Raw genomic sequence first — 72,089 nt, 5'->3', positions numbered from 1 at the left:
AATGCTTGACGTAGGTTGTTCTAGGATCACTTCTTGATCATAGTTGTTCGACCGTGCTTTTGCCTTCTCTTCTCGCTCTCTTTTCCGTATGTTAGCCACCATATGTGCTAGTCGCTTGCTGCAGCTCCACATCATACCTTTGCCTTTCCTATAAGCTTAAATAGTCTTGATCACGAGGGTGTGAGATTGCTGAGTCCCCGTGACTCATAGATTACTTCAAAAACAGGTATGCAGGTGCCGATGTTACCGAGCAGGTGACGCAACCAAGCTCAAGGAGGAGCTCGATGAAGATCTTGTCCTTTGTGTTGTTTTGTTCTAGTTGATCAGTAGTGGAGCCCAGTTGGGGTCGATCGGGGATCTGTGTAGCATTTGGGGTAGTCTTCTTTTATTTTGGTTCTGTAGTCGGACCTTGATTGTATCTGGATGATGTAATGCTTTATTCATGTATTGTGTGAAGTGGCGATTGTAAGCCAACTATGTATCTTTTTCCCTTATGTATTACATGGCTTGTGTGAAGATTACCTCACTTGCGACATTGCTTTCAATGCTGTTATGCCTCTAAGTCGCGCTTCGACACGTGGGAGATATAGCCGCATCGAGGGCGTTACAAGTTGGTAATCAGAGCCTTCCCCGACTTAGGAGCCCCCTGCTTGATCGAATCGCCGGCGTTGTTGAGTCTAGAAAAATGTTTTGAGTCATTTAGGATTATATATACCGGAGACTAGGATTCTTTTTACTCCTCAATCCCTTCGTCGCTCTGGTGAGGCATCCTGACGTAGAGTTTTGACTCTTCTCTTCTCAAATTTCACTAATTCTTTTTAGGATCACGCAGGTATCTTGGAATCGTTCCGATGGTTTTGTGCTGAGAACATTGTTCTTGGTGCCTCCTAACATTTAGGGGTTGTGGCAGTGTCCCGGGGAGTTGAGCTCCGAGGTGTTGTCGTCACAATTTTATCGTTGAGATTCTGGAATACCTGAGTTTCGCCGACATCGAAAATCTCTTTTATGCAGTTGTTGGTGAGGTAACCTCGACGCCACCTAGTACTGGGGCGGGAGTTCGGGAGTATTGCCATAACTCGTATAACGGATGCTTTTCAAAGGTTGAGGTAAATGATTTCCGAAGGTTTCCTGGTTATGTGTTGAAGGGTGGATACAGCTGGATGTAGGTATTGTTAGTTTTGGGTGAGATATTATGCTTCCCCTGTATCCCCAACACCTGATTGCATAACCGGAAAGTTTCGGGAGTTTATAAGTGGGAATTCAAGTAGCTCTTAGGATATCTTTCCGACGGATGTATGATATGAAATTGGGGTTCGACGTCTAGTGGTCCGCCTATCCACGGTTGGTTTTACAGTGGTCTCGGTGTGTCTTAAAGAGTCCTTGGCTTTGCCGGCTCGGGGACACTTCGTATGTCATGTGCACTGCCTTGTACATGATGGTGTTGTACGATCGAGCACGTGTAGGCCCCACCACGAAAACTTCGGATGAAATCTCTATCATATGTTTGTTTCGGCTTATTTTGCAAGCAAATCCTTTGTTTTGTTCATTGTTGTGGTATTCGAGTTGCTTCAATGTCAAGTGTTGATTCCATACCTTTTCTAAGCGGTGTTTGCTACATCTTGAGCTTGCGTTGGTTTTCCCCGAAGAGGAAGGGATGATGCAGCAGAGTAGCGTAAGTATTTCCCTCAGTTTTTGAGAACCAAGGTATCAATCCAGTAGGAGCCCACGCTGAAGTCCCTCGTACCTGCACAAAGCGATAGCTACTCGCAACCAACGCGATTAGGGGTTGTAAAGCCCTTCACGGTCACTTACGAGAGTGAGATCTGATAGATATAATATTTTTGGTATTTTTGGTATAAAGATGCAAAGTAAAAAGTAAAGGCAAAGTAAAAAGCAAAGCAAGATTAAAGTAATGGAGATTGATATGATGATAATAGACCTGGGGGCCATAGGTTTCACTAGTTGCTTCTCTCAAGAGCATAAGTATTCTACGGTGGGTGAACAAATTATTGTCGAGCAATTGACAGAATTGAGCATAGTTATGAGAATATCTAGGCATGATCATGTATATAGGCATCACGTCCGTGACAAGTAGATCGAAACGATTCTGCATCTACTACTATTACTCCATTCATCGCCCGCTATCCAGCATGCATCTAGAGTATTAAGTTAAAAACAGAGTAACGCCTTAAGCAAGATGACATGATGTATAGAGATAAATTCATGCAATATGAAATAAACCCCATCTTGTTATCCTCGATGGGAACGATACAATACGTGTCTTACTGCCCCTTCTGTCACTGGGTAAGGACACCGCAAGATCAAACCCAAAGCTAAGCACTTCTCCCATGGCAAGAACTACCAATCTAGTTGGCCAAACCAAACGGATAATTCAAAGAGACTTGCAAAGATAACCAATCATACATAAAAGAATTCAGAGAAGATTCAAATATTATTCATAGATAGACTTGATCATAAACCCACAATTCATCGGTCTCAACAAACACACCGCAAAAATAAGATTACATCGAATAGATCTCCACAAGAGAGGGGGAGAACTTTGTATTGAGATTCAAAGAGAGAGAAGAAGCCATCTAGCTACTAACTATGGACCCGAAGGTCTGAGGTAAACTAATCACACTTCATCGGAGGGGCTAGGATGATGTAGAAGCCCTCCGTGATGACGGCCCTCTTCCGGCGGAGCTCCGGAACAGGCCCCAAGATGGGAACTCGTGGATACAGAAAGTTGCGGCGGTGGAATTAGGTTTTTGGCTCCTGTTCTGATCCTTTGGGGGTACATGTGTATATATAGGAGGAAGGAGTACGTCGGTGGAGCACCGAGGGGCCCACGATGCAGGGGGGCGCGCCCTAGGGGGGGTGCCCCCACCCTCGTGACCTCCTCTTTGATCCCTTGCAGTAGGGTCCAAGTCTCCTAGATCACGTTCGGTGAGAAAATCACGTTCCCGAAGATTTTATTCCGTTTGGACTCTGTTTGATATTCTGTTTATCCGAAACACTGAAATAGGCAAAAAAACAGCAATTCTGTGCTGGGCCTCCGGTTAATAGGTTAGTCCCAAAAATAATATAAAAGTGGAAAATAAAGCCCAATATAGTCCAAAACAGTAGATAATATAGCATGGAGCAATAAAAAATTATAGATACGTTGGAGACGTATCAGGCATCCCCAAGCTTAATTCCTGCTCGTCCTCGAGTAGGTAAATGATAAAAAGAGAATTTTTGATGCGGAGTGCTACTTGGCATAATTTCAATGTAAATCTTCTTAATTGTGGTATGAATATTCAGATTAGAAAGATTCAAGACAAAATTTTATATTGACATAGAAAATAATAATACTTCAAGCATACTAATAAAGCAATTATGTCTTCTCAAAATAACATGGCCAAAGAAAGTTATCCCTACAAAATCATATAGTCTGGCTATGCTCCATCTTCCCCACACAAAGTATTTAAATCATGCACAACCCCAATGACAAGCCAAGCAATTGTTTCATACTCTAACTTTTTCAAAACTTTTTCAATCTTCACGCAATACATGAGCGTGAGCCATGGATATAGCACTATAGGTGGAATAGAATGGTGGTTGTGGAGAAGACAAAAAAGGAGAAGATAGTCTCACATCAACTAGGCGTATCAACGGGCTATGGAGATGCCCATTAATAGATATCAATGTGAGTGAGTAGGGATTGCCATGCAACGGATGCACTAGAGCTATAAATGTATGAAAGCTCAACAAAAGAAACTAGTGGGTGTGCATCCAACTTGCTTGCTCACGAAGACCTAGGGCAATTTGAGGAAGCCCATCATTGGAATATACAAGCCAAGTTCTATAACGTAAAATTCCCTCTAGTATATGAAAGTGACAACATATGAGACTCTTTATATGAAGAACATGGTGCTACTTTGAAGCACAATATATGAGACTCGCTATATCATGGTGCTACTTTGAAGCACAAGTGTGGAAAAAAGGATAGTAGCATTACCCCTTTTTTATTTATTTATATTTTTTGGGCCTTCTTTTTTTTCTTTGGCCTTTCCCCTTTTTTGGGACAATGCTCTATTGAATGATGATCATCACACTTCTATTTATTTACAACTTAATGATTACAACTCAATACTAAAACAAAGTATGACTCTATATGAATGCCTCCGGTGGTGTACCGGGATATGCAATGAATCAAGAGTGACAAGTATGAAAGAATTGTGAACGGTGGCTTTGCCACAAATACTATGTCAACTACATGATCATGCTAAGCAATATGACAATGATGGATGTGTCATGATGAACTAGATGGTGGAAAGTTGCATGGCAATATATCTCGGAATGGCTATGGAAATGCCATAATAGGTAGGTATGGTTGCTGTTTTGAGGAAGGTATATGGTAGGTGTATGATACCGGCGAAAGTTGCGTGGTATTAGAGAGGCTAGCAAGGGTGGAAGGGTGGGAGTGCGTATGATCCATGGACTCAACATTAGTCATAAAGAACTCATATACTTATTGCAAAAATCTAGAAGTTATCAAAGCAAAGTATTACGCGCATGCTCCTAGGGGATAGATTGGTAGGAAAAGACCATCGCTCGTCCCCGACCGCCACTCATAAGGAAGACAATCAATAAATAAATCATGCTCTGACTTCATCACATAATGGTTCACCAGACGTGCATGCTACGGGAATCACAAACTTCAACACAAATATTCTTTAAATTCACAACTACTCAACTAGCATGACTTTAATATTATCACCTCCATATCTCAAAACAATTATCATGCTTCAATCTTTTCTTAGTATTCAACACACTCAAAAGAAAGTTTCACAAATCTTGAATACCAAGCATATTATTATGAGGCAAATTACGATGCTATTAAGAGACTCTCAAATTAATTTAAGTGAAGCATGAGAGATCAATAGTTTCTTTAAAACGAATCCACCACCGTGCTCTAAAAGATTTAAGTGAAGCACATAGAGCAAAATTATCTAGCTCGAAATATATAAGTGAAGTACATAGAGCAAAACTAAAACGCTCAAAAGATATAAGTGAAGCACATAGAGTATTCTATCAAATTTTAATTCATGTTTGGCTCTCTCAAAAGGTGTGTACAGCAAGGATGATTGTGTCATACTAACAAACAAAGACACAAATAATACAAGACGCTCCAAGCAAAACACATATCATGTTGGTGAATAAAAATATAGCTCCAAGTAAATTACCGATGGAAGTGGACGAAAAGAGGGGATGCCTTCTGGGGCATCCCCAAGCTTTGACTTTTTGGTGTCCTTGGATTATCTTGGGGGTTCCATGGGCATCCCCAAGCTTAGGCTCTTGCCACTCCTTGTTCCATGATCCATCAAAAGAATTCACCCAAAACTTGAAAACTTCACAACACAAAACTCAAAATAGAAAACTCGTGAGCTCCGTTAGCGAAAGAAAACAAAAGACCACTTCAAGGTACTGTAATGAACTCATTATTTATTTATATTGGTGTTAAACCTACTGTATTCAAACTTCTCTATGGATTATAAACTATTTTACTAACCATAGATTCATCAAAATAAGCAAACAACACACGAAAAACAGAATCTGTCAAAAACAGAACAATCTGTAGTAATCTGTAGCTAGCGCAAGATCTGGAACCCCAAAAATTCTAAAATAAACTGCTGGACGTGAGGAATTTATCTATTAATAATCTTCAAAAAGAATTAACTAAATAGCACTCTTCAAATAAAAATGACAGCAGTTCTCGTGAGCGCTAAAGTTTCTGTTTTTTACAGCAAGTTCAACAAGACTTTCCCCAAGTCTTCCCAACGGTTCTACTTGGCACAAACACTAATTAAACACAAAAAAAATGTTGGAAATATGCTCTAGAGGCAATAATAAATTGGTTATTATTATATTTCCTTGTTCATGATAATCGTTTATTATCCATGCTAGAATTGTATTGATAGGAAACTCAGATACATGTGTGGATACATAGACAACACCATGTCCCTAGTAAGCCTCTAGTTAACTAGCTCGTTGATCAATAGATGGTTACGGTTTCCTGACCATGGACATTGGATGTCGTAGATAACGGGATCACATCATTAGGAGAATGATGTGATGGACAAGACCCAATCCTAAGCCTAGCACAAAGATCGTGTAGTTCGTATGCTAAAGCTTTTCTAAATGTCAAGTATCATTTCCTTAGACCATGAGATTGTGCAACTCGTGGATACCGTAGGAATGCATTGGGTGTGCCAAACGTCACAACGTAACTGGGTGGCTATAAAGGTGCACTACGGGTATCTCCAAAAGTGTCTGTTGGGTTGGCACGAATCGAGACTGGGATTTGTCACTCCGTGTGACGGAGAGGTATCTCTGGGCCCACTCGGTAGGACATCATCATAATGTGCACAATGTGACCAAGGAGTTGATCACGGGATGATGTGTTACAGAACGAGTAAAGAGACTTGCCGGTAACGAGATTGAACAAGGTATCAGATACCGACGATCGAATCTCGGGCAAGTATAATACCGCTGGACAAAGGGAATTGAATACGGGATTGATTGAATCCTTGACATCGTGGTTCATCCGATGAGATCATCGTGGAACATGTGGGAGCCAACATGGGTATCCAGATCCCGCTGTTGGTTATTGACCGGAGAGTCATCTCGGTCATGTCTGCATGTCTCCCGAACCCGTAGGGTCTACACACTTAAGGTTCGGTGATGCTAGGGTTGTAGAGATATTAGTATGCGGTAACCCGAAAGTTGTTCGGAGTCCCGGATGAGATCCCGGACATCACGAGGAGTTCCGGAATGGTCCGGAGCTAAAGATTTATATATAGGAAGTCCTATTTTGGCCACCGGAAAATGTTCGGGATTTTTCGGTATTGTACCGGGAAGGTTCTAGAAGGTTCCGGAGTGGGTCCCACCTGCATGGGGGGACCCACATGAACGTGGGTAGTGGGGGCAAGGCCCCACACCCCTGGTCAAGGCGCACCAAGATCCCCCCTTAGAAGGAATAAGATCATATCCCGAAGGGATAAGATCAAGATCCCTAAAAAGGGGGGATAACAATCGGTGGGGAAGGGAAATGATGGGATTTCTTTCCCCCACCTTTGCTAACGCCCCAATGGACTTGGAGGGAAAGAAACCAGCCCCCTCCACCCCTATATATAGTGGGGAGGCGCATGGGAGCTGCACCCTAGCCCCTGGTGCCTCCCTCTCCCCTCGTAACACCTCTCCCTCTCGCCGAGCTTGGCGAAGCCCTGCCGAGATCCCCGCTGCTTCCACCACCACGCCGTCGTGCTGCTGGATCTCCATTAACCTCTCCTTCCTCCTTGCTGGATCAAGAAGGAGGAGACGTCTTCCCCAACCGTACGTGTGTTGAACGCGGAGGTGCCGTCCGTTCGGCGCTCGGTCATCGGTGATTTGGATCATGACGAGTACGACTCCATCAACCCCGTTCTCTTGAACGCTTCCGCTCGCGATCTACAAGGATATGTAGACGCACTCCTCTCTCTCGTTGCTAGATGACTCCATAGATTGATCTTGGTGATGCGTAGAAATTTTAAAATTCTGCTACGTTCCCGAACAGTGGCATCATGAGCTAGGTCTATGCGTAGTTTCTATGCACGAGTAGAACACAAAGCAGTTGTGGGCATCGATTTTGTCAATTTACTTGCCGTTACTAGTCTTATCTTGATTCGGCGACATCGTGGGATGAAGCGGCCCGGACCGACCTTACACGCACTCTTACGTGAGACTGGTTCCACCGACTGACATGCACTAGTTGCATAAGGTGGCTAGTGGGTGTCTGTCTCTCCCACTTTAGTCGGATCGGATTCGATGAAAAGGGTCCTTATGAAGGGTAAATAGAAATTGGCATATCACGTTGTGGTTTTCGCGTAGGTAAGAAACGTTCTTGCTAGAAACCTATAGCAGACACGTAAAAACTTGCAATAACAATTAGAGGACGTCTAACTTGTTTTTGCAGCATATGCCTTGTGATGTGATATGGCCAAAAGGATGTGATGAATGATATATGTGATGTATGAGATTGATCATGTTCTTGTAATAGGAATCACGACTTGCATGTCGATGAGTATGACAACCGGCAGGAGCCATAGGAGTTGTCTTAATTTATTTATGACCTGCATGTCAACTTAAATGTCATGTAATTAGTTTACTTTATTGCTAAAGCATTAGCCATAGTAGTAGAAGTAATAGATGACGAGACAACTTCAAGAAGACACGATGATGGAGATCATGATGATGGAGATCATGGTGTCATACCGGTGACAACAATGATCATGGAGCCCCGAAGATGGAGATCAAAAGGAGCAAAATGATATTGGCCATATCATGTCACTATTTGATTGCATGTGATGTTTATCATGTTTTACATCTTATTTGCTTAGAACGACGGTAGCTAAAATAAGATGATCCCTCACAATAATTTCAAGAAAAGTGTTCCCCCTAACTATGCACCGTTGCGAAGGTTCGTTGTTTCGAAGCACCACGTGATGATCGGGTGTGATAGATTCTAACGTTCGAATACAATGGGTGTAAGCCAGATTTACACATGCAATACACTTAGGTTGACTTGACGAGCCTAGCATGTACAGACATGGCCTCGGAACGCGGAAGACCAAAAGGTCGAAGATGAGTCGTATAGAAGATACGATCAACATGAAGATGTTCACCGATGATGACTAGTCCATCTCACGTGATGATCGGACACGGCCTAGTTGACTCGGATCATGTATCACTTAGATGACTAGAGGGATGTCTATCTAAGTGGGAGTTCATTAAATAATCAGATGAACTTAATTATCATGAACATATTCAAAAGGACTTTGCAAATTATGTCGTAGCTTACGCTTTAGTTCTACTGTTTTATATATGTTCCTAGAGAAAATTTAGTTGAAAGTTGATAGTAGCAATTATGCGGACTGGGTCCATAAACAGAGGATTGTCCTCATTGCTGCGCAGAAGGATTATGTCCTTAATGCACCACTCAGTGAGCTGAACTTCGAACGTCGGTTGTGGATGTTGCGAACATCTGACATACACGTTTTGATGACTACATGATAGTTCAGTGCGTAATGCTAAATTGTTTAGAATTAAGGCACCAAAGACATTTTCGAAACATCGCAGAACATATGAGATGGTCCAAGGACTGAAATTGGGATTTCAGGCTAGTGCCCACGTCAAGAGGTATGAGACCTTTGACAAGTTTCTTAAGCCTGCACACTAAGGAGAAAAGCTCAATCATTGAGCATGTGCTCAGATTGTATGAGTACTACAATTGCTTGAATCGAGTGGGAGTTGATCTTCCAGATGAGATAGTGATGGTTCTCCAAAGTCACTGCCACCAAGCTACTAGAGCTTCGTGATGAACTATAACATATCAGGGATAGATATGATGATCCTTGAGCTATTCGCGACACCGCGAAAGTAGAAATCAAATAGGAGCATCAATTGTTGATGGTTAGTAAAACCACTAGTTTCAAGAAGGGCAAGGGCAAGAAAGGGATACTTCATGAAACGACAAATCAGTTGCTGCTCTAGTGAAGAAACCCAAAGTTGAACCCAAGCCCGAGAGTAAGTGCTTCTGTCATAAGGGGAACGGTCACTTAAGCAGAACCACCCTAGATACTTGGTAGATGAGAAGGCTGGCAAGGTTGAAAGAAGTATGTATTGGACATACATTATATTAAATGTGTACTTTACTAGTACTCCTAGTAGCAGCAGGGTATTAGATATCGGTTCGGTTGCTAAGTGTTGGTAACTCGAAATGAAAGGCTACAGAATAAACGGAGACTAGTCAAAGGTGAGACGATGATATGTGTTGGAAGTGTTTCCAAGGTTGATGTGATCAAGCATCGCACGCTCCGTTTACCATCGGGATTGGTGTTATTTGGTGTTTGCGTTGAGCATAGACATGATTGGATTATGTTTATCGCAATACCGTTATTCATTTAAGGAGAATAATGGTTACTCTGTTTATTTGAATAATACCTTCAATGGTCTTGCACCTAAAATGAATGGTTTATCGAATCCCGATCGTAGTGATACACATGTTCATGCCAAAAGATATAAGATAGTAATGATAGTACCACATACTTGTGGCACTGCAATTTTAGTCACAATGGTATAAAACGCATGAAGAAGCTCCATGTTGATGGATCTTTGGACTCGCTTGATTTTGAATCACTTGAGACATGCAAATCATACCACATGAGCAAGATGACTGAAAGGCCTCGTTTTCAGTAAGATGGAACAAGAAAGCAACTTGTTGGAAGTAATACATCTTGATGTGTGCAGTCCAATGAGTGCAGAGGCATGTAGTGGATATCGTTATATTCTTACTTCACAGATGATTTGAGTAGATGCTAAGTATATTTACTTGATGAATCACGAGCCTGAATTATTGAAAGGTTCAAGTAATTTCAGGGTGAAGTTGAAGATCGTCGAGACAAGAGGATAAAATATCTATGATATGATCATAGAGATGAATATCTGAATTACGAGTTTGGCACAGAATTAAGACATTGTGGAAATTGTTTCACAACTAATACAGCCTGGAACACCATAGTGTGATGGTGTGTCCGAACATCATAACTGCACCCTATTGGATATGATGCATACCATGATATCTCTTATCGAATTACCACGATAGTTCATGGGTTAGGCATTAGAGACAACCACATTCACTTTAAATAGGGAACCACGTAATTCCGATGAGATGACACCGTATGAACTATGGTTTAGAGAAACCTAAGCTGTCATTTCTTAAAAGTTTGGGGCTGCAACGCTTATGTGAAAAAGTTTCAGGCTGATAAGCTCGAACCCAAAGCGGATAAATGCATCTTCATAGAGTACCCAAAACAGTTGGGTATACCTCCTGTCTCAGATCCGAAAGCAATAGGGATTGTTTCTAGAATCGGGTCCTTTCTCGAGGAAAAGTTTCTCTTGAAATAATTGAGTGGGAGGATGGTGGAGACTTGATGAGGTTATTGAACCGTCACTTCAACCAGTGTATAGCAGGGCACAGGGAGTTGTTCCTATGGCACCTACACCAATTGAAGTGGAAGCTTATGATAGTGATCATGAAACTTCGGATCAAGTCACTACCAAACCTCGTAGGATGACAAGGATGCGTACTACTTTAGAGTGGTACATAATCCTGTCTTGGAAGTCATGTTGCTAGACAACAATGAACCTACGAGCTATGGAGAAGCGATGGTGGGCCCGGATTCTGAAATTTGGCTCGAGGCCATAAAATCCGAGAGAGGATCCATGTATGAAAACAAAGTGTAGACTTTGGAAGAACTGCTTGATGGTCATAAGGCTGTTGGGTACATATGGATTTAAAAAGAAAGATGGACAATGGTGGTAAGTATCACCATTAAGAAAGCTCGACTTGTCGTTAAGATGTTTTCCGACAAGTTCAAGGAGTTGACTACGATGAGACTTTCTCACTCGTAGCGATGCTAAGAGTCTGTTGGAATTATGTTAGCAGTTACTGCATTGTTTATGAAATCTTGCAGATACGATGTCAAAATATTGTTTCCTTGACGATTTTCTTGAGGAAAGGTTGTATGTGATACAACCAGAAGGTTTTGTCAGTCCTGAAAAATGCTAACAAGTATGCAAAGCTCCAGCAATCCTTCTAAGGACTGGAGTAAGCATCTCGGAGTTGGAATGTACGCTTTGATGAGATGATCAAAGCTTTTGGGTTTATACAAAGTTTATGAGAAACTTGTATTTCCAAAGAAGTGAGTGGGAGCACTATAGAATTTCTGATGAGTATATGTTGTTGACATATTGTTGATCAGAAATGATGTAGAATTTCTGGAAAGCATATAGGGTTATTTGAAAAGTGTTTTTCAATGGAAAACCTGGATTAAGCTACTTGAACATTGAGCATCAAGATCTATAAGGATAGATCAAAACGCTTAATGGTACTTTCAAATGAGCACATACCTTGACATGATCTTGAAGGTGTTCAAGATGGATCAGTCAAAGAAGGAGTTCTTGCCTGAGTTGTAAGGTATGAAGTTAAAGCTCGACCACGGCAGGAGAAAGAGGAAGGACGAAGGTCGTCCCCTATGCTTTTGTCATAGGCTCTATACAGTATGCCATGCTGAGTACCGCACCTGATGTATGCCTTGCCACATGTCTGGCAAGAGGGTACAAAGGTGATCTAGGAGTAGATCACCAGATAGCGGTCAAAATTATCCTTAGAGGAATAAGGATATGTTTCTCGGTTATGGAGGTGATAAAGAGTTCGACGTAAAGAGTTACATCGATGCAAGCTTAACACCTATCCAGATAGCTCTGAGTAGAGATACCGGATACGTATAATGGAGCAACAATTTAGAATAGCTCCAAGTAGAACAGTTATTTGAAATGGCTCCAAATATACCATAGAGATTTGCGAAGTACATACGGATCTGAATGTTGCAGACCCATTGACTAAAACCTCTCTCACAAGCATAACATGATCAAACCCAGAACTCATTGAGTGTTAATCACATAGTGATGTGAACTAGATTATTGACTCTAGTAAACTCTTTGGATGTTGGTCACATGGCGATGTGACCTGTGAGTGTTAATCACATGGCGATGTGAACTAGATTATTGACTCTAGTGCAAGTGGGAGACTGTTGGAAATATGCCCTAGAGGCAATAATAAATTGGTTATTATTATATTTCCTTGTTCATGATAATAGTTTGTTATCCATGCTAGAATTGTATTGATAGGAAACTCAGATACATGTGTGGATACATAGACAACACCATGTCCCTAGTAAGCCTCTAGTTAACTAGCTCGTTTACAATAGATGGTTACGGTTTCCTAACCATGGACATTGGATGTCGTAGATAACGGGATCACATCATTAGGAGAATGATGTGATGGACAAGACCCAATCCTAAGCCTAGCACAAAGATCGTGTAGTTTGTATGCTAAAGCTTTTCTAAATGTCAAGTATCATTTCCTTAGACCATGAGATTGTGCAACTCCCGGATACCGTAGGAATGCTTTGGGTGTGCCAAACGTCACAACATAACTGGGTGGCTATAAAGGTGCACTACGGGTATCTCCAAAAGTGTCTGTTGGGTTGGCACGAATCGAGACTGGGATTTGTCACTCCGTGTGACGGAGAGGTATCTCTGGGCCCACTCGCTAGGACATCATCATAATGTGCACAATGTGACCAAGGAGTTGATCATGGGATGATGTGTTACGGAATGAGTAAAGAGACTTGCCGGTAACGAGATTGAACAAGGTATCGGATACCGACGATCGAATCTCGGGCAAGTATAATACTGCTGGATAAAGGGAATTGAATACGGGATTGATTGAATCCTTGACATCGTGGTTCATCCAAAGAGATCATCATGGAACATGTGGGAGCCAACATGGGTATCCAGATCCCGCTGTTGGTTATTGACCGGAGAGTCGTCTCGGTCATGTCTGCATGTCTCCCGAACCCGTAGGGTCTACACACTTAAGGTTCGGTGACGCTAGGGTTGTAGATATATTAGTATGCGGTAACCCAAAAGTTGTTCGGAGTCCCGGATGAGATCCCGGACGTCACGAGGAGTTCCGGAATGGTCCGGAGGTAAAGATTTATATATAGGAAGTCCTATTTTGGCCACCGGAAAATGTTCGGGATTTTTCGGTATTGTACCGGGAAGGTTCTAGAAGGTTCCGGAGTGGGGCCCACCTGCATGGGGGGACCCACATGAACGTGGGTAGTGGGGGCAAGGCCCCACACCCCTGGTCAAGGCGCACCAAGATCCCCCCTTAGAAGGAATAAGATCATATCCCGAAGGGATAAGATCAAGATCCCTAAAAAGGGGGGATAACAATCGGTGGGGAAGGGAAATGATGGGATTTCTTTCCCCCACCTTTGCTAACGCCCCAATGGACTTGGAGGGCAAGAAACCAGCCCCCTCCACCCCTATATATAGTGGGGAGGCGCATGGGAGCCGCACCCTAGCCCCTGGCGCCTCCCTCTCCCCTCGTAACACCTCTCCCTCTCGCTGAGCTTGGCGAAGCCCTGCCGAGATCCCCGCTGCTTCCACCACCACGCCGTTGTGCTGCTGGATCTCCACCAACCTCTCCTTCCCCCTTGCTGGATCAATAAGGAGGAGACGTCTTCCCCAACCGTACGTGTGTTGAACGCGGAGGTGCCGTCCGTTCGGCGCTCGGTCATCGGTGATTTGGATCACGACGAGTACGACTCCATCAACCCCGTTCTCTTGAACGCTTCCGCTCGCAATCTACAAGGGTATGTAGATGCACTCCTCTCTCTCATTGCTAGATGACTCCATAGATTGATCTTGGTGATGCGTAGAAAATTTTAAAATTCTGCTACGTTCCCCAACAAAAAAACACAACCAAAACAGAGGCTAAATAATTTATTTATTACCAAGCAGGAGAAAAAAGCAAGGAATGAAAATAAAATTGGGTTGCCTCCCAACAAGCGCTATCGTTTAACGCCCCTAGCTAGGAATAAAAGCAAGGATAGATCTAGGTATTGCCATCTTTGGTAGGCAATCCATAAGTGGCTCTCATGATAGTTTCATATGGTAATTTTATTTTCTTTCTTGGAAAGTCTTCCATGCCCTTTCTTAATGGAAATTGAAATCTAATATTCCCTTCCTTCATATCAATAATCGCACCAACCGTTCTAAGGAAAGGTCTACCAAGAATAATAGGGCAAGAAGGATTGCAATATATATCAAGAATAATGAAATCTACGGGCACATAATTCCTATTTGCAACAATAAGAACATCATTAATTCTTCCCATAGGTTTCTTAATAGTGGAATCCGCAAGATGCAAGTTTAGAGAGCAATCATCAAAATTACGGAAATATAGTAAATCACACAAAGTCTTGGGAATAGTAGAGACACTAGCACCCAAATCACACAAAGCATAAAACTCATGATCTTTAATTTTAATTTTAACAGTTGGTTCCCACTCATCATAGAGTTTTCTAGGGATAGAAACTTTCAACTCAAGTTTTTCTTCATAAGATTGCATCAAGGCATCAACAATATGTTCGGTGAAGGCTTTATTTTGACTATAAGCATGTGGAGAATTTAGCACGGATTGCAACAAGTAAATACAATCAATCAAAGAGCAACTTTCATAATTAAATTCCTTGAAATCCAATATAGTGGGTTTAGCAACATCTAGATTTTTATTTCTTTCAATCCAATGTTCATCAATTTCATCATTAAGATCTAAACACTCTGAATTTTTAGAACGCCTTCTAGGTAAAGGAAGATCATATTCAGTTTCATCAAGATTCATATTGCAAAATAAAGATTTAATTGGAGACACATCAATAGCTTTTAGATCCTCATCTTGATTTTCATAGGTATTCAGTTTAGCGGCCATCTTATTGACTAAGGTGGCTTGCATATCCGAAATTTCAGCAGTCATCTTCTCTAGACGAGCAATCTAGGATCTTATACCCTCAAATTCTTTAGACATATCATCAAGCTCTTTATTCATATAACTCATAAAACTTTTTTGTTCCTTAAGCTCGTTTCTAAAGAAATTATTATGCTCAAATTGCAAAACCATAAACTTCCTAACGTTGTTTTCGATTTCCTCTAACCTTTCAAGGTGAAGATCACCAAATCTTGGTTGAGCCATCGCGACAAACAAGCAATCTAACACACGATCAAACAAAAAGCAAACGGGCAAAAAGAGGCAAATAGAGAGGGAGGATAGAGAGAGAGGGCGAATAAAACGGCAAGGGTGAATTGGGGGGAGAGGAAAATGAGAGGCAAATGGAAAATAATGTAATGCGAGAGATAGGGATTGTGATGGGTACTTGGTATATTGACTTTTTGCGTAGACTCCCCGGCAACGGCGCCAGAAATCCTTCTTGCTACGTCTTGAGCTTGCGTTGGTTTTCCCCAAAGAGGAAGGGATGATGCAGCAGAGTAGCGTAAGTATTTCCCTCAGTTTTTGAGAACCAAGGTATCAATCTAGTAGGAGCCCACACTCAAGTCCCTCGTACCTGCACAAAGCGATAGCTACTCGCAACCAACGCGATTAGGGGTTGTCAAGCCCTTCACGGTCACTTACGAGAGTGAGATATGATAGATATAATATTTTTGGTATTTTTGGTATAAAGATGCAAAGTAAAAAAGTAAAGGCAAAGTAAAAAAGCAAAGCAAGATTAAAGTAATGGAGATTGATATGATGAGAATATACCCGGGGGCCATAGGTTTCACTAGTGGCTTCTCTCAAGAGCATAAGTATTCTATGGTGGGTGAACAAATTACTGTTGAGCAATTGACAGAATTGAGCATAGTTATGAGAATATCTAGGCATGATCATGTATATAGGCATCACATCCGTGACAAGTAGATCGAAATGATTCTGCATCTACTACTATTACTCCACTCATCGACCGCTATCCAGCATGCATCTAGAGTATTAAGTTAAAAACAGAGTAACGTCTTAAGCAAGATGACATGATGTAGAGAGATAAATTCATGCAATATGAAATAAACCCCATCTTGTTATCCTCAATGGAAACGATACAATACATGCCTTGCTGCCCCTTCTGTCACTGGGTAAGGACACCGCAAGATCGAACCCAAAGCTAAGCACTTCTCCCATGGCAAGAACTACCAATCTAGTTGGCCAAACCAAACGGATAATTCAAAGAGACTTGCAAAGATAACCAATCATACATAAAAGAATTTAGAGAAGATTCAAATATTATTCATAGATAGACTTGATCATAAACCCACAATTCATTGGTCTCAACAAACACACCGCAAAAAGAAGATTACATCGAATAGATCTCCACAAGAGAGGGGGAGAACTTTGTATTGAGATTCAAAGAGAGAGAAGAAGCCATCTAGCTACTAACTATGGACCCGAAGGTCTGAGGTAAACTACTCACACTTCATCGGAGGGTCTAGGATGATGTAGAAGCCCTCTGTGATGACGGCCCTCTTCCGGCGGAGCTCCGGAACAGGCCCCAAGATGGGATCTCGTGGATACAGAAAGTTTCTGCGGTGGAATTAGGTTTTTGGCTCCTGTTCTGATCGTTTGGGGGTACGTGTGTATATATAGGAGGAAGGAGTACGTTGGTGGAGCACCGAGGGGTCCACGAGGCAGGGGGCGCGCCCTAGGGGGGGCGGGGCGCCCCCACCCTCGTGACCTCCTCTTTGATCCCTTGTAGTAGGGTCCAAGTCTCCTAGATCACGTTCGGTGAGGAAATCACGTTCCCGAATATTTTATTCCGTTTGGACTCCGTTTGATATTCTGTTTATCCGAAACACTGAAATAGGAAAAAAACAACAATTATGGGCTGGGCCTCCGGTTAATAGGTTAGTCCCAAAAATAATATAAAAGTGGAAAATAAAGCCCAATATAGTCCAAAACAGTAGATAATATAGCATGGAGCAATAAAAAATTATAGATACGTTGGAGACGTATCAGTGTTCTCATACTCCTATGTGAATACCAATCCTTCATGATAATCGAGATTGCCACGTTAATTCTTTTTCAACCGGCGTGTTTCTCTTCAAGTTTTTCCGATCATTTCAACATCCGTAGGATCAACTCAAAGCCTTCTCAACGTTATTTGTTTCATCCGTCCCAAGTTTCCTTTGTTTTTTTTCCCCCCCCCCCCCCCTTTTTCCTGACTCGGATTTCTTAATTCGTTGTCCATTTTATGCATGTGAATTTTTTCTCCATTCCTTTCTTTCAATGTTCTTACCCGGTGATTCTCATGAAGCTACTAACGGAGCCTCAAGTTCATCATTCTTCATTCTTTTCATCTCCGGTGGATTCAAGTCAAGACTTGTCGATCATATCTTTTTATTGTTTCAAATGCTTACTTATGCCGATGCACCTCATAATCATTCCCCGCTTGCTATTCAATTGTTCCGGAGTGCTCAAGATATCTCAAAGATTCATGTTTCCACTCTGCATTCGTTCAAGCTCTTTCGAGGATGTTATCTCATTCAAGTCATTTAATTCTACCGGTGCAACCTGATACGTCTCCGTCGTATCTACGTATCCAAACACTTTTGCCCTTGTTTTGGACTCTAACTTGTATGATTTGAATGGAACTAACCTGGACTGACGCTGTTTTCAGCAGAATTACCATGGTGTTGTTTTATGTGTAGAAAACAAATATTCTTGGAATGACCTGAAACTCCATGGGAGGTCTTAAAAAAATAATAAAAAATCCTCGCAAAATATGAAGACCAGGGGGCCCACACCCTTTCCACGAGGGTGGGGGGCGCGCCCCCCCTAGGGCGCGCCCCCTACCTCGTGGGCCCCCTGGAGACCCTCCGACGCCACCTCCACCTCCATATATTGAGTTTCGATGAGAAAAAAAATCAGAGAGAAGAAATCAACGCGTTTTACGATACGGAGCCACCGCCAAGCCCTAAAACCTCTCGGGAGGGTTGATTTGGAGTCCGTTCGGGGCTCCGGAGAGGGGAATCCGTCGCCATCGTCATCATCAACCATCCTCCATCACCAATTTCATGATGCTCACCGCCGTGCGTGAGTAATTCCATCGTAGGCTTGCTGGACGGTGATGGGTTGGATGGGATCTATCATGTAATCGAGTTAGTTTTGTTAGGGTTTGATCCCTAGTGTCCACTATGTTCTGAGATTGATGTTGCTATGACTTTGCTATGCTTAATGCTTGTCACTAGGGCCCGAGTGCCATGATTTCAGATCTGAACCTATTATGTTTTCATGAATATATGTGAGTTCTAGATCCTATCTTGCAAGTCTATAGTCACCTACTATGTGTTATGATCCGGCAACCCCGAAGTGACAATAATCGGGACCACTCCCGGTGATGACCATAGTTTGAGGAGTTCATGTATTCACTATGTGCTAATGCTTTGTTCCGATTCTCTATTAAAAGGAGGCCTTAATATCCCTTAGTTTCCAATAGGACCCCGCTGCCACGGGAGGGTAGGACAAAAGATGTCATGCAAGTTCTTTTCCATAAGCACGTATGACTATATACGGAATACATGCCTACATTACATTGACGAATTGGTGCTAGTTCTGTGTCACCCTATGTTATGACTGTTACATGATGAACCGCATCCGGCATAATTATCCATCACTGATCCGGTGCCTATGAGTTTTCCATATACTGGTTTGCGCTTATTTACTTTTCCGCTGCTACTGTTACAATCACTACAAAATACCAAAAACAGTACTTTTGCTATCTTTACTTTTGTTGCCGCTACCACCACTATCATATTACTTTGCTACTAAACACTTTGCTGCAGATACTAAGCTTCCAGGTGTGGTTGAATTGACAACTCAGCTACTAATACTTGAGAATATTCTTTGGCTCCCCTTGTGTCGAATCAATAAATTTGAGTTGAGTACTCTACCCTCGAAAGCTGTTGCGATCCCCTATACTTGTGGGTTATCAAGACCTTTTTTCTGGCGCCATTGCCGGGGAGCATAGCTCTATTCTTTGAGTCACTTGGGATTTATATCTGCTAGACACTATGAAGAACTTGAGAGATCCAAAAACCAAGATCTATCCCTCAACTACGAGGGGAGGTAAGGAACTGCCATCTAGCTCTGCACTTGATTCACCTTCTGTTATGAGTAAGTTTGCGACACCTACACATGCTTCTGCTATTCGTTCTAATATGTCGCATGTTATTGATGATGCCACTTCTGCTATGCATGATACTTATGATGAAACTGCTTCTATGTCTGATACTACTGTGCCCCTTAGTGAGTTTCTTGATGAACAAATTGTTAGGGCTAGAGAAAAAGAAATTATTGAATCTGAATACGATGATGATAGTGATGATGAAAACATGCCTATTATTCCTAAAGGTTATCTTTTTGATAGGGAATCTTCTGCTGCTATTTTCGCTTGCAAAGATAGATATGAGCTTAAGAGGTTATTAATTAAATGGAACAAAGAATCACTTAGAGATAGAATGAGACCTGACCCTGCTTTTGCTACTTCACCTATATGTGTTCCTGATAAAGATTATGAATTCTCTGTTGATCCTGATATAATTACTTTGGTTGAATCTGATCCGTTTTATGGCTATGAATCTGAAACTGTTGTGGCACATCTTACTAAGTTAAATGATATAGCTGCCCTGTTCACTAATAATGAGAGATCACGTTACCTCTATTTACTCAAAATATTTCCGTTCTCATTAAAGGGTGATGCGAAGATATGGTTTAATTCTCTTGATCCTGGTTGTGTGCGTAGTCCCCAGTATATGATTTATTACTTCTCTGCTAAATATTTCCCTGCTCATAAGAAACAAGCTGCTTTGAGGGAAATATACAATTTTCTGCAAATTAAAGAAGAGAGTCTCCCACAAGCTTGGGGGAGGCTTCTCAAGTTACTTAATGCTTTGCCTGATCATCCTCTTAAGAAACCTGAAATACTTGATATCTTTTATAATGGACTAACCGATGCTTCCAGAGATTACGTGGATAGTTGTGCTGGTTCTCTTTTCAGGGAAAGAACACAGGATGAAGCTGAAATTCTATTGAATAATGTGTTGACAAATGAAAATAATTGGGCACCTCCTGAGCCAGCTCCTGCTCCAATTACTGAGCCTATTCCTAAACCAACTCCGAAGAAGAGAGGTATTCTATTTCTCAGTCCCGAAGATATGCAAGAGGCAAAGAAATCTATGAAAGAAAAAGGTATTAAAGCTGAAGACGTTAAGAATTTACCTCCTATTGAAGAAATACATGGTCTTAATTCACCGCCTATTGAAGAAACTTATGATCTCAATTATTTATTTGTTGAAGAACCTCCTGATCCCGATATCCCGACACAAGTAGTAAAGGTAAATTCTCTCTATAGATATGATACAGCTGAAGTCCCTCCTACTAAAATTGCTAGTCAGTGCTTGGATGAGTTTGATAACTTTATGTATAAGCAAGATGACTTCAATGCTTATTTTGGTAGACAATTAAAAGAAAATGCTTATATGATTAGACACTTGGGTGATTATATGGCTGATATTAAAGGTGAACTTAAACTTGTTAGCAAACATGCTTCTATGGTTACCACTCAAGTAGAACAAGTACTTAAGGCTCAAAAAGAAGTGCTTGATGAAATGAATAGTAAGAAAAAATGATTATGCTGTTAGAGTGGCTACTAGAACTGGTAGAATGACTCAGGAACCTTTGTATCCTGAAGGCCACCCTAAGAGAATTGAGCAAGATTCTCAAAGAAATAATATTGATGTTCCTAGTTCTTCTAAAAAGAAGAAGAAGAAAATGATAGAACTATGCAAACTTCTAGTGAACCTATTGCTGAACCACCTAATAATCTAACTGATATATCTATGTCTGATGCTGAAACACAATCTGGTAATGAACATGAACCTAGTAAAAATATTAATGATGATGTTCATGATGATGCTCAACCTAGTAATGACAATGATGTAGAAATTGAACCTGCTGTTGATCTTGATAACCCACAATCAAAGAATCAACGTTATGATAAAAGAGACTTTGTTGCTAGGAAACATGGTAAAGAAAGGGAATCTTGGGTTCAGAAACCCATGCCTTTTCCTCCGAAACCATCCAAGAAAAAGGATGATGAGGATTTTGAGCGCTTTGCTGAAATGATTAGGCCTATCTTTTTGCGTATGAGATTAACTAATGTGCTCAAAACAAATCCTTATGCTAAATATATGAAAGATATCATTACTAATAAAAGAAAGATACCGAAAGCTGAAATTTCCACCATGCTTGCTAATTATACTTTTAAGGGTGGAATACCAAAGAAACTTGGAGACCCCGGAGTACCTACTATACCTTGCTCCATTAAAAGAAATTATATTAAAACTGCTTTATGTGATCTTGGAGCCGGTGTTAGTGTTATGCCTCTCTCTTTATATCATAGACTTGACTTGAATAAGCTGACACCTACTGAAATATCTTTGCAAATGGCTGACAAATCAACTGCTATACCTATCGGTATTTCTGAGGATGTGCCCGTTGTGGTTGCAAACGTTACTATTTTAACGGACTTTGTTGTAACACCCTCGATGCGACTATATCTCCCACGTGTCGAGGCACGACTTAGAGGCATAATCGCATTGAAGGCATATGTCGCAAGTTAGGCAATCTTCACAACATCCCATGTAATATGATAATAAAAGGGGAGATAACATAGTTGGCTTACACTCGCCACGTCAATCAAGTACATAAAAAACATTACATCATCCAAACACTCATGGCTCGACTACGACGCCAAAATAAAAGAGAACCCAACATGCGACACGGTCCCGTTCACCCCCAACTGGGCACCACTACTGATCATCGGGAAAGGAAACATAGTAACGTTGAGAGTTTTCGTCGAACTCCCACTTGAGCTCATACGCGTCTCCTGGAGCGGAATCATCAGGCCCTGCATGTGGTGTAATAGTAATCTATGAGCCACAGGGACTCAGCAATCTCGCACCCTCGCGATCAAGACTATTTAAGCTTTTAGGTAAGGCAGGGTAAAAATATGTGGAGCTGCAGCAAGCGACTAGCAAGTATGGTGGCTAACTTATTCGCAAAAGAGAGCGAGAAGAGGAGGCAAAGCACGAGCGAGAAACTAGAGAACAACCTGCGCAAACATTACTCCAACACCGTGTCCACTTCCTGGACTCCGCCGAGAAGAGGCCATCACGGTAACACACTCAGTTGATTCATTTTAATTAATTAAGGTTCAAGTTATCTACAACCGGACATTAACAAATTCCCATCTGCCCATAACCGCGGGCACGGCTTTCGAAAGTTCAAACCCTGTAGGGGAGTCCCAACTTAGCCCATGACAAGCTCTCACGGTCAACGAAGGAATAGACCTCCTCCCAAGACATTCCGATCAGACTCGGTATCTCGGTTACTCAAGACACTTCGACAGGTTAAAACAAATCCAGCAACACCGCCCGAATGTGCTGACAAATCTCGATAGGAGCTGCACATATCTCTTTCTCAGGGCACACTCAGATGAACACTACGTACAACTAAAACCAACCCTCAAGTTGCCCCGAGGTGGCGCTGCAAGTGGCTCTATTTGGACCAACACTCAGAGGAGCACTGGCCCGGGGGGGTTTAAAATAAGATGACCCTCGGGCTCCGGAAACCCAAGGGAAAAAAGGCTAGGTGGCAAATGGTAAGACCAATGTTGGGCATTGCTGGAAAAGCTTTAATCAAGGTGAAATATCAAGGGGTTCCCATTATAACCCAACCGCGTAAGGAACGCAAAATCCGGGAACATAACACCGATATGACGGAAACTAGGGCGACAAGAGTGGAACAAAACACTAGGCAAGAGGCCGAGCCTTCCACCCTTTACCAAGTATATAGATGCATTAAGATAACAAGATAATATAATGATATCCCAACAAGTAAAATAAATGTTCCAACAAGGAACGGCCTCCAATCTTCACCTGCAACTAGCAACGCTATAAGAGGGGCTGAGCAAAGCGGTAACATAGTCAATCAACGATTTGCTAGGACAATGGTGAGTTAGAGGTTTGACATGGCAATTTGGGAGGCTTGAAAGCAAGTGGTAGGCATCGTAGCAATGGCATAGCAAAAGAGCGAGCAAACTAGCATAGCAAAGATAGTAGTGATTTCGAGGGTATGATCATCTTGCCTGCACAGTTGTCAGAGTTGACTGGATCCTCGAAAGCAAACTCAACAGGCTCCTCGTTAGTGAACTCGTCTCCCGGCTCTACCCAAACAAGACAAACAAGCAACAAGGATACAATCAACCACGTGCAAGACCAAGCAATATGATGAAATGATGATATGCTATGCGGAATGCGATGCGGGATGCAAAATGCAAGATATGACAGGAAATGCATGAACCTGGCCTCAACTTGGAAATCCAAGTGTGCCACTGGAAAGATGAGACGAAATCGCTTGAAAACGATATAAAGAACGCCGGAATCGGAGTTACGGTTTGGAAATGGCAAGCGATTCAAATATGACACCAGTCTACGATTTACAGCAAGTAGCCAACTAAATGCAATGAGATGAATATGCTACAGCAACCAAACATGACAACATAATACATGGCAGGTATTCACACAAGATGCTTAACAAAAGTCTAGCACTGAGCTACGGCCAATTCATCCATTAACAGGTTCAAACAAGCATGGCAAAAATGCATATGGTAAACAGATCTCAGACTTAGTGAAATTAACACTTGTCTGGAATTTCAGATCAGGTAGCCCTCTTCGGAGCAACAAAACTATATGCTACAGGACCTGAACATGGCAAAGTAAAGCATGGCATGGAGCTACTCAAAGAGCTTAACAAAAGTCCCTTAGTGACCTTGAGCCAAAAGGGATCAGAAAATACAATTGCAAGCATGTGAACATAGCAGAAACATAATCAGTTTTCATACTTAGTGAAAACTGACACATGCTGAAACATAACTCAAGTAGGCATGTTTACGAGTTCGATGCACTCACTACGGTGCAAGTCATGGCAAGACAAGCATACACCCATCAAGAAGGCACAAAACGCAATCTAGACATGGCAAGAACAATAGCATAGCATGCATGGATCAACTACAACATCACCGGCAAAATTGCAATCAAGTTGACAATCTGCCCAGATTCACAAAGTAGCAAAAGTAGAGCTCGATTGACTCAAGCTAGGGTGCTCCATAATTGCAAACAAAGACATTGATGGATAGAGCACTACAATATTAACAAAACATCCTTACTGATCATCCTCAAAAGAGGCACGGATCACTAGGAAACAACATGAACATATGACAACATGAGATAAACAGCTCCAGGACTTAGTGAAATTACTAAGTCTCTGAAAACAGACTTAGCAAGTGCACCACTTTGCAAGCTTGCACAAGTCACCACACACATCACAAAAATACATGGGTTGCACCTCTGGAAAGATGACAAAACCCTTAACAAAACACATGTAGAGCATCAGGGCATAGCGTGCACACATTAATCATGGCAAAAATGACAAAAATCTAAACGGAGTAGCAGATCTGACAAATATCTCAAGTAGCCCTCTTCTAACAGCATTTCGGGCATCAAGATGAACTCAAATGAAAATGATGCAATGGAATGAAATGATCTACTCTCTGAGATGAACATTTTGATATGCTATATGCATGAATCGGAGCTACGGATGCAAAGTTACGGAGCTACGAACTTGAGCACTTGGATCTGAGAATTTCGGGACTTAGGAAAAATTCAACCTCCGGATTAGGGTTTCCAGATCTGCACGCTTCCCGAGGCGGCGACGCGCGCACTATAGACGGCCGGGGTTCAGTTCGCCCGCGGGAGAGAAAGTAGAGGCGAGGACGAGGGCGAGGGCGGTGGAGCTTGCCGGCGTCGAGGAGGCGGCGGCTCCGGGTGGCGGACACGGCGCGACGGCGGCCGGAGAAGGAGGCAGCGGGCGGCGGCTCGTGGGCGATGGCGGCGGTGGCGCGAGGCCGGCAGGCGGCGGCTCGGCGGAGGCGGCGGAGAGACGACAGCGCAACAATGCGGGCGGCGCGCGCGGCTGGGCCCGCGGGGGCCGGCTGCGGGCCTCCCGGGCCGGAGCGGGAGTGGCAGCGGCGGGCGATGTGGGCGCCCGGGCGGACGAATCCCGGGGCGCCATGTGGCGGCGGAGAGGCGGGCCGGACAATGTCCGTCGGCAGCGAAAAGTGTCCGGTGCGCGCGAAGACGAATGGATCTAGGGTTTCGGGGGGAGAAGGAGATCCGAAATTCGGGGGGTCTATTTATAGCCATAGAAGGAGCTAGGAGAGTCCAAATGAGGTGCGGTTTTCAGCCACGCGATCGTGATCGAACGCTCTAGATGATGGAGCAGAGTTAGGTGGGTTTTGGGCCAAATTGGAGGGGTGTTGGGCTGCAACACACACGAGGTCTTTTCGGTCCCTCGGTTAACCGTTGGAGTATCAAACGAAGTCCAAATGATACGAAACTTGACAGGCGGTCTACCGGTAGTAAACCAAGGCCGCTTGGCAAGTATCGGTCCAATCCGGAAATGTTTAATCCCCACACACGAAAGAAAGCTAGAAATGACCACCGGAGGAGAACGAAGCGCCGGAATACAAAACGGACAACGGGGAAAATGCTCGAATGCATGAGACGAACACGTATGCAGATGCAATGCACATGATGAAATGATATGAGATGCATGACAACGACAACAACACATGGAGACAAAACCCGAACCCGAGGAAATAATTATAACTTAACGCCGGAAATGGCAAGAGTTGGAGTACAAATTGGGAAAGTTACATCCGGGGTGTTACATTTGTTATACTTGATATTCCCGAGGATGATAGTATGTCTATTATTCTTGGAAGACCTTTTCTTAATACTGCAGGGGCTGTTATTGATTGCAACAAAGGCAATGTCACTTTTCATGTTAATGGTAATGAGCATACGGTACACTTTCCGAGGAAAAAACCTCAAGTTCATAGTATCAACTCCATTGGAAAAATTCCATCGATTATATTTGGAGGCTTTGAATTTCCTCTTCCTACTGTCAAAAAGAAATATGGTATTCTTATTATAGGGGATGTGCATATCCCCGTTGAGGTAACTTAGTGTTATTCGAAATTTCTTCGGTTTCATGATTATCGGAATGAGTTTGTTAACAATACTTGATCAACCTTGTTAGTGGATTCTTTTTGATGAGCATGAGATGGATGAAACTAGAAGCACAAACTTCTGTACCCTCTTTATATTTTCTGTTATTTATATTAAATAAAGTAAAAATAGTATTTTTCTGTCTGTTTCCTGACTTATCCGTGCAATATAAAAATAACCCGAAAATAAAAGTCCTCAGAATGCCATGCCAATTTAATATGATTTTTTGGGAATATTTGAGGATTTACTGTGCAAAAATTACCGCGGGAGGAGCTGCCACCTGGTCACGAGGGTGGTGGGCGCGCCCCCCTGCCTCGTGGGCCCACGGTGGCCCTCCTCCACTTATCCCAGCACCCATCTTCTTCCTCTATCTCACACAAACCCAAAAAACCAACTCAAGCACGAGTTACAGCCACTTTTGCTGTGATTTTCGATCTCCTTGCTCAAAGCACCTCTTGCAAAACTGCTTGGGGAGATTGTTCCTTGGTATGTGACTCCTCCATTGGTCCAATTAGTTTTTGTTCTAGTGCTTTATTATTTGCAAATTTGTGCTGCATAGGTGACCATGTTCTTGATCTTGCATGTCAAATTTATATGGTTTCAAGTAGTTCTAATGCTTGATATAGGCTCTAGGCACTTGTAGGAGTAGTTACTATCAGTTTTATTGAGTTTGGTTACTTTTATTTTGAAGTTACTAAAATTTTTAGAATCTTTCAGAAAATGATGAGGAGATTATTGAGGGGCTCATCGAGCCAAAGCTCGAAGTAAAAGGCACCAAAGCCTAAGTATAATTTGCCACGCACCGCGGAGATTCGGGCGTGTGAATGGCCTTCTGAAGATTTCTTGAGAGCAGCCGGTATCTATGAAGATTTTCATGAATTGGCTCACAATGCAGGCCTCACCGCTTTCCTCCACGACCAATGCGATCAGTATCTCTTACTCATAAATACCTTTGTGCAAAACTTTTATTTTCATCCCAGGAACTCACCGCATACGATGGAATTTCATTTATATGATGAGCCTAAGGAGATGTCACTTTTTGATTTCTGTCGGATTTGTTTAGTCCCTTTTGAGGGCAAGACAGAAGAACCACATAATGATGATGTGGCTGGGTTTATTGATAATATCACTGTAGGAGAAACCAGGAAGGTTTCCGATGCATGAATCACTAGCATACATTTTCCTGTTTTGCGTTACTTTGCATTATTTGCTAGTCGTTGTTTAATTGGACGCGGAAATTCTGGAAACCTTAGTATCCCTGATTTAATTATTCTGCTCCAAGGTTTATATAGTGATAACACTTTTAGTTTGGGCGGTATTATTGCTAGACGGTTAAATATGAACCGTACTTAGGGCCCCATCTTTGGAGGCATCTATGCCACACGCCTAGCCGCACATTTTAACATACCTATTAGGCATGCTGAGAAGGAAGAAAAAGTGCTACCCCGTGTTTATCTAGATCGTAAAAGTATGGTGGCACATGACTTTATTGTTAAGAACAGGGCAGGGGACCTTAGATATCAACTGTTCTTTAATAAACATCATCCTGAGACTATTACCTTGCCTGCTCCTTCTTTGTTTGATTTGACTGCAGGCACGTACCTTGTTCCGTTGGCAGCTATTCACGCCCACCGGAACCCTGCACCAGCTGAGGAGCCAGAGCCAGAACCACAATTTGATCCTTCACGACAGTCTAACTATTAGTGGGATCCGGAGATGATTGCCAGCCAGTGGCAATCGGAGCCTTCTTCTTCTTCATCACAGTACGACCCCAACAACTATTATTATGGATATCCGCCAGGCCAGCCGTGGCCATAGACCAACTTAGGCCAAAAGCCTAAGCTTGGGGGAGTACGTATTTCTCACCGACATTACATTCATGTTCACACACACTCATTGCTAGATGTCGGTGCTCATACTTTTTCATTGTAATATCCATGCTAGTTTATTTTCCTTTTCCTACTTTCTTCTTGTGTGTTTGATAAACCTTAAGAAAAACCAAAAAAATTAGTAGTAGTTTATTTTCTACTGTAGTAGTAATTAAAAAGAAAACCCAAAAATATTTCTCGTTCTTCTTTTGCTTGTTGGGAGCTTTCCCGTGTAAATAGTTTTATTTCTTTTATTTGGGGGTCAGTAGGAGAAGACCATAATTAAATTGTTGAAGTGGCTCTTATATGCATTATTGTTGAATTAACCAAGGAGCCCATATTGCCTTGTCTTCTCCTGTTTATTGAATGCTCGCAGATTCCAGCTTAGTCCAATGCACATGCACTCTTATTACTATTCACACTGTTCGGTCGTGCAAGTGAAAGGCAATTATGATGATATATGATGGACTGACTGAGATAAGAAAAGCTGGTATGAACTCGACCTCTTTTGTTTTTGTAAATATGATGAGTCTCGCGTTCTTCATTCAGCTTATTATGAATAAACATGTTTGCAATGACAATTAGAGATCATAGTTGCTTGTGCCATGCTTGATTAGATATGAGTTATAATGGTTTACCTTGTATGCCAACATGCTATTGAGATGATTATGATGTGGTATGATGGGGTGGTATCCTCCTTTGAATGATTTAAGTGACTTGACTTGGCACATGTTCACGCATGTAGTTGAAACAAAATCAACATAGCCTTCACGATACTTATGTTCATGGTGGATTATATCCTACTCATGCTTGCATCCTGTCGGAGGAAATAGCAATGGGTAGCCTAGCCGGCTTCCCCTGGCCCTTCTGAAAAAATCACGAGCCCGTCCGGCTCTCAAGAATCCAAGACATGGAGCCGCCTCCCCCGTGCTGGCTGCCACCCAGGCCAGCTCGAAGAAGGCGGCCCGACTTTTCCCCTCATGAAGAAAACCATGGGAGGCCAACTCGAAGAAGCCGGCTCCAAGATGCCAGCTCCAAGAAGCCGGCCATGAGGAGGCCGGCTCCAGGAGGCCGGCTCCCATAAAGCGGTCGAGACCGTACCCTCAAAGTTTGCATCCACCTAGCGGCGATGAGACGGGGCGTGGCTACAGTAAAGCCTGCCACCCCCGAATCCCGGAGCACGCCTGGCACAGTGCGCCGTACGGAGTGGCCATGACCCGTCCGGCGCGGCACTGTTGCCATGTTGACCCTGATGTCATCCATGACGGGCTACCAGTACGGCCCACGGGCGGTGGGCCCCCTTGGGCAGAGAGACACCCGAAGGCGGCCTGGCCTCCCCCAGTCAGCCCGAGACGGGGCCGGCTCCCCGCAGCCGGCAAGCTTCTCCCCTCGAAGAAGACACCCCATTAAGGAGACAAGACGCGGTAAGGCTACAGTAATCGCCCGCCGGACGGCGGCACTGTAGCGACGCTTACCTCGATGAAGCCCTCGTCATCAGGATGAGGCAACAGTGACCTGCCATCGACAAGACCCTTGGCAGTGGGGCCTGCCTGTTGCCAAGGAGTTGGTAGCCGGCAGGACCCACCAGCCGGCGGGCCCCAGCAGTCGGCGCAGAAGCCGGCGAGCGCGGTCACAGATGGCTGGGCCCCGCGCCCAGTCGGATTACCATTGTACCCCCGGGGGGTAGGCCTATATAACCCCCCCGGGGCACCCATGCAAAGGGTTGGACCCCCTGCTAGTTCTAGACACCCCGCAAGGAGAAGAAGCAGGCTAGCCATGCCCTTCTTCCTCCTCCCACCAAAACCGCTCGAGGAGCATTGTGTACCTACTTGTTCATCTAGTGATCATGGGAGACCCCGCAGAGCAGCAGTAGGGGTGTTATCTCCACGGATAGCCCCGAAGCTGGGTAAGATTCGCCGGCGTGCATGTCTTCGCCTTATCCCGTTTCCAGGCACCGGCGATGTCTTACTGGCTCCCACAATGATAAGCCACCCGTTGGCATATGTCGCACCTACCACCCGACATTTGGCGCCCACCGTGGGGCCAGGTGCACCGTCGTCCGGAGACCTGTTCTGGACGGGAACCCTCTCCCTCCCCAGCGAGCGTAGCCAGCCCGGCACTCCCGATGGCGCTTGCCACAACGCACTGCAAGGCGTCACCAGCATCTGCACGGCGAGCAGCCTCGCCGATCTCCTCGACGAAACCCTCATCTCCGACGAGCTCACCTCCGATGCGGGCACCGACCACCTCGCCAACCTTCTCGGCCGGCTCCATGTCTCCAGCGAGCCCGCTGCGGACCTGGAGTCGGTTGGCTCCACCGACCCGATGCCTGTCGACCCCGACACGGCCTCCTACAACACCTTCCCCACCAACGTCACGATCTACAACGACCCGCTTCCTCGAGCCGACGGCTGCGATGCTGTCGCCACCGAAGTGATGGTTGTCGGCCACGGCGGCCCGGCCGACGAGAGCGCCCACGACGCCTCGCACGCGGCGGCCCACGACTTGTCCGCTCCCCTCCCGGCTAATGCCGACGACGAAGCACTGGAGGCACGCCGCCTCGCCCTCCTCGCAGAGGGCCGGAGGCTGGCTTCCATAAGACGCCTCACTGAGGCCTATCAGCGCGAAGCTGACCGCGCCGCCTTCGGCACGCCGGCCCCGGGCGGGCTAAGCCGGGCCGGCCTTGTCAAGCAACGCGGCGCCGTCATCGCCGACACGCTGGGAGTCGACCGCCCGGTCTATGCCACTCCGCTCGAGAACTTGCGTGCCGCCCAGGCGGCCGTAGACGAGCTGGACGGCCTTGAGGCCGAAGACCTCCCCCACATGACCCGGCGCATCCAGCAATTGATTGACGCAGCCACGCAGCGACACGAAGCCGACGCCCGCGCGGAAAGCCCTCCCCCGCGCCGAGAACACGGCGCGACGTCCCGGACACCAACTACGAGCAACACCCGCGCGCGACGCGAGAAGGAGCCGGCTGCCAGCCGCAGCCTGACCCGGATCTCCATCGAGCGAGACACGGACGGTCATCCCCGAGCCATGGAATGCCGGGGCGACCCGCCTCCGCCTCCGCCCCGTGGAGAGAGATATCCCGCCCCGCCGCCAGTGGTGCACCCGACTCTCAGCAGCCGGCTAGGCCGCCGCGAAGGAGTCGGCGAGAATGACGCCCGCCATCGGATCGACCGCCTGGCGCGATCCCTGGCGTTGGAAGAAGAAGATGATGTCGGCCCGCCTTGTTTCGGCCCCCGCATCCGCGACGAGCCCTTTCCCAAAGGGTTCTCGCTCCCAAGAGACACGCCCAAGTACAACGGCTCCGTGAAGCCGGAAGATTGGTTGATCGACTACTCCACGGCGGTTAGCATAGCCAACGGCAACCGGCGCGTTGCCGTGAAGTACGTGCCCCTCATGCTGCAAGGCACGGCGGGGACCTGGCTCAACAGCCTCAAGCCGTGCAGCATCAACAGCTGGCTAGATTTCACAGAAGCCTTCATCCGCAACTTCACTAGCACCTACAAGCGGGCTCCCAAGCCCAGACAGCTCTCCTTGTGCGTACAAGGCCCCGCCGAGTCCACTCGCGATTACCTCACGCGTTGGGCCGAGCTCCGCAATTCTTGCGATGGGGTGCACGAGGTGCAAGCCATAGAATACTTCACGGCCGGATGCCGAGAAGGCACCCTCCTCAAGCACAAGCTCCTCTGCGACGAGCCGACTACCCTCGACGAGCTTCTGGACATAGCGGACAAGTACGCTACCGCCGACTCCTCGATGAAGACCGAGCTTCGGGTAGACGCGTCCGGGAAAGTACTTAACCCGGCGCCCAAGACGCCGGTTGGGGATTCCGGCCGACGCCCCCACCCGAACGACCACAAGCGCAAGGGCCCCGCGCCGCCTCCCGTCAGTCGGCAGGTGGCCACAGTCGAAGACGCGCCACCTGAAGAGCGACCGGCGCCCAAGAAGCCCAAGGGTGGCAGGCCGGCTTGGCAGCCCGCCTTCTCCTACGAGCAAACTCTCGACACCCCGTGCAAGTTCCACAGCGGCGCGAAGCCATCCAACCACACAACCCGGAAGTGCCATTGGCTCACCTGAATCTCTAAAGGCGAGGGGCTCGTGCCGCCTCCGCCTGCCGGCCCGCCGCCTCCGGCCGCTCGGCCCGCAGTCGGAGCCGTGCACGACGAATTCCCCGACGAGCATGCAACCTACATCGTCTTTACAAGCCAGCCCGAAGACCGGCGCAGCAAACGCCGAGAGCACCAGGAAGTCAGCGTGGTCACCGCCAACCCTGCCGGACACATGCATTGGTCAGAAAAGCCCATCAGCTGGAGCCGGGCCGACCATCCGGAGGTGATGCCGTCTCCCGGCTCTTATGCTTTGGTCCTGGAAGCCACCCTTGCAACGGACAGATGCGCCTCCCGCTTCTCCCGTGTGTTGATAGACGGCGGGAGCAGCATCAACATCCTGTACCGTGACACCCTGGAGAAGCTAAACATCAAGACGAAGCATCTCATGCCTACTCGGACAGTGCTTCATGGCATCGTACCCGGCTTATCCTGCGCCCCCATTGGCAAGATCAAGATTGATGTACTTTTGGGGGACAAGGAGCATTTCCGTCGGGAAGCGATCTGGTTTGAAGTGGTGGACCTGGAGAGCCCTTACCATGCGTTGCTTGGCCGACCTGCCTTGGCCAAATTCATGGCAGTTCCCCACTATGCATACCTCAAGATGAAAATACCAAGCACCAAAGGCGTCATCACCGTAGCCGGTGATTACAAGAAGTCCTCCGAGTGCGCAGCAGCCAGCAGCCGGCTGGCCGAGTCCCTTGTGATTGCCGAAGAAAAGAAGATGTTGGACCGAGTCGTGGCCATAGCCGGCAAGCAGTCGGCCGTGTCCCCCGACCCCAAGGAGCATGACGCTCAAGGATCTTTCCAGCCGGCCAAGGAGACGAAGAAGATACCTCTTGACCCCGAGCATCCAGATAGGTTTGCCGTCATCAGGGCAAACCTGAACAGCAAATAGGAAGGCAAGCTCGCCAATTTCCTCCGTGAGAATCGGGACATCTTCGCATGGTCCCCCAAGGACATGCCGGGTGTTCCGAGGAAATTCGCCGAGCACAAACTACACGTTCGAGAAGACGCAAAGCCAGTCAAACAACCCCTTCGCCGACTGTCGGAGGAGAAACGCAGAATTGTAGGGGAGGAGATAGCTCGGCTCTTGGCGGCCGGCTTCATCATGGAAGTTTTCTTTCCAGAGTGGCTCGCCAACCCGGTCCTCGTACTGAAGAAGAATAACAAGTGGCGCATGTGTATAGACTACACGAGCCTCAACAAGGCCTGCCCCAAAGATCCCTTTGCTCTGCCAAGGATTAACCAAGTGATAGACTCCACAGCCGGATGCGAGCTGTTGAGTTTCTTGGATGCTTACTCCGGATATCACCAGATAAAGCTGGATCCGGACGACCGCCTGAAGACCGCCTTCATCACGCCATTCGGAGCCTTCTGCTACCTGACTATGACATTCGGCTTGAGAAATGCCGGTGCCACTTTTCAGCGTTGCATGCAGAAGTGCCTCCTCAAGCAGCTCGGCAGGAACGCTCACGTTTACGTGGACGACATCGTGGTGAAGACGGAGAAGCGCGGCACCTTGCTGGGAGACCTCAAGGAAACGTTTGAGAACCTACGCCGGTTCCAAATCAAGCTTAACCCCGAGAAATGCGTGTTCGGAGTGCCAGCCGGCCAGCTCCTAGGCTTCCTGGTCTCGGAACGCGGCATCGAATGCAACCCGGTGAAGATCAAGGCCATCGAGAGAATGGCGATCCCCACCATGCTTCGAGACATTCAGAAGTTCACCGGGTGCTTGGCCTCCTTGAACCGCTTCATCAGCCGGCTCGGAGAGAAAGCTCTCCCCCTCTACCGCCTCATGAAGAAGAGCACTCACTTCGAGTGGAACGACCAGGCCGACCAAGCTTTCCACGAGCTGAAGAAGATGCTGGCCACGCCGCCCGTTCTGGCGGCGCCGACCGAGAAAGATCCCATGCTCCTCTACATCGCCGCAACCAGCCGGGTGGTCAGCACCGTCATCGTAGTCCAATGCCCAGAAGAAGGCCGAGCCCAGCCGGTCCAAAGGCTAGTGTATTATTTGAGCGAGGTGCTGTCCGCCTCAAAGCAGAACTACCTGCACTACCAGAAGATGTGTTACGGCGTGTACTTCACCGCCAAGAAGCTGAAGCCCTACTTTCAAGAGCATCCCGTCACGGTCGTATGCACCGCCCCGCTGGCCGAGATCATAGGCAGCCGGGACGCATCCGGCCGGGTGGCGAAATGGGCCATCGAGCTGGCCCCTTAGACGATCTTCTACCAGCCCCGCACCGCCATCAAGTCCCAAGCGCTGGCCGACTTCCTCGTCGACTGGGCCGAGACCCAGTACCTGCCGCCGGCTCCCGACTCCACCCATTGGCGCATGCACTTCGATGGGTCCAAGATGTGCACCGGCTTGGGAGCCGGCGTCGTCCTTACCTCTCCGAAAGGCGACAAGCTCAGATACATGCTACAGATCCACTTTGCCGCCTCCAACAATGTGGCCGAGTACGAGGCACTCATACACGGGCTTCGGCTTGCCAAAGAACTTAGCATTCGCCGGATCCTATGTTATGGCGACTCGGACCTGGTGGTCCAGCAATCATCCGGCGACTGGGACGCCAAGGACGCGAATATGGCGAGCTACCGCTTCCTGGTCCAACAACTCAGCGGATACTTTGAAGGATGCGAGTTCCTCCACGTACCGCGAGCCGACAACGAGCCAGCCGATGCCCTGGCTCGAATAGGCTCCACTCGGCAAGCAATTCCAACCGGCGTCGCTCTACAACGCCTCCTCAAGCCATCTATCAAGCCGTCTCCAGAGTCCGATTCCATCTTCGTGCCGCCTGACACCGATGCGGCCGGGTCCGGCTCGAAGAACCAAGTAGGCGACCCCAAGACTCCCGTAGCCGGCCCGGCGACTTCGGCGGCCGGCTCGGGGACTTCGGCAGCCGGCTCGGGGACTGCCGCACCCGGCTCGGGGACTGCGGTAGCCGGCCCGGGGACTGCACCAGCACGACAGCCAGCGGCCGCCTCCAGCACCTCACCACCCAGCCCGCCCACCCTGGTGGCAGTAGCCACATTGGCAGTAGAAGAAGTCGCGGCTCCATCATGGGCTCAGTCCATCCTCAACTTCCTAGTAAACCAAGACCTGCCGGCTAACAAAACAGAAGCAAGACAAGTCCAACGTCGAGCCGGAGCCTACACAATCGTCAACAGAGAACTAGTCAAGCGCAGTGTCACTGGAATCCTCCAACGGTGCGTCGAGCAAGAGAAGGGCATTGCAATCCTCAGAGACATTCACCAAGGAGAATGCGGCCACCATGCGGCCTCAAGATCACTTGTCGCCAAAGCCTTCCGCCATGGTTTCTTTTGGCCGACTGCTTTGGATGACGCCAAAGAATTAGTTAAACATTGCAAGGGGTGCCTACTCTTCAGCTCCAAGCAACACATGCCGGCCTCGGCACTCAAGACCATTCCCCTCACTTGGCCCTTTGCCGTTTGGGGACTGGACATGGTGGGCCCATTCAAGCGGCGGCATGACGCATTTGCTCATCGCCATGGACAAATTCACCAAGTGGATTGAGGCAAAGCCGATCAAGAAGCTGAATGGGCCGACTGCTGTGACGTTCATTGCAGACATATTTTTTGCCAAAGGAGCCTTGGCATGTTTCTGCGCAGCCCAAGGTATCCGACTGGACTTAGCATCTGTCGCCCACCCGCAGTCAAACGGCCAGGTCGAGCGAGCCAACGGCCTCATCCTCTCCGGCATCAAGCCCCGACTGGTCGTACCTCTGGAGCGTTCAGCCGGCTGTTGGCTCGACGAGCTGCCGGCTGTCCTCTGGAGTCTGCGCACTACCCCAAACAAGTCAACCGGCTTCAGCCCTTTCTTCCTTGTATATGGTGCCGAGGCGGTCATCCCAACTGACATCGAGTTCGACTCGCCTCGAGTAACCATGTACACGGAAGCGGAGGCCAAGGAAGCACGAGAAGACGGCGTCGACCTGCTGGAAGAAAGCCGGCTGTTAGCCCTCAGCCGGTCTGCCATCTACCAACAGGGTTTGCGCCGCTACCACAGCCGGAAAGTCAGGCCAAGATCTTTCCAAGAGGGCGATCTTGTGCTCCGGCTGATCCAGCGAACAGCCGGCCAGCACAAACTCTCGGTCCCTTGGGAAGGCCCCTTCGTCATCAGCAGAGCTCTAGGCAACGACTCCTACTACCTGATCGATGCATAGAAGCCGAAGGCACGCAAGAGAGACGACTCCGGCAAGGAGTCGGAACGACCATGGAACGCCAACCTCGTTCGAAGATTTTACAGTTGAAACGCCGTATGTATCACGCTAACTTTTGTATTAAGTACGAGACAATAGGCCCCCCGAGGAGGCCTCGGGGACTGCCATCTCTTATCTATGAATGAAAAGTATCATGCTTATGACCTTGTCATTTCATTTAGTTGTTCCGTCCGGCACCGGGTTCGACTAGTCGGCTCGGGGACTGGCCGACTGGAGTTATATTAGAAGTCCTACCCGCAGCCATCAAGTAGTGTGCCGGCTCCCAAGCCTTCTCTTGCCAAAAGTCGCAGTTCGGAGAACCGGCTGTCCGACTGGCAAGAGTTAAAGGCAGGAACGGGCGCCCACACGAAAAACGGCTAGGGACTAACGGACTAATATAACGAAAGCCGGTTTTTTCTCCCACCGCCGACTAGCTACCAGAGTAGCCGGTCGGCCGGTTTCCGTTCACTTCACTTCAATCCAAGAAAGCTCAAGTACTTGCCTCCCCAAAGAGGGAAGGCGGAAAGGAAAAAGCCCAAGGATAAAAAGTATACGCGAATGGAAACCAAACATGCACATAATAATATTTACATAAAAAGACCTCCCAGAGGCCAGCATTCAACATAGTTTGGATACACCCCCAGTGGGTGGAACTGCGAAAACTTAACAAAGATTGTTCCAAAGACAACAAGCAGGAAAGATAAAGACGGCAGGTCAAGCTGGCGGAGCGGACGACGAGCCGGACTGGTTGGCGGAGACGGTCGTGCCGGCTGAAGGAGCGGCCGGCTGGCGAACTTCGGCTTGGTCGCCGCCTCCCGCAGAGGGCGCGCTTCCACGCACCTCATTGCTGGAGGCACGGTCGGCCTGAGGTCGGCCGGTTGTTCCACCGGCCGGCTCGACATCTTCGCCGTCCTCCTATTTGTCATCCTCGCCCTCGTCGCTTGAGGCAATATCCTCCGCCGAGTCCTCGCCCACCGCCGGGTTCAGCCCGAACCACTCCTCCGGTTGAGCAACACCGTCATCATTGATTTCGGGTGCGAAAACGCTGATGTCGGTGCACTCGGCGATCGTCGAAGCTCGCTGGGCGATAGCCGGCCTCACCTCCTCCAGCTCCGCATCGGCCTCCATCCGCCAAGTGCGCAGCTGGTCCAAGCTCAGCCCTGGGTACCAAGCCCGAACGAACTCCAACGCCCGCCCGGCTCCGAGGCGGGCCGCCGACGCCTTCCAAGCCTCAAAGCGACCAACTGCGACCTCCAGCCAGTCGGCAGTTCGGCTTGGGGTGCGGGGGATCGTCTCGCCAGGCCAGAGGGCGGCCAACACTTGTGCCCCAGCATGTTGGAGCCGGCGAAGCATCCGATGAGCTGGCTGCAACCGCGCCTGGACAGCCAGGAGCTGCTCCTCAAGTGTCCGGTTCGCATCCGGCGCGATGTTGGTCCCCGCCTGACGACGCGCCTCGCGATGGGCCTCAATGCTTTGGGCGGCGAAGGCGGAATAGCCGGGGAAGTAGTCTGCGCCAAAAAACAAGCAGCGGCTCAAGATAAGCCAAAAACCCAGGCGGCAAGGGGCAGGGGAGGGCCGAGGAAGGCGGCTTACCGTCGATCAAATCCTCGATCCGGCCGAAACCTTCATCCAGGGCCTGCCGGGTCTCAGACCAGCTCGCCGCCTCGGTCTCATACTCCGCCTTCAAGGCGGCTTCGCTGTCCTGCGCCGCCTGCAGGGCCGCCTTGTGGTTCTCCTCTTGGTCGGCCAGCTTCTTGGCTAGGCGATCCCGTTCCTGGACCAAGGCGGCGTGCTCGGCCTCCTTGGTATGAAGGGCGGCCTTCGCTTCGCCGAGCTCCTTCCTCAAGTCGGCGTTGGCCCCTGAAGACAAAGAAAGAGAAAAATTAATAAGGAAAGAGTCGTCAAGAAAGATCCGACCTGACTGCACCGCAGTCGGCCCGAATCTCGGGGACTACACCCAGTGGGTGCGCTGACGCGCCCCCACATGAGACAAACAAGATCAAGTACTTACTTCGGCTGTCGGCCAGGTCGTCGGTCCTCCGGCTCAACTCCCGAGCCTGGGAGTTGAAGGCGGCAGCACGGAGGTTGTGATATTCCTGAAAGTTCAGACAAAAAGCAAAGTAAGGTAGCCGTCGAGAAAGATCCGACCCGACTGCGCAGTAGTCGGCCTGAATCTCGGGGACTACACCCAGTGGGTGCGCTGACACGCCCCCACGGAAGAAATCAAGAAATCAAAAGCGGCCAAGAATGAAGGACTTACCCAAGATGGCGGCTCACGTCGTCAGGAACTCCTGGGTGAACTGTTGCAGCAGGGCGGCCTGAGCTTGCAGCCGGCTCCGGACCCCTTGAGCCGCCACATTCAGCTCGCCGGTCCCCCCGCTGGGAGTCCACTCGGACGTGGCAGTGCTGGCCGCCTCCAGATCTTCCGCCGACTGGCCTGCGCCCGCGACTCGGCGCAACTCCGGCGGAGCGGCGCCTCCCCCTGCGCGCCGGCTCGTCGTCGGCTGCACCTCGAGGCCGGCTCTGTTCTCCGGCTCACCTCCAGTCGGCCCCTCTGGCGCCGCTGACGATTGGCCGCCTTGGCCCGCTCCGGTTGGCGCTGCTGGCGGCGCTCTCCTCGCGAAGGCCACGGGGTCCTCCCCCCTCTCCATCAGCGGCGGGTCTTGGACGATCTCCTCCGCCAAAGGCAATGGGGTGTCGGGGGCTACGGCTCGGAGAGGAATGGCGAGCAGCGGAGGCTGGTTGCGCGAGCTTTCCGCCTCCGTCTCCGCGGTAGCCGCCTCCGTCTGGGCCTTGGCTGCCGCGTCGGCCTGCTCCCTCGCCGCCTGGGCGGCCGCCTTCTCCGCCGCCTCACGCTCCTCCCGCGCTTCGCGGGCGTTCCGCTCTGTGGCCTCCCTGAGATCGGCGCGGGGGTCCACGCGGCGGGAGCTCGAAGACCCTCCAGCTGGCCCCACGACGGAGCCGCCCGGACCCCGCTCAAGGGAAAGCGGCGCCCTGTCCAGCAGGCGAGAAAAAGTTAAGAAGAATATTCGAAGAGAAAGAGAATGATGAAAGGCATGCGACCAGGCAATCAGCGACTTACGCTGAAACCGCCTGAGGCTGCTTCACCGCCTTGTGGAAGCGGGCCGCCTTCGCGGCCGCCTCGTCTCGTTTTGTCGCCGCGGTGGAGGGCTTGGACTTCTTCGGCCGACTGCCGAAGAGGCCTGAAGCGGCCCGACGCTTCTGCGCGCCGCCGGCGGCCGGTGCGATGGATGAGCCCGCGCCCTGATAGTCGGCCACCGGCTGGCGGCGCGGGGCGACTTCGGCTTCAGCATCGTCCGACCAGTCCTCGAAGCTCGCGGTGAACCTTGAGCCTCCGGGCTCGGCGTTGTCCCCCACGACGGCGTCTTCCATGGCGGCCGCCCCCAAGTTCGGGCCGTCAACGTCCTCCTCCGTGCGGTCGGGGGCATACTGGCGTTCAATCCCTGCCGCCCCAGCCGGTGGAGGAAGAAGAGGGTTCTGCTCAAAAGAACCGACTGGTCAGAAGCCGGCCGTCACGAAGCCGGCTGACGACAAAAAGAAGATAGAGAGAGAAGCTTATCACGGGCGGAGGATTGGCGCGAGAATACGGCGCCTTGCCGTATTGCCAGTCCCCGGCGAGCTTGCAGTTGGCGATGTAATTAACCATGAGGGCCACCTCCGCGTGGGGCATTTCCCATGTGCTCAGCCGGCTTGGGTCGAAGCGGCCGTTCATCTGACACATCATATGGGGCCATCTTTGGAGAGGAAGAATCCGGCGCTCCACGAAGGCGGCCACCAAGTCGGCCCCGCGCAGGCCTTCCGACTGGATCATCACCCGAAGCCGGGAGACGGCGTCGTTCCCAGCCGGAGACAGTGACCGGGACCGGAAACCCCACGATGGCTGCCTCCCAGCCGGCGTGCCGGCTACGTAAGCCGGCAGGTTGATGTAGTCTCCTTGCTCGGCGACGTTCCTCACGTAGAAGTACGATTTTTGCCAGACCTTCACCGACTGGATTAGGGGGATGGACGGGAACGGATTGTTCTCGCTCGCCCTCCTCATGGCGATGAAGGCCCCGCAGGGTGCGGGCACGCCGGCGACGACGGTGCCGAGTTTGCTCTGGAAGAACTCTCCCCAGAGCTCCAGCGTGGGGAGCAGCCCCAAGAAGCCTTCACAGAGGGAGACGAAGGCCGACAGCAGCATCACTGCATTGAGCGTGAGGTGATGCGGCTGGAGGTTGTAGAACTCGAGGAAGGAGCGCATAAATCCGCTCGCCGGAAGGCCGAAGCCGCGCAGGCAGTGCGAGCGGAAGACGACCCGCTCGCCCTCCTCCGGCGCTGGCGAGATCTCCGTCTCCAGCGCCAGGCGGACCTGCACGAGGTTGGCGCCGGGCAGGCGCCGAGTCTGGCGGAGGAACTCCACATGGTCTTCATGGACGTTGGAGCCGTCCCACGAGCTTGACAACGCCATGGGAGCGAGGCGATGTGGAGACGCGGCGGCGCTGAGACGGGAGGCTGCGCCGGCAACAAGAGGAAGAAACGAGGATTAGGAGGGGCGGAGCGAGAGAGAGCGTGCGAACCTCTGTCGCTCTCCCTCCTCCCCCTACTTATAGGCTCGCGTGGCGGAGCCGAGGAGGCGTGGCGTGGGGAAGCGTGGGGATCGATCGTGCCCACTCCCCACGTCCCGCGATTGTTGAGCCTTAACAGTGAAACAAAACTGCCTCAGGAAGGCGAGCGGCCCCTGTGGGCCACGGAAGATCCGCGCCCGGACCAAGGCTCGCGAGTGGTGGGCCCGGGCCTGCGGCGGCGTCACGTCGCGTGCGTGCGCTCGTCGGATCTCGCTGCCACGTGGCCGCGGGAGGGCCCGTGGTCAGCACGCAGGTCCCCCCTCCTCCCGCCTACAAGACGCGGGGCTCTCTGAAGTCGACATACGCCCGCAAAGCTGGCTCTTCAGGATGGAAGCTGACTAAGCTTCTCGTCCCCCTGCTCGCCTCGGAGCTCGATCAGCATCGGGGACTACTGTCGGAGGAAATAGCCATGGGTAGCCTAGCCGGCTTCCCCTGGCCCTTCTGAAAAAATCACGAGCCCGTCCGGCTCTCAAGAATCCAAGACATGGAGCCGCCTCCCCCGTGCTGGATGCCACCCAGGCCAGCTCGAAGAAGGCGGCCCAACTTTTCCCCTCATGAAGAAAACCATGGGAGGCCGACTCGAAGAAGCCGGCTCCAAGATGTCGGCTCCAAGAAGCCGGCCATGAGGAGGCCGGCTCCAGGAGGCCGGCTCCCATAAAGCGGTCGAGACCATACCCTCAAAGTTTGCATCCACCTAGCGGTGATGAGACGGGGCGTGGCTACAGTAAAGCCTGCCACCCCCGAATCCCGGAGCACGCCTGGCACAGTGCGCCGTACGGAGTGGCCATGACCCGTCCGGCGCGGCACTGTTGCCATGTTGACCCTGATGTCATCCATTACGGGCTACCAGTACGGCCCACGGGCGGTGGGCCCCCTCGGGCAGAGAGACACCCAAAGGTGGCCTGGCCTCCCCCAGTCGGCCCGAGACGGGGCCGGCTCCCCGCAGCCGGCCCGCTTCTCCCCTCGAAGAAGACGCCCCATTAAGGAGACAAGACGCGGTAAGGCTACAGTAATCGCCCGCCGGACGGCGGCACTGTAGCCACGCTTACCTCGACGAAGCCCTCGTCATCAGGATGAGGCAACAGTGACCTGCCATCGACAAGACCCTTGGCAGTGGGGCCTGCCTGTTGCCAAAGAGTTGGTAGCCGGCGGGACCCACTAGCCGGCGGGCCCCAGCAGTCGGTGCAGAAGCCGGCGAGCGCGGTCACAGACGGCTGGGCCCCGCGCCCAGTCGGATTACCATTGTACCCCCGGGGTAGGCCTATATAAACCCCCCGGGGCACCCATGCAAAGGGTTGGACCCCCTGCTAGTTCTAGACACCCCGCAAGGAGAAGAAGTAGGCTAGCCATGCCCTTCTTCCTCCTCCCACCAAAACCGCTCGAGGAGCATTGTGTACCTACTTGTTCATCTAGTGATCATGCGGAGACCCCGCAGAGCAGCAGTAGGGGTGTTATCTCCACGGAGAGCCCCGAAGCTGGGTAAGATTCGCCGGCGTGCATGTCTTCGCCTTATCCCGTTTCCAGGCACCGGGGATGTCTTACTGGCTCCCACAATGATAAGCCACCCGTTGGCATATGTCGCACCTACCACCCGACACATCCAATGTTTATTAATTTTAATGCATGTACATGGCTGTTGTCGCTCTCTAGTTGGTCGCTTCCCAGTCTTTTGCTAGCCTTCACTTGTACTAAGCGGGAATACTGCTTGTGCATCCAATCCCTTAAACCCCAAAGTTATTCCAGATGAGTCCACCATACCTTCCTATATGCGGTATCTACCTGTCGTTCCAAGTAAATTTGTATGTGCCAAACTCTAAACCTTGAAATAAACATTCTGTTTTGTATGCTCGAATAGCTCGTGTATCAACAAAGGTTGTCCTCATCTTCCGTGTTAGGCGGGTTATTCTCAAGAGGAGTGGACTCCGCTCCTCACTCACGAGAAAATGGCTGGTCACCGGGATGCCCAGTCCCATGCTTTATGCAAACTAAATCAAAATTAATTGCAAACAAAACTCCCCTGGGACCTGATGTATGTTGGAGGCACTCGTTGTTTCGAGCAAGCCATGGATTGATGCTTGTTGGTGGAGGGGGAGTATAAACTTTACCATTCTGTTTGGGAACCGCATATAATGTGTTTAGCATGGAATATATCGCCGTCTCTTAGTTGTTACGTTGACAATGAAAGTATACCTCTCAAAATACAATTTATCTCTATTTCAAAATCGAGCTTTGGCACCTCTACAAATCCCTGCTTCCCTCTGCGAAGGGCCTATCTATTTACTTTTATGTTGAGTCATAACCCTCTTATTAAAAAGCACTAGCTGGAGAGCACAGCTGTCATTTGCATTCATCACTATTAATCTATGTTGCGTATGACTATGATTGGATCTCTTTTACCATGAATTACAATGTCTAGTCAGTCCTTGATCTTTAAAGGTGCTCTGCATTTATGTTTTGCGGTCTCAGAAAGGGCTAGCGAGATACCATCTTGTTATATCATATTATGATTGTTTTGAGAAAGTGTTGTCATCCAAGAATTATTATTATGACTTGCTAGTTGATTATGCTATTGATATGAGTAATTACGAGACATGAGAATTAGTGCAAATGTGGTTAGTTATGATCTATGCTGAAAACTTGAATGCTGGCTTGACATAGTTACAACAACAAGAGCAAACAGAGTTTGTAAAAGTTTTTCTTTCTGTCTTTCAGTTTGTCAACTGAATTGCTTGAGGACAAGCAAGGGATTAAGCTTGGGGGAGTTGATACGTCTCCGTCGTATCTAATTTTCCAAACACTTTTTCCCTTGTTTTGGACTCTAACTTGTATGATTTGAATGGAACTAACCCGGACTGACGCTGTTTTCAGCAGAATTACCATGGTGTTGTTTTATGTGCAGAAAACAAATATTCTCGGAATGACCTGAAACTCCATGGGAGGTCTTAGAAAAAATAATAAAAATTCCTCACCAAATATGAAGACCAAGGGGCCCACACCATTTCCACGAGGGTGGGGGTGCGCCCCCCTACCTCGTGGCCCCCCTGGAGACCCTCCGACGCCAACTCCAACTCTATATATTTGCTTTCGGAGAGAAGAAATCATCGTGTTTTACGATACGGAGCCGCCGCCAAGCCCTAAAACCTCTTGGGAGGGCTGATCTGGAGTCCGTTTGGGGCTCCGAAGAGGGGGATTCGTCGCCGTCGTCGTCATCAACCATCCTCCATCACCAATTTCATGATGCTCACCGCCGTGTGTGAGTAATTCCATCATAGGCTTGGTGGACGGTGATGGGTTGGATGAGATTTATCATGTAATCGAGTTAGTTTTGTTAGGGTTTGATCCCTAGTATCCATTATGTTCTGAGATTGATGTTGCTTTGACTTTGCTATGCTTAATGCTTGTCACTAGGGCCCGAGTGCCATGATTTCAGATCTGAACCTATTATGTTTTCATGAATATATGTGAGTTCTAGATCCTATCTTGCAAGTCTATAGTCACCTACTATGTGTTATGATCCGACAACCCCGAAGTGACAATAATCGGGACCACTCCCGGTGATGACCATAGTTTGAGGAGTTCATGTATTCACTATGTGCTAATGCTTTGTTCCGGTTCTCTATTAAAAGGAGGCCTTAATATCCCTTAGTTTCCAATAGGACCCCGCTGCCATGGGAGGGTAGGACAAAAGATGTCATGCAAGTTCTTCTCCATAAGCACGTATGACTATATATGAAATACATGCCTACATTACATTGACGAATTGGAGCTAGTTCTGCGTCACCCTATGTTATGACTGTTACATGATGAACCGCATCCGGCATAATTATCCATCATTGATCCGGTGCCTACGAGTTTTCCATATACTAGTTTACGCTTATTTACTTTTCCGCTGCTACTATTACAATCACTACAAAATACCAAAAACATTACTTTTGCTGTCTTTACTTTTGTTGCCGCTACCACCACTATCATATTACTTTGCTACTAAACACTTTGCTGCAGATACTAAGTTTCCAGGTGTGGTTGAATTGACAACTCAGCTGCTAATACTTGAGAATATTCTTTGGCTCCCCTTGTGTCGAATCAATAAATTTGGGTTGAATACTCTACCCTCAAAAGCTGTTGCAATGCCCTATACTTGTGGGTTATCACAGCCTCTCTTTTAAATCATTTCAACGGTGTTTCTTTTGAGTTGGCCCTAACCCACAGGTCTTTTCCCAGGATCTTACCTGACTCTTCTCTTTTTCCCGGCGTTACTCTCAAATTCTTTTCCAAGTTTGACGTAAGAATGAGTTATCATCAGTCAAATGCATTTCTCCATGATCTTTCAAATTCTTTCATCGTTGGTTCAACCTTTCCAATTTAAATTCCGGAGTGTCTCAATAATTCTTGGTGGTGTTTCTCGTCGTCATTCTCAGCATTTGAAGACCGAAGAAGAGTTTTTCCTCCATATCTTATCCTCTCTCTCAAAGGTTCGTGGTTCTAGTGTGAGGCCATCCTCTCATAATTGTTTTTGATTGTGAGAATTCTTTTCACCCATCCGGAGTAATTCAGGAGTATTTTTTTCCATTTTGATTATCCGGAGGCCATCATCTCAGAAGTATCCATTCCATCTTTCAGCTCTCGGTCTTGAATTCTTCCGGTGCATCATTCAAGTATTCTCTAATCAGCTCGGGATCTCTTCTTTCACTTGCATCTAAATTCTCTTAAGTATCCTCATTCGTTCTCTAATTGTTACCGGTGATTCATCCCTTTACTTCGTTCATTTCCAATTCTTACGGTGATTCGTTCAAGATTTCTTCTCCTTCGTTATCATTCAGATTCATTCGTTGTTCCCAAATCCTACTGGTGGTTCGTTGAAGTCTTTTCTCTAGTTTGCCCTATATCTATCTTAATCCTGTTCATCGAGAATAAGTAGTATGCCAAATCCGCTGCTTGTCATCAATTTAAATTGGTGAAGGATAAGCATAACATAATTCTTATTTTTTTGTTTTGTTCATCCAAGTGATTAATTCCTTATTCCAGAGGCTCATCAAATTCTTGTTTCCATTTGTTCATCTTTTGTTTTCCGGAGTCCCAAGTTCTCTCAATTATCTCGTCACGGAGATCCATCTAAATCATTACAAATTTTCACCTTGTGTTTTCAATTTCCCTTTCTTCTTGTTATCCTTTTGTTACCGGAGATATTTAGGGATGTTCTACATGGTGGTTCATCAAAGATTTAATTCCTTCTCGAAGTGTTCATCGAGATTCTTTTCTAAGGAGCTTAAGTTTCTTCATCTTGCAATCCGGAGTGCAATTCTTTCTTCCGTATCATTGGAGGTGGTATTATGTCATTCTTGATAATTTGAGTTCATGTTTCATGATTCACATGTTGTTAAGAATGAGGTATTTTAAATCCATCAATCTCTTCGGTGGAGTTATCTTGTGTCATGTTTCACCTAAAGCCTTACCTAAGGATTGTTGCTATCTATGGTGCTTATAAATGATCCAAGTTCTTCATCTATCCTCCTGGTGAAATAAGTTTCTCATCTCCTTGTTTATGTCAATTCAATCTGTTGTTTTCGCTACTAGCAGAATTTCACCTCAGATTTGAGATGTTCTCAATAAGCCCACAACAAGCTTACTCTTTCGTTGTTGGTTTCCAACAACTCCGTTCGACCCTTCTCCTAAGTATGCCTTTTCAAGCTCTTTTGTGACAGAAGTTGGCTTTTTCTTCTCCATCCTTTTATCTCAATTATCTATATTCTATTCTTTCTCCCAGAGGTCTAGTGATGTTGCTCTTTTCACTCCTCATCTCGGTTTGGCAAGACCATATTCTTTCCTCTACCAATCCTTTTCCAACTGGAGTGTCGTGTTTTCACTCAAGTATCTTCTCATCTTATCAAGTTCTTATTCAATTCTTTTTTCATTTCAATCGGGGTGCTGCCCGAAGTTGTTCTTCCTTGTTCCTCTTCTTTACTAACGGAGGTTTTCAACTTTGTTCACCTTCGTTGTATTGTTTCTTTCAAATTGACTTAACCTTTGCAAGGTTCTTGGTTTCACTCATTGGTCAAAGAAGCAACTTAGTTTTATCTCTTCTCTTTCCCTTCCATTTTTTCCCTTCGGTGCCATTCTAGATCTCAGGACGAGATCCTTTCCTAGTGGTGGAGTGTTGTAACGCCCCAAGACCGGAGCTTCAGATGCCTTCCAGGGTTTCCAGGTTTCCTGGGGTGATTTGTTCGGTTCGTTGCATTCATCATTGCATCATGTGCATTGCATCATGTCATCATGCCATTAATATTGCAACCGTTTCAAAACTCTTTTAAATAAATCGTATGGATTATCGATCCATTTAAATCGAGGGAAGGATGACTTATCTTTATAACATATGCTCCCGATATTAGTGGAGCTATTATAAAATATTCCATTTATTTGGAATCACCCATACACACACTTGCAAATATTTCCCATGTCTTTTCTACTTCAAGTTTGACTTCAAACCTTGCCCGCACTCCTCTTCCGAGGTTCCTCCAAAAATTCTCAACATTTTTGGATACTCCTAAAACCTTGTCCTAGTTCAAACCCATTTGAAATAAATTTGAATGAGTTTGAATTCTTATCGTTCAATCTTGCCACTTCTAATTTTCTCGGACCAAACATATTTTTGTGAGTCCAAGAAAATTAACCGCTTGTCCAAATTCTTCTTCAACCTTCTCCTCTGTCCTTTTTCCTTTCTTTTAGTTCTCTGTTTTTTTATAAAAAAACAAAGGAGTGAGGGAGAGAGAGTAGCCCAGCTGGCCACTTGGGCCTCAGTCCAGGCCGGCCCGCTTCCCCTATCCTCCCTAAGGCTCAGCCCGCCTCCTCTCGATCCCCTGCCGAAACCCTAGCACCCTGGCCGATCCTCCTCTTCCCCCGTACCTTTTCCACCCAGCGCCACCAGAGGCCAGACTCCAAGCCCCATCTCCCTCGATCCCCTCCATCTTCATGTCGCCGCCTCGCTTCGCTAGGGAGAGGAGCTCCCCAATGCTCAATCCCCTTCTCCGGCCTCCCAGATGACTTGCGCCCTTGGGCCACCGTCGGACCTGCTCCCTTCGCGCCAAGGTCGCCGTTGCCGCTTCCCTGCTTCCTCTAGGTGCCTCTCGCAGCTACCGCCATGGATCCGAGCTCGGAGCTCCGCTGCTTCCTCGGCTCTGCGTCGTCCTCTCGTTCCTCGCCTGCATCGCTGTCGTGCCCGTCGCTCGTCTGACCGCGACCAACACCTGAACCTGCTGCTGCTCTATTGCGAGCCACCGTACATCGCCGCTGCGCCGTTGCACGACGCCACTAGCAACCTCCCGCCTCGCCTGCCTCCTGTGTCCATCGCCATCGCGGCCTCAACCTCCATGGACGGGGCTGTCCCCAGCAGCATGCTGTCTCCCTCACCTCCTACGCCGTCTTCCCTCGCACCGGCCGCTACCTTGCCTCCGACCGGATCCGTCTTCACTGCCAGCCTGGAGCACTGTGACGTGATCCCCTGCTCCGGCAAGCCCCTACTGCTGCCTCCATCGAAGGCTGCCAAGGTCATCTGCTTGGCCCCGATGACTTTTGACTCATGTGCACGCCCCGCGTCATGCACCTCCACTTGTTGTTGCTGTTGACGTCAAGCTTGACCCCAAACAGGGAATAACGCTAACTACCAGGTCAACGAGGACCGCCCAGTTTGTCTTCTGCCGTCTCTGGAATCGCCAAGTCCCTCGACGACAAGTTCTTCTCCGAACGTGTATGACTACAGCCGGTGTGCATTGTTGTCAAGTCCGACTACGACAAACGACTACACGATGAGATGCCAAGTACCACTACACCCGAAGACCTCGAACCCGTCAAGTCCGACAACGATTGTGTACAACTACCGACGACGTGCATGTTCCAAGTACCCTCTTCGGATCGCCATGTTCGACTACCGATGACATATACCACTACCATCGCCGAGATCGCTAGAACCTCCACTTCCCCTTCAAAACGTGTACCACTACCTCCGTCCGAACGTCTACAAAACATGTACCTTTGGCCCTCGAAGACCCGTGGATGTCAAGTTCCTTGTTTTGACCCCGAACACCTATGGAGTGTGAACATCTACGAAGCGAGAGTGACTACTTCCACTACCGCCGTCGCGAGAATGCCTACTTCCCTCTACGAACTTGATCCGTTCCGATAAGGTACGCTTCGAAAGGTATAACCATCGACACGACCGTCCGTGGACCGAATGCATGTTATGTGATACAAGATGAACCCCGTGTTTGCAGCATGCCCGTTTGTTACGTGCATGACCCTCGGTTGCCATGCCACCGACACATGGGACACCTGGTATCCGGGAGCGCCCCACCTTCTTTTGCTCGCTCCCGCCACTTCCTTTTGCACCGGTATCTCTATGAGCTACCAGAACCGATATGTTGCCGTGGCATCACTTTCGGATTCGTTACCGTGGCACCCCTTTCGTTTCCGCCACGATGACAAATGCCTCATATCTTATCATGCCAACATTTTCATAAATATTGCATAAAACTTGCTCATGTCATCCGCATCATGATAACAACAACTAAAATGTTTAAAATTGTTGTTTGCTTTAAATTGCTAATGCATATGGGGATTTACCGTATTTGTTGTTTGTTATATCCGGCCCCATTTAAATTGTTTAGATGTTGTAGTGTTGTTATGCCTCACCTCTTTCCATGTTAATCAACATTTAATATTGTTGGGTACTTAAATGAGAACGAACTAAATAACTTGTTGTGGTGTTTTGTCAATATGCAACTCGTCGCATATTGATCTCCACTTAATTTGTAGAATTGCTTGTGCACTTTGCCAGGCCATGCCTCATTAATCCGGACATGCATCATACTTGATAGTGCATCATGCCATGCTTATGTGGTGGTTGTTTACTATGTTGTTTGCTCCTTTCCGGTGTTGCTTCTTCGGGTTAGTTCCGATAACGTCACGTTTGTGAGGATTCCTTTGACTTCATCCATTTGTGTTCTTCATGGACTCGTTCTTCTTCCTTGCGGGATCTCAGGCAAGATGACCATACCCTCGAAATCACTTCTATCTTTGCTTGCTAGTTGCTCGCTATTTTGCTATGCCTATGCTGCGATACCTACCACTTGCTTATCTTGCCTCCCATATTGTTAAGCCAAGCCTCTAACCCACCTTGTCCTAGCAAACCGTTGCTTGGCTATGTTACCGCTTTGCTCAGCCCTTCTTATAGCGTTGTTAGTTGCAGGTGAAGAATGGAGTTTGTTCCTTGTTGGAACATGGATATTCTGTTGGGATATCACAATATCTCTTATTTAAATTAATGCATCTATATACTTGGTAAAGGGTGGAAGGCTCGGCCTTATGCCTGGTGTTTTGTTCCACTCTTGCTGCCCTAGTTTCCGTCATATCGGTGTTATGTTCCCGGATTTTGCGTTCCTTACACGGTTGGGTTATAATGGGAACCCCTTGACAGTTCGCCTTGAATAAAACTCCTCCAACAATGCCCAACATTGGTTTTATCATTCGCCACCTAGCCTCTTTTTCCCTTGGGTTCCACGGACTCAAGGGTCATCTTTATTTAAACCCCCCCGGGCCAGTGCTCCTCTGAGTGTTGGTCCACCTTGTCAGCCGCCGGTGGCCACCAGGGGCAACTCTAGGCTAGCCTACCGAAAGTTTGGACAATCTGAGTGTGCCCTGAGAACGAGATATGTGTATGTAACACCCCGGATGTAACTTACCCAATATGTATTCCAACTCTTGCCGTTTCCGGCATTAAGTTATTTTATTTTCTCGGGTTCGGATTTTTGTCTCCGTGTGTTGTTGTCGTTGTCATGCATCTCATATCATGTCATCATGTGCATTGCATTTGCATACGTGTTCATCTCTTCCATTCGAGCATTTTCCCCCTTGTCCGTTTTGCATTCCGGCGCTTCGTTCTCCTCTGGTGATCTTTTCTACCTTTGTGTGGGGATTAAACATTTCCGGATTGGACCGAGACTTGCCAAGCGGCCTTAGTTTACTACCGGTAGACCGCCTGTCAAGTTTCGTACCATTTGGACTTCGTTTGATACTCCAACGGTTAACCGAGAGACCGAAAAGGCCTCGTGTGTGTTGCAGCCCAACACCCCTCCAATTTGGCCCAAAACCCACCAAAACCCTCTCCATCATCTAGAGCGTTCGATCACGATCGCGTGGCCGAAAACCGCACCTCATTTGGACTCTCCTAGCTCCCTCTATGCCTATTTATACACCACCCTCCCGAAATTCGCGGATCCCCTCTTCCGAACCCTAAAAAATCCACCTCGCGCCGGCCGGACACGTCCGCCGCCCCACCCGGGCCAATCCCGCGCTGCCATGTGGCGCAGCCCGTGCCCACATCGCCGCCAGCGCCGCCGGCCCGTCAGGCCTGCGCGGGGCCCTCACGGCCCGCGCACCCACCGCCGCCCGCCGCCCGATCCGCCGCTCGTCCTCCTCGTGGCCGGTCGCCGTCTCCGCCGCCCAGGTCGCCGGCCGCCGCCCCGCTCTCCGTCCGGCGAGGGAGCTCGTCGCCGGACCCGTCCCCGCGCCTCCTCGCCGCCGGATCCGGCCGGATCTACTCCTCCTCCGCCTCCCCGACCACTCTCCAGCGCCGCCCCGCGTCCACGCCGCCGGCCAAGGCCGCTACGCTCCGGTCAACCTCGATTCACGCGAGAACCCTAGATCTGCAGGTCCAAATTTTCTTCCAAGTCCCCGTTTTCCCAGATCCATATGCCCTATTCCATCGTGCCGTAACTTTGCATCCGTAACTCTGTTTTGGGCATATAGCATATAAAAGTGTTCGTCTCAGAGAGCACATCATTTCATTCCATTGCATCATTTTCATTTGAGTTCATATTGATGCCCGAAATGCCGTTAGAAGAGGGCTACTTGAGTTAATTGTCAGATCTGCTTCTCTATTTAGTTATTTGTCATTTTTGCCATGATTATTGTGTGCATGATATGCCCATGAGCTCTACATATGCTTTGTTAAGGGGTTTTGCCATCTTTCCAGAGGTGCAACCCATGTATTTTTGTGATGTGTGTGGTGACTAGCACAAGCTTACAAAGTGAGGCACTTGGTAATTCTGATTTCAGGGACTTAGCATTTCCACTAAGTCCTTGAGCTGGTTATCTCATATGGCCATATGTTCATGTTGTTTCCTAGTGATCCGTGCCTCTTTTGAGGATGATCAGTAAGGGGGTTTTCTTAATCTTGTAGTGCTCTATCCATACATGTCTTTGTTTGCAATTATGGAGCACCCTAGCTTGAGTCAATCGAGCTCTACTTTTGCTACTTCGTGAATCTGGGCAGATTGTCTACTTGTTAGCGATTTTGCCAAGGATGTTGCAGTTGATCCGTGCAAGCTATGCTATTGTTCTTGCCATGTCTAGCTTTAATTTTGTGTATTATTGATGGGTGTATGATTAGCTTGTCATGAATTGCTCCGTAGTGAATGCATCGAGCTCGTAAACATGCCTACTTGATATCTGTTTTCAGCATGCTCCAGTTTTCACTAAGTCTGAGAACTGATTATGTTTTTTCCATGTTCACATGCTTGCAATTGTATTTTCTGATCCCTTTTGGCTCAAGGTCACTAAGGGACTTTTGTTAGGCTCTTTGAGTAGCTCCATGCCATGCTTTACTTTGCCATGTTCAGGTCCTGTAGCATGTAGTTTTGATGTTCCGAAGAGTGCTATCTGATCTGAAATTCCAGACAAGTGTTAATTTCACTAACTCTGAGATCTGTTTACCATATGCATTTTTGCCATGCTTGTTTTAACCTGTTAATGGATGATTTGGCTGTAGCTCAGTGCTAGACTTTTGTTAAGCATCTTGAATGCATCACTGCCATGTATTTTGTTGTCATGTTTGGGTGCTTTAGCATGTTCATCTTGTTGCATTTAGATGGCTACTTGTTGTAAATCGCAGAACGTGGTCATATTTGAATTGCTTGCCATTTCCAAACCGTAACTCCGATTCGAGCGTTCTTTATATCGTTTTCAAGCGATTTCATCTCATCTTTCCAGTGGAACACTTGGATTTCCAAGTTGAGGCCAGGTTCATGCATCCCTTGTCAAATCTTGCATATGCACCCCGCATCGCATCCCGCATAGCACACCATCCTTGCATCATATTGTTTGATCCTTGCACATGGTTGATTGTGTCCTTGTTGCTTGTTTGTCTTGTTTGGGTAGAGCCGGGAGATGAGTTCGCTAACGAGGAGCCCATTGAGTTTGCTTTCGAGGATCCAGTCAACTCTGACAACTTTGCAGGCAAGATGATCATACCCTCGAAATCACTACTATCTTTGCTATGCTAGATTGCTCGCTCTTTTGCTATGCCAATGCTACGATGCCTACCACTTGCTTTCAAGCCTCCCAAATTGCCATGTCAAACCTCTAACCCACCATGTCCTTGCAAACTTTTGATTGGCTATGTTACTGCTTTGCTCAGCCCCTCTTATAGCGTTGCTAGTTGCAGGTGAAGATTGGAGACCGTTCCTTGTTGGAACTTTATTTACTTGTTGGGATATCATTATATTGCCATGTTATCTTAATGCATCTATATACTTGGTAAAGGATGGAAGGCTCGGCCTCTCGCCTAGTGTTTTGTTCCACTCTTGCCGCCCTAGTTTCCGTTATATCGGTGTTATGATCCCGGATTTTGCGTTCCTTACGCGGTTGGGTTATAATGGGAACCCCTTGATAGTTCGCCTTGATTAAAGCTTTTCCAGCAATGCCCAACTTTGATTTTACCATTTGCCACCTAGCCTCTTTTCTCTTGGGTTTCCGGAGCCCGAGGGTCATCTTATTTTAGCCGCCCGGGCCAGTGCTCCTCTGAGTGTTGGTCCAACCGAGCGATTCGGGGCTACCAGGGGCAACTCGAGGCTGGCCTACCCGACGTCTGGCTCATCTTAGTGTGCCCTGAGAACGAGATATGTGCAGCTCCTATCGGGATTTGTCGGCACATTCGGGCGGTGTTGCTGGTCTTGTTTTAACCTGTCGAAGTGTCTTGAAGAACCGAGGTACCGAGTCTGATCGGAACGTCTCGGGAGGAGGTCTATTCCTTCGTTGACCGTGAGAGCTTGTCATAGGCTAAGTTGGGACTCCCCTGCAGGGATTTGAACTTTCGAAAGCCGTGCCCGCGGTTATGGGCAGATGGGAATTTGTTAATGTCCGGTTGTAGATAACTTGAACCTTAATCTAATTAAAATGAATCGACCGTGTGAGTTACCGTGATGGCCTCTTCTTGGCGGAGTCCGGGAAGTGGACACGGTGTTGGAGTAATGTCTGCACAGGTTGTCCTCTAGTTTTGCATTCGCGCTTTGCACCCTCTTCTCGCTCTCTTTTGCGAACAGGATAGCCACCATATATGCTAGTCGCTTGCTGTAGCTCCACATATATTTTTACCTCGCCTTACCTATAAGCTTAAATAGTCTTGATCGCAAGGGTGCGAGATTGCTGAGTCCCTTTGGCTCACAGATTACTATTACACCAGATGCAGGGCCTGATGATTCCGCTCCAGGTGACGCGCTCGAGCTCAAGTGGGAGTTCGACGAGGACTCTCAACGTTACTATGTTTCCTTTCCTGATGATCAGTAGTGGTGCCCAGTTGGGGGTGATCGGGACCATGTCGCATGTTGGGTTATCTTTTATTTTGGCGCCGTAGTCGGGCCATGAGTGTTTGGATGATGTAATGTTATTTATGTACCTTGATTGACGTGGCGAGTGTAAGCCAACTATGTTATCTCCCATTTTATTATTATATTACATGGGATGTTGTGAAGATTGCCTAACTTGCGACATATGCCTTCAATACGATTATGCCTCTAAGTCGTGCCTCGACACGTGGGAGATATAGTCGCATCGAGGGTGTTACAAGTTGGTAATCAGAGCCTTGCCTGACCTTAGAAGCCCCATTGCTTGATCGTTATTAGCGGCCGAGTTGTGTCTAGAAAAATGTTTTGAGTCATTTAGGAATTATATATCGGAGAGTTTAGGAATTCTTTTTACTTCCCAGTCTCCTCATCGCTCTGGTAAGGCATCCTGACGTAGAGTTTTGACTCTTCTCTTCTCAAATTTCACTAAAAAAAATTTAGGATCACGCGGGCATCTTGGAATCGTTCCGATGGTTTTATGACGAGAACATTGTCTTGGTGCCTCCTGTCAGGGGTTTTGTGGAAGTGTCCCGGGGAGTTGAGCTCTGAGGTGTTGTCATCATAATTTTATCGTTGCAGTTCTGGAATACCTGAGTTTAGTACGCCGACATCGAAAATCTCTTTTATGCAGTTCATTGGTGAGATAACCTCGATGCCACCCAGTACTGGGGCGGGAGTTCGGGAGTATCGCCATAACTTGTATAACGGATGCTTTTCGAAGGTTGAGGTAGATGGTTTCCGAAGTTTTTCTCGGTTATGTGTTGAAGGATGGATACAGCTGGATGTAGAATTTGCTAGATTTGGGTGAGATATTATGCTTCCCCTGTATCCCCAACACCTGATTGCATAACCGGAAAGGTTCGGGAGTTTCATAGGTGGGAATTCTCGTAGCTCTAGTTCTTCTTCCACGGATATTTGGTTTGAGATTGGGATTTCTTACCGATTATTCATTCTTGATCCGTACCTTGTTGATTTATTTCTCTACCTTAATTCTAAGTGGCTTCTCAATTTATGGATACGTGACCATTTCAAGAGGAATGCATTCGTTCATTTTGTTCGGATGTGAAGACTATATGTTGCAATTTTCATTCCGTTGGATTCAGCTTCTATATTTGTCTATCAATGTGCTAATGGATGTCAACCTCTTCAGGATGGCTCCTCCAACGCGCATGACTCCGAATCCTGATCCAACACCACCTCCACCTCCTCCGAAGGCATGGCAAGCCGTGATGGCCGCAACCAATGCAAACACACAGTTGATCATGCAAATTATCCAAGAGCGCAATCAAGGCAACCAAGGGAACCAAGGCAACAATCAGAATCACTTTGCTACACTCAACCAGTTCCTTGCTAACGGGCCAAAGACTTTCAGCAATTGTGTTGAGGCAACTGATGCTGACGATTGGCTTGTGGATCTATGCAAGCATTTCGAGTGCAGTAACGTCAGGCCTGAGGACTTTGTCAAGTTCGCTTCCTTCCAACTCAAAGATCAAGCTGCAGAATGGTTCCAGCAGTACAAGGATTCCAGAGGTGGACGTGTGATCACTTGGGATGAATTCCGTCAAGATTTCAGAGCTCATCATATTCCTCAAAGCGTGGTTGAAAGCAAGCGTGAGGAATTCCGCAACCTGAAGCAAGGCTCTTTGTCTGTCTATGACTACAACAAGTTGTTTCAGAAGCTCGCCCGTTTTGCCAAGCAGGACGTCCCTAATGAGAAGAGCATGATATACCAGTTCAGGGGTGGTCTCAAAGAAGAAATTCAGCTAGCTCTTGTCCTCTTTGAGCCCTTGAGGTACGATGAGTTCTACAACATGGCACTAAAGCAAGAGGCTGCTCAACTGAGGTGTGATGCTTCCAAGAAGCGAGTCAGAGATGTTACTCCTTCTTCCTCTACTCAAGTGGCCAAGCAGCAGAAGTATTGGCTTCCTCCTCCTCCGTTCCGTCAGCCGTTTCAGCAGAAGAGCAAAGGTGGCAGTGGATCTTCCCACCCACCCAACCCTGGCTTTCAGAACAAGACTTCGTCTCAAGCTCCAAGATCGAGTGCTCCATACCACCGTCCGCTTTCAGAGGTCATGTGCAACAAGTGCCAACAGAAGGGTCACTATGCCAACAAGTGTTTCAACCAGAGGCGTCTTCCTCCTCCTCCTCCTGTCAGATCAGCAAGTACAGCTGTGGTCAAGCATAACCCCAAGTCCGCCAAGGCCAACTTGATGAATGCAGCTCAGGCAGAGGACTCATCAGATGTCATTATGGGTAACCTTCCTGTTAATGTTATTCCTGCAAAAGTTCTTTTTGACATGGGTGCATCGCATTGTTTCATCTCGAGACCATTTGTTTCTAAGCATGAGTTGCCTTTACAAGACTTGCCTAGACAGTTATGTGTTGTTTCTCCGGGTAAATTCATGAATGCAAGCGCTATCGCCCCAGATGTTACTATCACGTTGGGCGACTACAAGTTTCTCTCTTCTCCGGTGGTTCTTGGTAACTCAGATATTGATCTTATTCTCGGGATGGATTGGCTTTCTAAGCACAAGGCGCATCTTGATTGTGCAGCCAGGCAGATTCAATTGACTCATTTGTCTGAGGATGTAATTGTCTTTGCCGCTCGTGATGATACAATCCGTCTGTTTTCTCTCAATGAGAAGGGTGAACTGGATGCTATCTCGCAGATTCCAGTCGTTTGTGAATATCAAAACGTCTTTCCAGAAGAGCTTCCAGGAATGCCTCCGCACCGGTCAGTTGAATTCGTTATTGATCTTGAGCCTGGCACAGAACCAGTGTGCAAGCGTCCTTACAAGCTCGGACCTGAAGAGTTGAAGGAGATGAAGAAGCAACTCGATATTCAAGAAAGAATGGGTCTCATCCGGCCTAGTTCTTCTCCGTGGGGTTGTGGTGTTCTTTTTGTGAAGAAGAAGGATGGAATGGACCGACTTTGTGTTGATTACCGTCCATTGAACAAGAAGACCATCAAGAACAAATACCCACTTCCCAACATCAACGAGCTGTTCGAACAACTCAAAGGTGCCCAAGTATTCTCCAAGCTTGATCTCCGTATGGGTTATCATCAGATTCGTATCCGTGAGCAAGATATTCCCAAGACGGCTTTCAGGACAAGCTATGGTTCATACAAATACACTGTCATGTCTTTTGGCCTCGTCAACGCTCCTCCGACGTTCTCTCGCATGATGAACTTCATCTTCAACGCCTACACCAATGACTTCGTTTTGGTCTATCTCGACGACATTCTGGTTTTCTCGAAGAACAAGGAAGATCATACCAAGCACTTGCGTTTGGTGCTTGATAAGTTGAGGGAACACCAGTTCTACGCCAAGTTCTCCAAGTGCAAATTTTGGCTCGAGTAGGTTCTTTATCTTGGTCATATCATCTCTGCCAAGGGCATTGCGGTGAATCCTGAGAAGGTGTCTGCAATTGTGAATTGGGAACCTCCTCAGAATGTGAAGCTGTAGGGGAACGTTGCAGAAAACAAAATTTTTCCTACTCGTTTCACCAAGATCCATCTAGGAGTTCATCCAGCAACGAGTGATTAGATGCATCTACATACCTTTGTAGATCGCGAGCGGAAGCGTTCGAAGAACGGGGTTGATGTAGTCGAACACAACGTGATTCAAATCACCGGAGATCCTAGTACCGAACGGACGGTACCTCCGCGTTCAACACACGTACGGAGCGGACGACGTCTCCTCCTTTCTTGATCCAGCAAGGGGAAGGAGAGGTTGATGAAGATCCAGCAGCACGACGCGCGTGGTGGTGGATGCAGGGCGTCACAGTAGCAGGGCTTCGCCGTGTACTACGAGGGAGAGATGTAACAGGGGAGAGGGAAGCACCAAAGGCTGAGGTATGAAGTCCTCCCTCTCCTCAACTATATATAGGAGGGCCAAGGGGGGTGGTGCGCCAGCCTAGGAGATCCAATCTCCTAGGTGCGGCAGCCAAGGGGAGGTTTCCCTCCCCCCCAAGGCACCTAGAGGTGCCTTCCACCATTGGGACTCTTCCCTTAAGTGGAACCCTAGGCGCATGGGCTTTTGGGGCTGGTGCCCTTGGCCCATCTAGGCCAAGGCGCACCCCCTACAGCCCATGTGGCCCCCCGGGACAGGTGGCCCCACCCGGTGGGCCCCCGGGACCCCTCCGGTGGTCCCGGTACAATACCGATAACCCCGAAACTTGTCCCGATGGCCGAAACAGCACTTCCTATATATAATTCTTTACCTCCGGACCATTCCGGAACTCCTCGTGACGTCCGGGATCTCATCCGGGACTCCGAACAACATTCGGGTTACTGCATACACATATCTTCACAACCCTAGCGTCACCGAAACCTTAAGTGTGTAGACCCTACGGGTTCGGGAGACATGCAGACATGACCGGGACGACTCTCCGGTCAATAACCAACAGCGGGATCTGGATACCCATGTTGGCTCCCACATGCTCCACGATGATCTCATCGGATGAACCACGATGTCGAGGATTTAATCAACCCCGTATACAATTCCCTTTGTCAATCGGTATGTTACTTGCCTGAGACTCGATCGTTGGTATCCCAATACCTTGTTCAGTCTCGTTACCGGCAAGTCACTTTACTCATACCGTAATGCATGATCCCGTGATCAACCACTTGGTCACCTTGAGCTCATAATGATGATGCATTATCGAGTGGGCCCAGTGATACCTCTCCGTTATATGGAGTGACAAATCCCAGTCTCGATCCGTGTCAACCCAACAGACACTTTCGGAAATACCTGTAGTGCACCTTTATAGTCACCCAGTTACGTTGTGACGTTTGATACACCCAAAGCACTCTTACGGTATCCGGGGAGTTACACGATCTCATGGTCAAAGGAAAAGATACTTGACATTGGAAAAGCTCTAGCAAACGAACTACACGATCTTGTGCTATGCTTAGGATTAGGTCTTGTCCATCACATCATTCTCCTAATGGTGTGATCCCGTTATCAATGACATCCAATGTCCATAGCCAGGAAACCATGACTATCTGTTGATCAATGAGCTAGTCAACTAGAGGCTTACTAGGGACATATTATGGTCTATGTATTCACACATGTATTACGATTTCCGGATAATACAGTTATAGCATGAATAAAGACAATTATCATGAACAAAGAAATATAATAATAATACTTTTATTATTACCTCTAGGGCATATTTCCAACAGTCTCCCACTTGCACTAGAGTCAATAATCTAGTTACATTGTGATGAATCGAACACCCATGGAATTCTGGTGTTGATCATGTTTTGCCCTAGGGAGAGGTTTAGTCAACGGATCTGCTATATTCAGGTCCGTATGTACTTTACAAATCTCTATGTCTCCATCTTGAACATTTTCACGAATGGAGTTGAAGCGACGCTTGATGTGCCTTGTCTTCTTGTGAAACCTGGGCTCCTTGGCAAGTGCAATAGCCCCAGTGTTGTCACAAAAGAGTTTGATTGGCCCCGACGCATTGGGTATGACTCCTAGGTCGGTGATGAACTCCTTCACCCATATTGCTTCATGTGCTGCCTCCGAGGCTGCCATGTACTCCGCTTCACATGTAGATCCCGCCACGACGCTCTGCTTGCAGCTGCACCAGCTCACTGCTCCACCATTCAACATATACACGTATCCGGTTTGTGACTTAGAGTCATCCAGATCTGTGTTGAAGCTAGCGTCGACGTAACCCTTTACGACGAGCTCTTCGTCACCTCCATAAACGAGAAACATTTCCTTAGTCCTATTCAGGTACTTCAGGATATTCTTGACCGCTGTCCAGTGTTCCTTGCCGGGATTACTTTGGTACCTTCCTACCAAACTTACGGCAAGGTTTACATCAGGTCTGGTACACAGCATGGCATACATAATAGAACCTATGGCTGAGGCATAGGGGATGACACTCATTTCTTCTATCTCTTCTACCGTGGTCGGGCATTGAGCTGAGCTCAATCTCACACCTTGCAAAACAGGCAAGAACCCTTTCTTGGACTGATCCATTTTGAACTTCTTCAAAATCTTATCAAGGTATGTGCTTTGTGAAAGACCTATGAGGCGTCTCGATCTATCCCTATAGATCTTGATGCCTAATATATAAGAAGCTTCTCCAAGGTCCTTCATTGAAAAACTCTTATTTAAGTAGGCCTTGATGCTGTCCAAGAGTTCTATATCATTTCCCATCAAAAGTATGTCATCTACATATAGTATGAGGAATGCTACAGAGCTCCCACTCACTTTCTTGTAAATGCAGGCTTCTCCATAAGTCTACGTAAACCCAAACGCTTTGATCATCTCATCAAAGCGAATGTTCCAACTCCGAGATGCTTGCGCCAGCCCATAAATCGAGCGTTGGAGCTTGCACACCTTGTCAGCATTCTTAGGATCGACAAAACCTTCCGGCTGCATCATATACAATTCTTCCTTAAGGAAACCATTAAGGAATGCCGTTTTGACGTCCATTTGCCATATTTCATAATCGTAGAATGCGGCAATTGCTAACATGATTCGTACGGACTTTAGCTTCGCTACCGGTGAGAAAGTCTCATCATAGTCAACCCCTTGAACTTGTCGATAACCCTTAGCGACAAGCTGAGCTTTATAGATGGTCACATTACCATCCGCGTCTGTCTTCTTCTTAAAGATCCATTTATTTTCTATGTCTCGCCGTTCAACGGGCAAGTCAGTCAAAGTCCATACTTTGTTTTCATACATGGATCTTATCTCGGATTTCATGGCTTCTAGCCATTTGTCGGAATCCGTTCCCGCCATCGCTTCTTCATAGTTCGAAGGTTCACCGTTGTCTAACAACATGATTTCCAAGACAGGGTTGCCGTACCACTCTGGTGCGGAACGTGTTCTTGTGGACCTTCGAATTTCAGTAGGAGCTTGATCAGAAGTATCTTGGTCATCATGAATAACTTCCTCTCTAGTCGGTGCAGGCACCTCAGGAACATTTTCTTGAGTTGCGCCATTTACCGGTTCAAGAGGCAATACTTCATCAAGTTCTACTTTCCTCCCACTTACTTCTTTCGAGATAAACTCTTTCTCTAGAAAGAATCCATTCCTGGAAATAAAGATCTTGCCTTCGGATCTGAGGTAGAAGGTATACCTAGCAATTTCTTTAGGGTATCCTATGAAGACGCATTTTTCCGACTTAGGTTCGAGCTTTTCAGGTTGAAGTTTCTTGACATAAGCATCGCACCCCCAAACTTTTAGAAACGACAGCTTAGGTTTCTTCCCAAACCATAATTCATACGGTGTCGTCTCAACGGATTTCGACAGAGCCCTATTTAAAGTGAATGCGGCAGTCTCTAAAGCATAGCCCCAAAAAGATAGCGGTAAATCGGTAAGAGACATCATAGATCGTACCATATCTAATAGAGTGCGATTACGACGTTCGGACACACCATTACGCTGAGGTGTTCCAGGCGGCGTGAGTTGTGAAACTATTCCATATTTTCTTAAGTGTGTGCCAAATTCGTGACTCAAGTATTCTCCTCCATGATCTGATCGTAGAAACTTGATTTTCCTGTCACGTTGATTCTCAACCTCACTCTGAAATTCCTTGAACTTTTCAAAGGTTTCAGACTTGTGTTTCATTAAGTAGACATACCCATATCTACTCAAGTCATCAGTGAGGGTGAGAACATAACGATAGCCACCGCGAGCCTCAACACTCATTGGACCGCACACATCAGTATGTATGATTTTCAATAAGTTGGTTGCTCGCTCCATTGTTCCTGAGAACGGAGTCTTGGTCATTTTTCCCATGAGGCATGGTTCGCACGTGTCAAATGATTCATAATCAAGAGACTCTAAAAGTCCATCTGCATGGAGCTTCTTCATGCGTTTGACACCTATGTGACCAAGGCGGCAGTGCCACAAGTATGTGGGACTATCATTATCAACCTTACATCTTTTGGTACTCACACTATGAATATGTGTAGTAATAAGCTCGAGATTCATTAAGAATAAACCATTGACTATCGGAGCATGACCATAAAACATATCTCTCATATAAATAGAACAACCATTATTCTCAGATTTAAATGAGTAGCCATCTCAAATTAAACGAGATCCTGATACAATGTTCATGCTCAAACATGGCACTAAATAACAATTATTGAGGTTTATAACTAATCCCGTAGGTAAATGTAGAGGTAGCGTGCCGACGGCGATCACATCGACCTTGGAACCATTCCCGACGCGCATCGTCACCTCGTCCTTCGCCAGTCTCCGTTTATTCCGCAGCTCCTGCTGTGAGTTACAAATATGAGCAACGGCACCGGTATCAAATACCCAGGAGTTACTACAAGCACTGGTAAGGTACACATCAATTACATGTGTATCAAATATACCTTTGGTGTTGCCGGCCTTCTTGTCCGCTAAGTATTTGGGGCAGTTCCGCTTCCAGTGACCCTTCCCTTTGCAATAAAAGCACTCTGTCTCAGGCTTGGGTCCATTCTTTGACTTCTTCCCGGCAGCTTGCTTGCCGGGCGCAGCAACTTCCTTGCCGTCCTTCTTGAAGTTCTTTTTACCCTTGCCCTTCTTGAACTTAGTGGTTTTATTCATCATCAACACTTGATGTTCCTTCTTGACTTCTACCTCTGCTGATTTCAACATAGCAAATACTTCAGGAATGGTCTTTACCATCCCCTGCATATTGAAGTTCATCACAAAGCTCTTGTAGCTTGGTGGAAGCGACTGGAGGATTCTGTCAATGACCGTGTCATCTGGGAGATTAACTCCCAGCTGAGTCAAGCGGTTATGTAACCCAGACATAGTGAGTATGTGCTCACTGACAGAACTATTTTCCTCCATCTTCCAGCTGAAGAACTTATCGGAGACTTCATATCTCTCGATCCGGGCATGAGCTTGAAAAACCATTTTTTAGCTCTTCGAACATCTCATATGCTCCATGTCTCTCAAAACGCTTTTGGAGCCCCGGCTCTAAGCTGTAAAGCATGCCGCACTGAACGAGGGAGTAGTCATCAGTACGTGTCTGCCAAGCGTTCATAGCGTCTTGGTTCTGTGGGACGGGTGGATCACCTAGCGGTGCTTGTAGGACATAATCTTTCTTGGCAGCTATGAGGATGATCCTCAGGTTCCGGACCCAGTCCGTATAGTTGCTGCCATCGTCTTTCAGCTTGGTTTTCTCTAGGAACGCGTTGAAATTGAATACGACGTTGGCCATTTGATCTACAAGACATATTGTAAAGATTTTAGACTAAGTTCATGATAATTAAGTTCATCGAATCAAATTATTAATGAAATCCCACTCAGATTAGACATCCCTCTAGTCATCGAAGTGTTACACGATCCGAGTCGACTAGGTCGTGTCCGATTAACACGTGAGACGGACTAGTCATCGCCGGTGAACATCTTCATGTTGATCGTATCTTCCATACGACTCGTGTTCGACCTTTCGGTCTCTGTGTTCCGAGGCCATGTCTGTACATGCTAGGCTCGTCAAGTTAACCCTAAGTGTTTTTGCATGTGTAAAACTGTCTTACACCCGTTGTATGTGAACGTAAGGATCTATCACACCCGATTAACACGTGGTGCTTCGAAACGACGAACTGTAGCAACGGTGCACAGTTAGGGGAGAACACTTCTTGAAATTGTTGTAAGGGACCATCTTATTAACTACCGTCGTTCTAAGTAAACAAGATGCAAAACATGATAAACATCACATGCAATCAAATAATAATAGTGACATGATATGGCCAATATCACATAGCTCCTTTGATCTCCATCTTGGGGCTTCATGATCATCCTGTCACCGTCATACTCATCGACATGTAAGTTGTGATTCCTTGTACAATAGCATGAACATCTCATACATCACATATAGATCATTCATCATTCATCACAACTTTGGCCATATCATATCACAAAGCACTTGCTGCAAAAACAAGTTAGACGTCCTCTAATTGTTGTTGCAGATTTTACGTGGCTGAAGTAGGGTTCTAACAAGAACGTTTTCTTACCTACGTGAAAGCCACAACGTGATTTGTCAACTTCTATTTACCCTTCATAAGGACCCTGTTCATCGAATCTGCTCCAACTAAAGTAGGAGAGACAGACACCCGCCAGCCACCTTATGCAACTTGTGCATGTTAGTCGGTGGAACCGGTCTCACGTAAGCATACGTGTAAGGTTGGTCCGGGCCGCTTCATCCCACAATACCGTTGAAGCAAGATAAGACTAGTAGCGGCAAGAAAGTTGACAACATCTACGCCCACAACAAATTGTGTTCTACTCACGCAAGAGAACTACGCATAGACCTAGCTCATGATGCCACTGTAGGGGAACGTTGCAGAAAACAAAATTTTTCCTACTCGTTTCACCAAGATCCATCTAGGAGTTCATCCAGCAACGAGTGATTAGATGCATCTACATACCTTTGTAGATCGCGAGCGGAAGCGTTCGAAGAACGGGGTTGATGTAGTCGAACACGACGTGATTCAAATCACCGGAGATCCTAGTACCGAACGGACGGTACCTCCGCGTTCAACACACTTACGGAGCGGATGACGTCTCCTCCTTTCTTGATCCAGCAAGGGGAAGGAGAGGTTGATGAAGATCCAGCAGCACGACGGCGTGGTGGTGGATGCAGGGCGTCACAGTAGCAGGGCTTCGCCGTGTACTACGAGGGAGAGATGTAACAGGGAAGAGGGAAGCACCAAAGGCTGAGGTATGAAGTCCTCCCTCTCCTCAACTATATATAGGAGGGCCAAGGGGGGGTGGTGCGCCAGCCTAGGAGATCCAATCTCCTAGGTGCGGCAGCCAAGGGGAGGTTTCCCTCCCCCCCAAGGCACCTAGAGGTGCCTTCCACCATTGGGACTCTTCCCTTAAGTGGAACCCTAGGCGCATGGGCTTTTGGGGCTGGTGCCCTTGGCCCATCTAGGCCAAGGTGCACCCCCTACAGCCCATGTGCCCCCCCGGGACAGGTGGCCCCACCCGGTGGGCCCCCGGGACCCCTCCGGTGGTCCCGATACAATACCGATAACCCCGAAACTTGTCCCGATGGCCGAAACAGCACTTCCTATATATAATTCTTTACCTCCGGACCATTCCGAAACTCATCGTGACGTCCGGGATCTCATCCGGGACTCCGAACAACATTCGGGTTACTGCATACACATATCTTCACAACCCTAGCGTCACCGAACCTTAAGTGTGTAGACCCTACGGGTTCGGGAGACATGCAGACATGACCGGGACGACTCTCCGGTCAATAACCAACAGCGGGATCTGGATACCCATGTTGGCTCCCACATGCTCCACGATGATCTCATCGGATGAACCACGATGTCGAGGATTAAACAACCCCGTATACAATTCCCTTTGTCAATCGGTATGTTACTTGCCCGAGACTCGATCGTCGGTATCCCAATACCTTGTTCAGTCTCGTTACCGGCAAGTCACTTTACTCGTACCGTAATGCATGATCCCGTGATCAACCACTTGGTCACCTTGAGCTCATAATGATGATGCATTACCGAGTGGGCCGAGTGATACCTCTCCGTTATATGGAGTGACAAATCCCAGTCTCGATCCGTGTCAACCCAACAGACACTTTCGGAAATACCTGTAGTGCACCTTTATAGTCACCCAGTTACGTTGTGACGTTTGATACACCCAAAGCACTCTTACGGTATCCGGGAGTTACACGATCTCATGGTCAAAGGAAAAGATACTTGACATTGGAAAAGCTCTAGCAAACGAACTACACGATCTTGTGCTATGCTTAGGATTAGGTCTTGTCCATCACATCATTCTCCTAATGGTGTGATCCCGTTATCAATGACATCCAATGTCCATAGCCAGGAAACCATGACTATCTGTTGATCAACGAGCTAGTCAACTAGAGGCTTACTAGGGACATATTATGGTCTATGTATTCACACATGTATTACGATTTCCGGATAATACAGTTATAGCATGAATAAAGACAATTATCATGAACAAAGAAATATAATAATAATACTTTTATTATTGCCTCTAGGGCATATTTCCAACAGAAGCAACTCCGTAGCTTCCTCGGTCTCGCAAGCTATTGCCAAAGATTCGTTGAAAACTTTTCTAAGATCGCGAAGCCTCTCTCTAATCTTCTCCAGAAGCACGTCAAGTACGTTTGGTCTCCAGAGTGTGACATTGCTTTCAACACTTTGAAAGAGAAATTGATCACTGCTCCAGTTCTGACTCCGCCTGATGAATCCAAGCCGTACGAGGTCTTTTGTGATGCCTCTCTCCAAGGTCTTGGCGCAGTGTTGATGCAAGAGAAGAAAGTTGTTGCTTATACCTCTCGCCAATTGAAGCCCAATGAGAAGAACTACCCCACTCATGATCTCGAGTTGGCGGCAGTTGTGCATGCTCTTTTGACTTGGAGACATCTCTTATTGGGAAGAAAAGTGGACATTTTCACTGATCACAAGAGTCTCAAGTACATCTTCACTCAGCCTAATCTCAACCTCAGGCAAACTCGATGGGTCGAAATGATTCAAGAGTATAATCCGAGTATCGAGTATACTCCAGGAAAGGCCAATGTGATTGCTGACGCTTTGAGCAGGAAAGCTTATTGTAACAGTCTGATTCTCAAGCCTTATCAACCCGAGCTTTGTGAAGCTTTCCGCAAACTTAATCTGCAAGTTGTTCCTCAAGGTTTCCTCGCCAACCTTCAAGTCTCTCCTACCTTGGAAGACCAGATTCGCCAAGCCCAGCTTCTTGATGCTATGGTGAAAAAGGTGAAGATTGGGATTGCCAAGAGGCAACCCAAGTACAAGTGCTACCGCCTTGATGACAAGGATACTCTCTTCTTCGAGGATCGTATTGTCGTGCCCAAAGGTGACCTCCGTAAAGTGATCATGAACGAGGCCCACAATTCTCTCCTCTCCATCCACCCTGGGAGTATGAAGATGTATCAGGACCTCAAGCAGGCTTATTGGTGAACTCGAATGAAGCGCGAGATTGCTCAATTCGTGAATGAATGTGATGTCTGCAGAAGAGTGAAGGTAGAACACCAAAGGCCAGCGGGTCTCCTCCAACCTCTTGCCATTCCAAAATGGAAGTTTGACCACATTGAAATGGACTTCGTGACTGGGTTTCCAAAGTCCAAGCATGGCAATGATGCTATATTCGTTGTCATCGACAAACTCACCAAAGTGGCTCACTTTCTGCCTATCAAAGAGTCAATCACTTCAGCTCAATTGGCGGAACTCTATACCTCTCAAATTGTCTCTCTCCACGGTATTCCACAAGTGATATCTTCAGACCGTGGCAGCATCTTTACCTCCAAGTTTGGGATTCTTTTCAGAAGGCCATGGGCACCAACATCCGTTTCAGCACAGCTTTTCATCCTAAAAACTAGCGGTCAAGTCGAGCGTGTCAACCAGATTCTTGAAGATATGCTCAGGGCTTGTGTGATTTCCTTCGGCATGAAGTGGGAGGATTGTCTTCCTTATGCTGAATTCTCCTACAACAACAGTTTTCAAGCAAGTTCGGGCAAGGCCCCATTTGAAATTCTGTATGGCAGGAAGTGCCGTACCCCTCTCAACTGGTCTGAAACCGGTGAACGTCAGCTTTTGGGTAATGACTTAATCACAGAGGCAGAGGAAATGTGCAAAGTCATTCGAGATAACCTCAAAACAGCCCAATCCCGCCAGAAGAGCTACTATGATAGTAAGCACCGTGATTTGGCTTTCGAGATCGGAGATCATGTTTACCTCCGCGTCTCTCCTATGAAAGGTACTCGCCGCTTCGGTATCAAAGGGAAGCTTGCCCCCAGATACGTGGGACCTTTCAAGGTTGTCAGCAAGAGAGGCGATCTCGCCTATCAACTCGAGCTTCCTTCAAACTTTGCAAATGTTCATGATGTGTTCCATGTCTCTCAGCTCCGAAAGTGCTTCAAGACTCCTGACCGCACCGTCAACTTCGAGGACATTGAGCTCCAAGAAGATCTCTCCTATCGTGAGCACCCCGTTGCTATTCTCGAAGAGACTGAACGCAAGACTCGCAACAAGTCAATCAAATTCCTCAAAGTCAACTGGTCACACCATTCCGACCGTGAAGCTACCTGGGAACACGAGGATCACCTCCGTTCTGAGTACCCGGCGTTCTTTCAGTCCTAGATCTCGGGACGAGATCCTTTCATAGTGGTGGAGTGTTGTAACACCCCGGATGTAACTTACCCAATATGTATTCCAACTCTTGCCGTTTCCGGCATTAAGTTATTTTATTTTCTCGGGTTTGGGTTTCTGTCTCCGTGTGTTGTTGTCGTTGTCATGCATCTCATATCATGTCATCATGTGCATTGCATTTGCATACGTGTTCATCTCATGCATTCGAGCATTTTCCCCGTTGTCCGTTTTGCATTCCGGCGCTTCGTTCTCCTCCGGTGGTCTTTTCTACCTTTCTTTCGTGTGTGGGGATTAAACATTTCCGGATTGGACCGAGACTTGCCAAGCGGCCTTGGTTTACTACCGGTAGACCGCCTGTCAAGTTTCGTACCATTTGGACTTCGTTTGATACTCCAACGGTTAACCGAGAGACCGAAAAGGCCTCATGTGTGTTGCAGCCCAACACCCCTCCAATTTGGCCCAAAACCCTCTCCATCATCTAGAGCGTTCGATCACGATCGCGTGGCCAAAAACCGCACCTCATTTGGACTCTCCTAGCTCCCTCTATGCCTATTTATACACCACCCTCCTGAAATTCGCGGATCCCCTCTTCCAAACCCTAAAAAATCCACCTCGCGCCGGCCAGACACGTCCGTCCCCGGCCGGACACGTCCGCTGCCCCACCCGGGCCAATCCCGCGCTGCCACATGGCGCAGCTCGTGCCCACATCGCCGCCAGCGCCGCCGGCCCGTCAGGCCTGCGCGGGGCCCTCCCGGCCCGCGCACCCACCGCCGCCCTCCGCCCGATCCGCCGCTCGTCCTCCTCGCGGCCGGTCTCCGTCTCCGCCGCCAAGGTCGCCGGCCACTGCCCCGCTCTCCGTCCGGCGAGGGAGCTCGTCGCCGGACCCGTCCCCGCGCCTCCTCGCCACCGGATCCGGCCGGAGGAGGCCGGATCTACTCCTCCTCCGCCTCCCCGGCCACTCTCCGGCGCCGCCCCGCGTCCACGCCGCCGGCCAAGGCCGCCGCGCTCCGCTCAACCTCGATTCGCGTGAGAACCCTAGATCTGCAGGTCCAAATTTTCTTCCACGTCCCCGTTTTCCCAGATCCATATGCCCTTTTTCATCGTGCCGTAACTTTGTATCCGTAACTCCGTTTTGGGCATATAGCATATCAAAGTGTTCGTCTCAGAGAGCACATCATTTCATTCCACTGCATCATTTTCATTTGAGTTCATCTTGATGCCTGAAATGCCGTTAGAAGAGGGCTACTTGAGTTAATTGTCAGATCTGCTGCTCTATTTAGTTATTTGTCATTTTTGCCATGATTATTGTGTGCATGATATGCCCATGAACTCTACATATGCTTTGTTAAGGGTTTTGCCATCTTTCCAGAGGTGCAACCCATGTATTTTTGTGATGTGTGTGGTGACTAGAACAAGCTTACAAAGTGAGTCACTTGGTAATTCTGATTTCAGGGACTTAGCATTTCCACTAAGTCCTTGAGCTGGTTATCTCATATGGCCATATGTTCATGTTGTTTTCTAGTGATCCGTGCCTCTTTTGAGGATGATCAGTAAGGAGGTTTTGTTAATCTTGTAGTGCTCTATCCATCCATGTCTTTGTTTGCAATTATGGAGCACCCTAGCTTGAGTCAATCGAGCTCTACTTTTGCTACTTCGTGAATCTGGGCAGATTGTCTACTTGTTAGCGATTTTGCCAAGGATGTTGTAGTTGATCCGTGCATGCTATGCTATTGTTCTTGCCATGTCTAGCTTTAATTTTGTGTATTCTTGATGGGTGTATGCTTAGATTGTCATGAATTGCTCCGTAGTGAGTGCATCGAGCTCGTAAACATGCCTACTTGATATCTGTTTTCAGCATGCTCCAGTTTTCACTAAGTCTGAGAACTGATTATGTTTTTGCCATGTTCACATGCTTGCAATTGTATTTTCTGATCCCTTTTGGCTCAAGGTCACTAAGGGACTTTTGTTAGGATCTTTGAGTAGCTCCATGCCATGCTTTACTTTGCCATGTTCAGGTCCTGTAGCATGTAGTTTTGATGCTCCGAAGAGTGCTATCTGATCTGAAATTCCAGACAAGTGTTAATTTCGCTAACTCTCAGATCTGTTTACCATATGCATTTTTGCCATGCTTGTTTTAACCTGTTAATGGATGATTTGGCCATAGCTCAGTGCTAGACTTTTGTTAAGCATCTTGAATGCATCACTGCCATGTATTTTTTTGTCATGTTTGGGTGCTGTAGCATGTTCATCTTGTTGCATTTAGATGGCTACTTGCTGTAAATCGCAGAACGTGGTCATATTTGAATTGCTTGCCATTTCCAAACCGTAACTCCGATTCCGGCGTTCTTTATATCGTTTTCAAGCGATTTCATCTCATATTTCCAGTGGCAAACTTGGATTTCCATGTTGATGCCAGGTTCATGCATCCCTTGTCAAATCTTGCATATGCACCCCACATCACATCCCGCATAGCATACCATCCTTGCATCATATTGTTTGATCCTTGCACGTGGTTGATTGTGTCATTGTTACTTGTTTTTCTTGTTTGGGTAGAGCCGGGAGACGAGTTCGCTAACGAGGAGCCCGTTGAGTTTGCTTTTGAGGATCCAGTCAACTCTGACAACTTTGTAGGCAAGATGATCATTCCCTCGAAATCACTACTATCTTTGCTATGCTAGATTGCTCACTCTTTTGCTATGCCAATGCTACGATGCCTACCACTTGCTTTCAAGCCTCCCAAATTTCCATGTCAAACCTCTAACCCACCATGTCCTA

The sequence above is a fragment of the Triticum urartu genome, chromosome 2 (genome assembly GCF_003073215.2).
Source record: "Triticum urartu cultivar G1812 chromosome 2, Tu2.1, whole genome shotgun sequence".
Taxonomy (NCBI): Eukaryota; Viridiplantae; Streptophyta; class Magnoliopsida; order Poales; family Poaceae; genus Triticum; species Triticum urartu.
This window is presented reverse-complemented; position numbering follows the sequence as displayed.